General features: G+C 36.3%; 1 protein-coding gene and 1 non-coding gene across 6 annotated transcripts; both read right to left on the bottom strand.

Moving 5' to 3' along the window:
* Positions 1 to 18797: 18797 nt before the first annotated feature.
* On the bottom strand, positions 18798 to 47291 carry ZNF518A (zinc finger protein 518A). 5 transcript variants are annotated; one of them, XM_047073217.1, is made up of 7 exons: positions 44672 to 47049; positions 44031 to 44265; positions 43247 to 43354; positions 28957 to 29107; positions 26182 to 26231; positions 25531 to 25654; positions 18798 to 25381 (listed from the first exon to the last, which is right to left on the bottom strand). In XM_047073217.1, exon 7 carries the CDS (start codon positions 25256 to 25258, stop codon positions 20801 to 20803), a length of 4458 nt encoding a protein of 1485 aa, XP_046929173.1. In that variant the 5' UTR covers positions 25259 to 25381; positions 25531 to 25654; positions 26182 to 26231; positions 28957 to 29107; positions 43247 to 43354; positions 44031 to 44265; positions 44672 to 47049; the 3' UTR covers positions 18798 to 20800. The 5 variants fall into 5 exon arrangements, with proteins under 5 accessions (XP_046929173.1, XP_046929172.1, XP_046929171.1 ...); XM_047073216.1 differs by lacking the exons at positions 43247 to 43354; positions 44031 to 44265 and adding an exon at positions 47241 to 47291 and having other exon boundaries at positions 44672 to 44757; XM_047073215.1 differs by lacking the exons at positions 43247 to 43354; positions 44031 to 44265 and having other exon boundaries at positions 44672 to 44757; positions 46688 to 47049.
* Positions 27084 to 27185, bottom strand: LOC124507329 (U6 spliceosomal RNA). Its single transcript, XR_006960984.1, has one exon. It is a non-coding gene; the product is annotated as a U6 spliceosomal RNA (small nuclear RNA).
* Positions 47292 to 72089: the final 24798 nt, after the last annotated feature.

Here is a 72089-nt window from a genome sequence, read left to right as displayed (position 1 = left end):
GCAGGTATATAATAGTATTTCACTATGGCTTTAATTTGAATTTTCTTGATGACTAGTGATATTGAACATCTTTTCATGTGTATATATTTTCCTTTTTTTAAAGGTCTGTTCAAATCTTTTGCCCATTTGAAAAATTGGGTTGTCAAAAAAATAAACAAAGAAACAAAAGGGGCGCCTGGTGGCTCAGTTAGTTAAGCACCTGACCCTTGATTTTGGCTCAGGTCATGTTCCTAGGATCATGGGATCAAGCCCTGCATCAGGCTCAGCATAGACCCTGCTTAAGATTCTTTCTCCCTCTTTCTCTGCCCTTCCCCTACTCACACACACACACTCTCTGTTAAATAAATAAATAAATAAAGGGTTGTTTGTCTTCTTTTTATTAATTTCTATGAATATATTATATATTCTGGATATAACTCCCTTGACAAATACATGTATTGTGAATATATTATTTTGCTTCCCTGGAGTAAGCAAACTACTTAATCATGATATATTGTCCATTTTATATATTGCTGGATTTGATTTGCTAATACAGTGTTAAGTATTTTTGCATATACATTCATAAAGGACGTTTTCTTATAATGTCTTTGTCAGGTTTTAGTATTAGGGGAATGATCACCTCATAAATGACATAAAAATGTTCTCTTTTCTACTTTCTGAAAGAATTTGTATATTACCGATACTATTGCTTCCTAATATGTTTGATAGAATTCACCAGGAAGGCATCTGGGCTGGTGTTCTCTTTGTGTGAAGGTTTTTAATTATGAAAGCAATTTCTTGAATAGATATAGGCTATTGAGATTTTCTATTTATTCTATGTATTTTGTTAATTCATGTCTTCAAAAGAATTTATCTAATTCAAATAGAATGCCAAATTTACATAAACTTGATACTAATATTCTCATATAATCCTTCTGAGGTCTGTAATAATGTCCCTTCTTTCAGTCCTGATGTTGGTAATATATATCTTCTTATTTTTTTCAGTCCAGCTAAAGGTTTATCATTTTTATATTCTTTCCAAAGAACCAAGTTTTGTTTTCATTAATTTTCTCTATTGTCTGTTTTCTATTCATTGACTTTCACAGATTCCTTTATTATTTCCTTCCTTCTACTTATTTTGGGTTTAATTTGCTCTTCTTTACATGCTTTCTAGGATGGAAGCTTACATAATTCAGTTTAAACCTTTATTATTTTCTAATATAACTGTTTAAAGCTGAAATGTTCCATCCAAGCACAGCTTTAAAACATCCCACAAATTTTAATACAGTTTTCTCAGTTTCATTAACTTCAAAACATTTTCAAATTTCCATTGTGATTTTTTTTTCTTTAAACTATTGGTTGATCAGGAAAGTGCTATTTAATTTCTGAATATCTGGTGACTTTCCAAATCTTTTTCTGAGATTTATTTCCAATTGAATTCTGTTGTAGACAGAAAATACAGTCTGCATGAGTTCAATTCTTTTAAATTTATTGAAAATTGGAATGATCTAGTGGATGTCCCATATATACTTGTAAAGAAGGTACAGGATGGAGTGTTCTATAAATGTCATTTAGCTCAAGTTGTTTGGTATTGTTGCTCAAGTCTTTTATGTCCTTACTAATCTAATTTTTTTTTGCCTAGTTGTTCTATCAACTACTGAGAGAGAGAGTTGAAATATCTAACTATAATTGTGGATTTGTGAATTTCTCTTTCTAATTCTGTCACTTTTGGCCCATATATTTTGAAGCTTTTGTATTATGTGCATAGAATTTTAGAATTGTTGCATCTTCTTAATGAACAGATATTTTTATCCCTAGTTTTATTTTTTTCTCTCAAGTCTACATATTTTTATCCTAACAATTTCTAACTTTTAATGGGAATGTTTATATCATTTATATTTAATGTAATTATTATTATGATTGGGCTTAAATCTACTATCTCTATTTGTTTTCTAAATTATCCTGCATATTTTTCCTCTTCCATTTTCCTTGCCTTCTAGTGGGTTGAACTTCTTTTTAAATCTATTCTAGCTTCACTATTGATTTATTAGCTATATTTCTTTGTTCTTTTTAATCACTGTTCTAGTGTTTACAATATACATCATTTACTTATCACAATCTATCTTCAAGTACAATAGTGTATCTCCACTTCCCTTTCCCTGACTTTGTGCTACTGTTATACATTTTAGTTCTACATACTATAAACACAATGTTATTTTTTGCCTTAAATGTTTAATTCTCCTTAAAAGAACCTAAACAAAGAAGGGAAAGTCTTTTATATTTATTCATATACTCACCATTTCCAGTGCTCTTAATTCCTTTGTGTAGATAAATATCCATCTGGCATCATTTTCTTTTCACCTGAAGAGTTTTTCGTAACATTTAAGATAGTGCAATTTTTCTGGTGATGACTTATTTTAGATTTCTCTCATGTGAAGTCTTTATCTTTTTGAAGAATAATTTTGCTAAAGAATTCAAGGATGACTTCTTTTTCCTTTCAGTACCTTGTATATATCATTCCACTGTCTTCTGGCTTATGTAGCTTCTGATGATAAGTCTGCAGTAATTCTATCTTTGATTCCTAATATGTAAAGTATGTTCTTTCTTCTCAAGCCACTCTTCACATTTTCTTTTTATCACTTGTGATTATGAGGATGTGATTATGATGTGTTTTGGTATGGTTTTTTGTTGTTGTTGTTGTTGTTCTTTTTCTGCTTGAGCTTCATGTTGCTTCTTGGATGTTGGGATTTATAGTTTTCATAAAATTTAGGAAAAAATTCAATCATTACTCCTTCAAATATTTTGCCTGTTCTTCTTCTCCTCCCCTCTGGGACTCCAGAGACATGAATGTCACACTACTTGACATTACCCCAGGGTGGCAGTGTGGAGGTGTACTCCTTGGCTCTCCCATTAAGAAAAAACTTGGCTTTCAGCTGTGAAGAATGCAATTTGCTGACAACCTTCAACTGTTAGTTCCTTTAAAATCTACCTTGGCAAAGCAGTGAATCAGCAATATAGAGGACAAACTTCTGGAGAACAATGAAGCAGAAAATAAGAGGGAGTCTAAGGCAAAAGAGCATGATTTAAGAATTAGAGAAATCAGTGACTCATTAAAAAGGAACAACATCAGAATCATAGGGGTCCCAGAAGATGAAGAGAGAGGAAAAGGGGTAGAAGGGTTATGTGAGCAAATCATAGGGGAAAACTTTCCTAACCTGGGGAAAGACACAGACATCAAAATCCAGGAAGCACAGAGGACTCCCATTAGATTCAACAAAAACCGACCATCAACAAGGCATATCATCGTCAACTTCACAAAATACTCAGGCAAGGAAAGAATCATGAAAGCAGCAAGGGAAAAAAAGTCCTTAACCTACAAGGGAAGACAGATCAGGTTTGCAGCAGACCTATCCACAGAAACTTGGCAGGCCAGAAAGGAGTGACAGGATATATTCAATGTGCTGAATTGGAAAAATATGCAGCCAAGAATTCTTTATCCAGCAAGGCTGTCATTCAAAACAGAAGGAGAGATTAAAAGTTTCCCAAACAGGGGCGCCTGGGTGGCGCAGTCGGTTAAGCGTCCGACTTCAGCCAGGTCACGATCTCGCGGTCCGTGAGTTCGAGCCCCGCATCGGGCTCTGGGCTGATGGCTCAGAGCCTGGAGCCTGCGTCCGATTCTGTGTCTCCCTCTCTCTCTGCCCCTCCCCCGTTCATGCTCTGTCTCTCTCTGTCCCAAAAATAAATAAACGTTGAAAAAAAAAAATTAAAAAAAAAAAGTTTCCCAAACAAAATTAAAGGAGTTCGTGACCACTAAACCAGCCCTGCAAGAAATTTTAAGGGGGAATCTCTGAGGGTAGAAAAGACAAGAAAGAAAGAAAGAAAGAAAGAAAGAAAGAAAGAAAGAAGCAACAAAGACTAGAAAGGACCAGAGAATACCACCAGAAACTTCAAATCTACAAGAAACATAATGGCAATAAATTCACATCTTTCAGTACTCACTCTAAACGTCAATGGACTAAATGCTCCAATCAAAAGACATAGGGTAACAGAATGGATAAGAAAACAAGATCCATCTATATGCTATTTACAAGGGACCCACTTTAGACCTAAAGACACTTCAGATTGAAGTAAGGGGATGGAGAACCATCTATCATGCTAATGGTCAACAAAAGAAAGCCAGAGTAGCCGTACTTATATCAGACAATCTAGACTTTAAAATAAAGACTGTAATAAGAGATGAAGAATGCATTATATCATAATTAAGGTGTCTATCCACCAAGAAGACCTAAAAATTGTAAACATTTATGCTTCAAATGTGGAGGAACCCAAATATATAAATCAATGCATCACAAACATAAAGAAACTCATTGATAATAATACTATAATAGTAGGGGACTTCAACACCCCACTTACAACAATGGACAGATCACCTAAACACAAAATCAACAAAGAAACGATGGCTTTGAATGACACACTGGACCAGATGGACTTAAAAGATCTATTCAGAACATTTCATGCTAAAGCAGCAGAATATACATTCTTCTCCAGTGTACATGGAATGTTCTCCAGAATATATCACATACTGGGATACAAATCAGCCCTCAACAAGTACAAAAAGATTGAGATCATACCATGCATATTGTCAGACCACAACGCTATGAAACTCAAAATCAACCACAAGAAAAAATTTGGAAAGGTAACAAATACTTGGAGACTAAAGAACATCCTGCTAAAGAATGAATGGGTGAACCAAGAAGTTAAAGAGGAAATTTAAAAGTACATGGAAGCCGATGAAAATGATAACACCACAGCCTAAAATCTCTGGGACGTAGCAAAAGCAGTCATAAGAGGGAAGTATATAGCAATTCAGGCCTTCCTAAAGAAGGAAGAAAAATCTCAGATACACAACCTAACCTTACACCTTAAAGAGCTGGAAAAAGAACAGCAAATAAAACCCAAAACCAGCAGAAGACAGGAAATAATAAAGATTAGAGCAAAAATCAATGGCATCAAAACCAAAACCAAAAGACAAAACAAAACAAAACAAAACCAGTAGAACAGATCAATGAAACCAGAAGCTGGTTCTTCGAAAGAATTAACAAGATTGATAAACCACTAGCCAGTCTGGTCAAAAAGAAAAGGAAAGGACCCAAATAAATAAAATCAAGAATGAAAGAGGAGAGATCACAACCAACACAGCAGAAATAAAAACAATAATAAGATAATATTATGAGCAATTATATGCCAATAAAATGTGCAATCTGGAAGAAATGGACAAATTCCTAGAAACATACAAACTACCAAAACTGAAACAGGAAGAAATAGAAAATTTGAACAGACCCATAACCAGTAAAGAAATCAAATTAGTAATCAAAAATCTCCCAAAAAACAAGAGTCCAGGGCCAGATGGCTTTCCAGGAGAATTCTACCAAACATTTAAAGAAGAGTTAACACCTATTCTCTTGAAACTGTACCAAAAAATAGAAATGGAAGAAAAACATCCAAACTCTTTCTATGAAGCCAGCATTACCTTGATACCAAAACCAGACAAAGACCCCACTAAAAAGGAGAACTATAGACCAAATTCCCTGATGAACATGGTTGCAAAAATCCTCAACAAGATATTAGCCAACCGGATCCAATAATACCTTAAAAAATTATTCACAACGACCAAGTGGGATTTATACCTGGGATGCAGGGCTGGTTCAATATCTGCAAAACAATCAATGTGATTCATCACATCAATAAAAGAAAGGACAGAACCACATGATCTTCTCAATAGATGCAGAGAAAGTATTTGACAAAATACAGCATCTTTTCTTGATAAAAACCCTCAAGAAAGTAGGGATAGAAGGATGACACCTCAAGATCATAAAAGGCATATATGAAAGACCCAACCCTAATATCATCCTCAATGGGGAAAAATTGAGAGCTTTTCCTGTAAGGTCAGGAACAAGACAGGGATGTCCACTCTTGCCACTGTTATTCAACAGAGTATTGGAAGTCTTAACCTCTGCAATCAGACAACACAAAGAAATAAAAGGCATCCAAATCAGCCAGGAGGAGGTCAAACTTTCACTCTTCGCAGATGACATGATACTCTATATGGAAAATCCAAAAGATTCCACCAAAAAACTGCTAGAACTGATCCATGAATTCAGCAATGTTGCAGGATATAAAATCACTGCACAGAAATCTGTTGCATTCCTATACACCAACAATGAAGCAACAGAAAGAGAAATCAAGGAATCGATCCCATTTACAACTGCACCAAAACCATAAAATACCTAGGAATAAATCTAACCAAAGAGGTGAAAAATCTATACACCGAAAACTATACAAAGCTTATGAAAGAAATAGAAGAAGACACAAAAAAATGAAAAAAATATTCCATGCTCCTGGATAGGAAGAACAAATATTGTTAAAATGTCAATACTACCGAAAGCAATCTACATCTTCAATGCAATCCCTATCAAAATAACACCAGCATTCTTCACAGAGCTAGAACAAACAATCCTAAAATTTGTATGGAACCAAGAAAAGACCCCGAATAGCCAAAGCAATCTTGAAAAAGAAAACCAAAGCAGGAGGCATCACAATCCTGGACTTCAAGCTGTGTTACAAAGCTGTAGTCATTAAGACAGTATGGTACTGGCACAAAAACAGACACTCAGATCAATGGAACAGAATAGAGAACCCAGAAATGGACCCACAAACATATGGCTAACTAATCTTTGACAAAGCAGGAAAGAAAACCCAATGGAATAAAGACAGTCTCTTCAACAAGTGGTGCTGGAACAACTAACTGGACAGTGACATGGAGAAAAATGAACCTCAACCACTTTCTTACACCATACACAAAAATAAACTCAAAATGGATGAAAGACTTCAATGTAAGACAGGAAGCCATCAAAATCCTCCAGGAGAAAGCAGGCAACAACCTCTTTGATCTTGGCCGCAGCAACTTCTTACTCAACATGTCTCTGGAGGTAAGGGAAACAAAAGCCAAAAATGAACTATTGGGACCTCATCAAAATAAAAAGCCTCTGCACAGCGAAGGAAACAATCAGCAAAACTAAAAGGCAACGACAGAATGGGAGAAGATATTTGCAAACGACATATCAGATAAAGGGTTAGTATCCAAAATCTATACAGAACTTATCAAACTCAACACCCAAAAAACAAATAATCCAGTGAAGAAATAGGCAAAAGACATGAATAGACACTTCTCCAAAGAAGACATCCAGATGGCCAACCGACACATGAAAAAATGCTCAACATCACTCGCTCATCATCAGGGAAATACAAAGCAAAACCACAATGAGATACCACCTCATACCAGTCAGAATGGCTAACATTAACAACTCAGGCAACAACAGATGATGGCGAGCGTACGGAGAAAGAGGATCTCTTTTGCACTGCTGGTGGGAATGAAAACTGGTGCAGCCACTCTGGAAAACAGTATGGAGGTTCCTCAAATAACTAAAAATAGAACTACTCTACGACCCAGCAACTGCACTACTAGGTATTTATCCAAAGGATACAGGTATGCTGTTTCGAAGGGACACATGCACCCCAATGTTTATAGCAGCACTACTGACAATAGCCAACGTATGGAAAGAGCCCAAATGACCACCGATGGATGAATGGATAAAGAAGTGGTATATATATATATACAATGGAGTATTACACTGCAATCAAAAGGAATGAAATCTTGCCATTTGTAAGATGGATGGAACTAGAGGGTATTATGCTAAGCAAAATTAGTCAGAGAAAGACAAATATCATATTACTTCACTCATATGAGGACTTTAAGACACAAAACAGATGAACATAAGGAAAAGGAAGCAAAAATAGTACAAAACCAGGGAGGGAGACAAAACATAACAGACTCTTAAATATGGAGAACAAACAGAGGGTTACTGGAGGGGTTGTGGGAGAGGGAATGGGCTAAATGGTAAGGGGCATTAAGGAACCTACCCATGAAATCATTGTCGCACTATAAGTTAACTAACTTGGACGTAAATTAAATAAATTTAATTTAAAAAAATAAAATAAAATCTGCCTTGGGTTTTGAGTCAAGTTGATGCTCTCCCTAGACAGTCTTCAGTCTTGCCATTTCTGCTCAACATGGTACTCCTCTAATAGAAAGTCTTTGACCTAATACATTCATTGAGTTGGCTGACTTTATCAGCAATGCATGGCAGTCTGAGGCTTTCTATACCCAATTCTACTTCCACTCACAAACTCTTTTCTTTCACCAGTGTCTGTACTATGGTTTCAAGGCTTTTTTTACTCAGTCTTGTTCTCTCCCCTTTAATTTTTCCCAGGCATTACTGCTCAGAAACCTCTTGCACTCCAAACTCAGCATCTTCTCCCTAGAAAACCAAACTGACAGAATTAGTATTAGTAATCCAAGAAAGTAGGCAGTAAGATTACTCACCACTAGATTACTCACCACCCAGCTGGCAGTGAGGACCCCATTTTGGGGGGTATTTGAGGCACGGACTATGCCTGGTACAAAGTAGCAACCCAATTGCTAATCTCCTGCAGTGAGAGAGAACAAAAAGCTGAAGACTAAACTCAGGATTTAATAAAGTTCCTGAGTTGCAAAGATAATTTAATTCTAAACCAAGACAGATCTGTTATGCCAGTTTCAGAGTCCTAGTTCAAAAACCTGGGACTCTGATAGATGGGGTGAGTATATCTGGTGATGAATGGTAGTAAATTCGTTGTTGGTTGTGAATGCCAACAATTATTTGGTTTTCCAGAATCCTCTAAACCTTCAGAGTTTGCAGAGGTACCCCTCTCATTAAGAACTATGACTCCGCCTGTGTAGGAAGGCACTGCAGAGGATTCTTCCCTGTACGACAACAGAAATTTCCTTTAGGATATGCTCCATCTCCTGTCCTGGCTGCTAGACCAATAACTAAAGTCATATTGCAGCCTGAACCAGCTATGGATGTGCTAGGCCTGCTGAGGGAAGAAAAGAAAAAACCCTGAAGGGGATTAAAGAATTAGGCACCACAAACTGGCAAGAGCTGAGGGAGTACCATAGGACTAGATTTTGAGAATTCTTGAGCAAACGAGCCAGAATATAAGACTAGATAAGAAATAATTTATTAACTTAAGGGCACTTCTCAGGATACAGAATTTAACACCCTGGCAAGACCCATAGGAGGTGGTGCAAATTCACTGGGTGGCTCCTGCGAGACTAGAGAAAGTGATTGCCTTTACTGATTGAGGCTAAAATGTCTGAATTGCTATGAAAGATAGTGGAGACGGAAATTAAGACTCAGGGAAGTAAGCATGCCAGAGTAGATGTATGAAGGGCAGAAGACCCACCAGAAAATTATGTTCCAGGAAACAAGTGTGTTCACCAAGGCCATCAGAAATGCACTGGTAAGGGGCGCCTGGGTGGCTCAGTTGATTAAGTGTCTGACTGGCTCAGGTCATGATCCTGTGGTTCATGAATTCGAGCCCCGCGTTGGACTCTGTGCTGACAGCTCAGAGTCTGGAGCCCGTTTTGGATTCTGTGTCTCCCTTGCTCTCTGCCCCTCCTCCACTCACCCTCTGTCTCTCTCTCCTTCAAAAATAAACATAAAAGAAAGAAAAGAAAGAAAAGAAAGAAAGAAAGAAAGAAAGAAAGAAAGAAAGAAAAATGCACTGGTAAGAGGGTAACAAGTATCCCTAAGAAGTTCACTGGTGGTTCCTTCCTAGTTCCATTGTGATTTTTCCCATCAGTGGATTAGGGATGCCCAGTGACAATCACTGTTTAGTGAGTTTCTCAACCACATAGCAGTTCCAGTTCTGGTTTGTGATATCATCCACTGAGTTTTTCTGCTGCCCCACAGGCCAGTTTCTGCTAACTCGCTCTAGCCCACCAGTGCTCACTAGCAAATTTCTCTTAGCCACCTAGTAGGATCCACCTTGACCACACCCTCTAGTGAGTTTCTCTGCCACTCAGTGGGGCAGCTTCCTGTGGACCAGTAAAAGGCTGGCAGCACCTGCCAGTGAGTTTCTATAATGCTCAGCAGATTGTTTACAACAGAGGAGCTCTAGCTGACCAGCACCCTCCAATGAGTTTCACAGCTACTGCCTACAGACCAGCTAAGACCAGCACCATCTTTATTATTGGCCAGCTGAATGTACCTGTGGTAGCTACAACCTCCTCAAAAAGGTCTGAATCTCAGAATAAGGGTTGGGTAGTCCTATTCTAAGTGCTTAGTTTCTTTCTTGTTTATTCTTTCTCACTCTTAAAAATAATAGTAATTTCTACATTTGCCATTTCTATATTCCTTAGCATCCAATTTCCCCTTTCTAATGGTTAACCAACTTTTACTAGTTGATAATTTTAATGGCATTATTGAGATATAATTCACATACTATAAAATTTACCCACTTAAAATTATATGATTCAGTGGGTTTTATACATTCAGACCTGTGCAACCATTACCACAATCTGTTTAGAACACTGTCACATCAAAAAGAAATTCCAGGGGCACCTGGGTGGCACAGTTGGTTTGGCGTCCAACTCTTGATTTCAGCTCAGCTAATGATCACAGGGTCCTGGCATCAAACCCCATGTCAGGCTCTGTGCTGAGGGTAGAGCTTGCTTGGGATTCTCTCTCTCTCTCCCTGCCCCTCTCGCACTTGCTCTAAAAACAAAACAAAACCAAACAGGAAACCAAACCTCTATACCCATAAGCAGACACTCTCCATTCTCCATCAATCCCCATCATAATTCACTTCTAAGCTATTATGTCTCTATAAACTTGCATACTCTTAACATTTCATAGGAATGGAATCATACCATATGCGTGCCCTTTGTGACTGGCTTCTTTCATGTAGCATGTTTTCAAGGTTCATCCATGCTATAGTAGGTACCAGTACTCCATTTCTTTTTATCTCTAAATAATATATAATACAGATATACCATATTTTGTTTTTCGTTCATCAGTTGAGTACATTTGAGCTGTTTTCCACTTTTTGGCTGTTATGGATTATACCACTCTAAACACTTATGTACAAGTTTTTGAGTGAATGTTTTCATTTCTTTTGGGTTTATATCTAGAAATGGAATTGCTATGTCATGTGGTAATGATATTTAACAGTTTCAGGAATGCCCAACTATTTTCCAAAGCACCATTTTAAATTCTGACCAACAATGTATGAGAGTTTCAGTTTTACCACATTCTCACCAGTACTTGTGTCTTTTTGATTATTCCTATTTTAAAGAGTGTGAAGTTCTATCTCACTGTGGTTTTGATTTACATTTCCCTAATGACTAAAAAGGTTAAGCATATATTCATGTGGTTATTAGTTATTTGTGTATCTTCTTTGAAGAAATATCTATTCAAATCCTTTGACCATTTTTAAGTGAGTTGTCTTTTTATTGAATCACAATCATTTTAATATATTTTGGGTACATTTCCCATATTAGATATGTGATTTGAAAATATTTTCTTCCATTCTATGAGTTTTCTTTTCACTTTCTTGAGTTCTTTGAAACCCAATTTTTTCATTTTAATGAATTCCAATTTATCTACTTTGATTGCTGTGTTCTTGGTGTCTTATTTAAGAAACTATAACCTAAGGTCACAGAGATTTACAGCTACGTTTCTAATTATTTTTATAGTTTTATCTCTAACATGTAGTGATCCATTTTGAGTTTATGTATGATACAAGGTAGGTTTACAAATGCATTCTTTTGCACATGGATATCCAGTTGTCCCAGGAACATTTGTTAAAAGACTATTCTTCCCACACTGAAATGCCTTGGCTTTCTTGTCAAAAATCAATTGACCGTAAATATATGGGTTTATTTCTGGACTCTCAATTCTATTTCATTGACCTGTATGGTTATTATGTCAGTACTAAACGGTCTTGATTACAGTAGTTTTGTAGTTTTGAAATGGGAAAATAAGTTTTCCAACTTTATTCTTCTCGTCACAATTGTTTTAGCTATTGGTTATTCTGAATGCCCTGCATTTTCACATGAATTTTAGAATCAGTTTGTCAATTTCTGTAAAGAATGGCAGCTGGAATTCTGACAGGGATTGCATTGAATCTGTGGATCAATTTGGGGAATCTTCCCATCTTAACAATATTAAATCTTCCAATTCATGAACATAGGATGTCTCTACATTTATATAGGTCTTCTTTAATTTCTTTCAACAATGACTTACAGTTTCAGGGTAGAAGTCTTGCAATTCTTTTGCCAAATCTATTTTTATTCCTTTAGATGACACTATAAATGGGATCTTTTTTCCTCAATTTCCCTTAGGATTGTTCATTGCTAACATATGGAAGTAGAATTGATTTTTCTATAGATCTTGTATTCTGCACCCTTGCTTAGCTCATGAATTGATTACAAAAATTTTAGTGGATTCCTTAGGATTTCTCACATACAAGATCATGTCATTTAAAATTACAGATATTTTTAATATCTTCCTCTCCTATCTGGATGTTTTTTCTTTCATTTGCCTAATTGCCCTGACTAGAACAACCAGTATTATGTGTAATAGAAACTGCGAGAGTGCACATCTTTTCTTCTTCCTGATCTTAAGGGGAAAGTTTTCAGTCTTTCACCTTTAAATGTGACGTTAGCAGTGGCCTTGAAGATACAAGTCCCATTCCTGGCAATAGACAGAACAGAACAGATGTCAGTCACAAAGAATTGTAATCATTTGTTTCGGCTAGTCTGGTGGCTTCCTGGAAGACTGGTTCTGTCTGACTTGAAGCTTGCCTGGAGCTAAAGCCGCTACCTAGGGGCAAAGTTGAAACATTAACAGGCCAATGTTTTGGTTACTGCTGCCTGAGGTGATAGATAACATTTGAGGCAATCAACAGACTGATCAAAAAAGCTAGGGAGGACAGCTGGGAAATGAGATGTCCTTAAGGGCTCCGTAAAGTTACCACATATTCCTAGGAATCTAGAAGACAAACATGAATGGTCAGGGCTGTGTGTGTGCTAACCAAAGCCCTGAGAAGCCCCAAAACTGTCATCTCTGACTAACCTGGAGGCTCTATCAAAGTAGTGGAGGCTAAGGCAGAGTTGAAAACTGGCTGGCTGAGTGTTGGGAGATGCACCACAAAAACACAGTCCCTGGCAAACATTCTGGGTGCTTTTCCATTCTGTGTGTTTAAGGAAATCTCTGTCCAATCGTTAGCTGACCATTAAGCTAACATAACAGATACTTCAGTGGCCACACATGACAAAGAATACAGACTTTACAAAATTAGTTCAGAAAAGTTACTAGATAAACAACTACAACAAGCAGCAATAAAAACAAACCCTGGGACGGAGGAGGGGATGGACAATCTGATTTTCAGAGTTGCCACATTATAATATTTTAAGTGTTCTGTTTTCAAAAAAAAGTACAAGGTTATGCAAAGAAAAAAATATGGCCCATACACAGGGGAAAAAGCAGTCAACAGAAATCCTGAGAAAGCCCAGGCATTGGATTTTCTAAGCAAAGACTTTAATGAAACCATGTTTAAAGAACAAAAGGAAAGTAAATATGTTTCAACCAAATAGAGAGTATGAATAGACAGAAGTTGTGAAACGAACTTTTAATTCTAGAACTTTTCCATTGTAGAGTTGAAAAGTATAACTGAAATGAAAATGTCACTTGAGGGGCTCAGCAACAAATTTAGGCAGGCAGAAGACAGAATCTATAAACTTAAAGATAAATCAGTTGACACTGTCCAGTTTGAGGAACAGAAAAAAAAAAAAAAGAAGAAAAATGAAAGCCTAAGAAACGGAGTCAACAAGCATGATGCATATACATAATGTGAGTCTCAGGAGGAGAGAAGAAAAAGAAAGCATCGAAAAGAATATTTGAAGAAAACTCCCCAAATCTGTTGAAAAATATTGATCTACAAATCCATGAAGCTCCAGGGACTCCAAGTTCTCAAAGATATGTATACCCAGACATACTATAATCAAACTACTTTAAAAAAACAAGGGAGAATCTTGAAAGCAGCAAGAGAGAAGTGACTCATCACATATAAGGTCCTCAATAAGATTAACAGCTGACTTCTCTAAAGAAACCATGGAGGCCAGAAGCAGTAAAATGACATACTCAAGGTGCTGAATGGAAAAAGACTGCAAACCAGTTCCATGGTCAGCAAAACTATCCTTCAAAAGGGAAGCAAAAAATTAAGACATTCCCAAATAAACATTGCTAGCAGACGTGTCCTACACAAAAATACCAAAGGGAGTCCTTCAGGCTGAAAGGACACCAGATAGTAATTCAAATCCATACAAAGACATGCAGAACTGATCATGGTAATTATAAAAGACAGCAAATGCATTTTTTAACTTTTTTCCTCTCAATTTAGAAGTAAAATGCATACAGCAATAATTGATGGGCACCGAACTTATAAAGATATAATTTGTGACAATAATAGCATGAGGGGAGGAATGATGTATAACAAAGTTTTTATTACTGAAATTGATACCAGCCAAACTAGATGAAATAGATCAGCTCATAACCTCTTCTAATAAAAATTCTATACATTTTAAAGTTCCTGATTTTTGTTTGTTTAAGAATATTTAAGAAGACTGCCTAAACAAAGTTCACGGTATTTACTTCCATGAGTTTTCTAGTTTTTGCTTTCATTTTGGTTTATGATTTATTTTGAGTTAACTTTTGTGTATGTAGTATGAGGAGGACTGTTTTTCTTCATTCTTTTTTCCATCTGTGCTTCAGATTTCATAATCTCTCCCCATCTATCTTCAGATTTGTGCATTCTTCTGACAGCTCAAATCTGTTGAGCCCCGCTAGGAAAAGTCTCACTTTGGCTATTGAACTTTTCAACTTCAGAATTTTCTTTTTTATTTTCTATCTTTTTATTTCCATTTTCTATTTGATGAGTCACTGTCAGCATTTCTTTTAGTTCTTTAAACTTGGTTTCCTTTAGGTCTTTGAACATATTTATAATTGCTGCTTAACACTTACACTACATCTGGTATCCCTCAAAGGAAGTTTCTATTGACTGCTTTTGCCCATGTCACACTTTCCTGCTTTTTTGAATGTCTCATAATGTTGTGTTGAAAATAGGACATTTTAGGTAACATATTGTAGGTTCTCTGCATAGTAGTTCTCCTCCTCACTCCCGGCTTAGTTTTGTTTAGTGACTTGGCTGGACTAATTCATGAAGTTTATATCCCTTCACAGTGTGCAGCCTCTGATGTTACTGCCCAACTTGTTTCTCTCTCATTTTTATCTTTAAGCCTGACTTCCTACGGGTTGCTTCTGAGTCAGCATCATTTTATAACCAGCCACTAATTAAGGAGGTTATGCTTAAGCCCCCTGAATTAGGGAGATTTACCCCGTCACCACTGGATCCGTGTGGGGCTTGGAGTCTGCTTTGACTGTCTAGGGAGTTGACAAGTTTTGCCCTACATTCTGTCATCTGGACTTGTAGCCCAGATGTTCCCTGTCTGGTCGCTTCTATGTGGTGCAGGCTTGAACATAAACACATTATTTCTGATCACAAGGGATGTCTGTAGTTTTATCCATTCTCTTTGTCTCTCTCCCTGATCTTGTCTTTACGCTTTCTGGCTGGTGTTTATTGGTATTACCAGCAATGGTTAGCCTCCATTTATTGCTAGCTGCTTGTTCTATTGTTTTAAATTTTTTATATGATTTGTTTTACATTAGCAGTTTATACCTGCTCTGCTCCAGTCTGTTCCAGGTAAAGTTAGGCCCCTGGTAATGTCAAGTGTGTTGTCAAGTCTTTGAAGCTCACTCAAACCCTCCCCTGAACAGAACCCCTGTGCCTTTGTGCTATGGAGCATGCTGGGGTGGGGGTGGGGGTGGGGCAGAGTATGGGAAACTGGCTCTTTGTTCAACGTCTCCTAGTTCTTCCCTGCAAAGTAGCTGTGCCAGGAGCTGGAGAAGGACATGGGTGACAATCGTCTATCACCTCTCAGTATGGACCTTCTATAGCCCAGAACCAGGGAGGATGGAATCTGCTAATGTTCATCAGGGGCTGAGTGTGCACAGAATAATAGCTCTTCTGCCCCCCAGAAAGCTAGAAGAGATAGAAGCTGCCGTTTAGATGCCCAGCCCACCAGAGCAGATCTCTTGCAACACAGCTGTGTGCGAAAGGGGGACTTGTACCTAAGAGCGGCTCCTGCCCTGATTCTCCTTACGCTGCAGGATTTGAGGGTGGTACAGTGGGCCCCACCAACTGCCACCTCCCACTTGATATGAGCCTTCTGTGGGACACCTGTGTGGAAAATGGGATCTACCAAACAGCGGTATATTTCATCTTATACCCAGAGACACTGTGTATCTCCCAGTTAGGTTTTGTGGATTTTCCTTAGGCAGCTTCACACAACTTTTAAATTTATTATTTTGTGGCTCTTACTATAAATGGGTCTTCTTTTATTTTTTCACAATTGATTACTATTAAGTGTTCAGAAAAGCTAATTTTCAGTGTACTCCTTTGGATTTTCAAAATATTGAAATGAAGTTATTTGTAAATAGTATTTTGGTCTCCAAGTTTTTCATTTTGCTTTCCTGTCTTTTTACATTAGCAGTAACTTATGAAGTAATTGATGATAACAGGCACCTTAACTGAAAGAAGCAGTTTCAGTCACAAACTGAACATTACCTTCACTTTTGGTTAAAGGACTCTGAAGTATTAAGGAAGAATTCTAAAAAAGCAAAAATGACTTTACTAGGAATGAGCATTTTTATGTTAAGTACATTCTTGGCATTGACTAAAAATCATGATATTTGAAATTGATGTACATATTAACATTCTTCCTACACTATTTACTCAAACGTTTACAATGTCACAATAATGATATGTACTTTTCAAAGAAAGAAGATTGTTACGTTGGGGGCACTTACTAACAGCAGCTCAAAAGACGGAACTAAAAACAAATAATTCAAAGAAGACTTGGTCAAACACCTCTTCCAAGATATTGGCTACTTCTCAACTGTACAATTAAGAACATACTTAAACCAATGAACACTAAAGTCAACCATGCTGATCCTATTTCAACTCTGCATTATAGGGAAATTTTTCTGCTAATTCTTAACTAGCTAATTAGCAGAACTAGCTAATTCTTTCTACATTCTTAACTAACAACAAATAATGCCCTGAAAATTCCCCCAGCAAGTTTCAACCAGATAAGATCCCGAATGGAGTCAAGGCACTTTGCTGAAAATAAGAATGCTAGCAAATTGCTGAAGTAAGGAACAGAGCCAATACCCCAACAGAAATGGTTCATATCCCAAGCTAAAAAAGCAGATGTCAATGGTGGGGGGGGGGGGGGGAAGACAATGGAAAAAAGATCAGTAAATTAGCTATATGGAATTAATATTGTTTTCACCTCACCTCCATTCTCCCCCCACCCAAGAACTCATTACTTTTCTTAACAGCTATTTCAAATCACTTAAAGAACTAGTATTTCTCACCTAACCTGAACATAAATTCTCACAACTGTTTGATCTCATTTTTAAACCCTCCATAAGTTACATGACCCTTTGCACACAGATGGCCCATCCATTTCAACCACTAATCCTTTTCATTATTTACATTCCCTTCACTTTTAAACACATCTATATTGGTAACTTTATATGCATACTTTAGTTTTTATACTTTGTAACTTTTATACAGCTGGTGTACATCACAAAAAAACTGCACCAAATTTGTTACTAACTTTAAAAATCCCACTCTAAGAGCAGACCTTTGAGAGAACTAAAACAAGGGTTAGTGAACGGTTTGGTAGGCCAAATTCAGCTCATGGCTCATTTAGGAAGTTATGACAGAGACTAAATGGCCTACAAAGCCTAAATTATTTACTAGCTTAACTTACCCTTTACTGATAAACTTTGCTGACCCCTTAACAAAACCACAATTTTTCATTAAAAAAAAAATATGTATGTGTGTATATATATATATGTATATATATCACATTTATGTATAGGTATATACATATATATATCATATATATATATATATATATATATATCACATTTCAATACACTGAGTGCTTAGTAAGATGAAAGGTAAACTCTTTGAAAGTTAAACTATTTTTTCAATCGAATGCAAATAGGTCCATTTCCTTGGAGATGGACAACTAGGGAAAAATGAAACAAATTCCTGACCAAGAAGTTGGATTGCAAAAATAAAACCCTTCCAGTGTAGTCACAACCTCAAATTAGTGGCTATTCCTATTTTAGAGAACAATCTTTAGTTCAGTTTCAGCTAGGAGAAAAGAAAGGATGGTGGGTTTTGATTTTGGATTTTCCACTCCACAAGAGAGAGGTTCCAAGGAAGTTTGCCTTCTTCAGAATAACCTAACAAATCAGAAAAGGGGCTAACTAGAGTATCTGGGGCATGAAGCTTTTTAAAATGGCTTTTAAAACTTTAAGGCAAAAAGTATGCATCACAACATTAGATTTTTACCAGCATGGCTATTCTGAAATGTGTTTTTATAATCCTGCAAACATTGGCATGATAGTTGCTGCTCTCTCTTCTCTATTCATGGAAGGCAATGAGTTATAATACATCTACCCAGAACAGCAGAGCATTTCAATTCTATTGCTGTTAGGGTACTAAAGAGCCTAAGCCTCTCTATGATTTTCCTCATCAGCATAACTATAGTAACTTTATGGTGTTAAGTGTTTGTTCTCAAACAAAGTTCCATCTATGATTTTGGGGGGGCAAATCCACACTTTATTTGACACAGTTCCCTAGCATAAAAGGAAACAAACTTTTTTGAAATAGAAGTATTTCCCTTTAGAATAAAATTCCCATTTGACTTCAGTACAGTAAAAAAAATTACTGTGTAAACACAAACTTAAGATAAATTTAATTGAAGAAAATTTTCATTACAGAAATTAACAATGCTTATCATTCTTTAAACACCATATACGTTATTAATATATACTGTATATTTCCAATCAACTCCATTCTTAGGCTCAATTTAAGAAACACAATTATAACAGGTTTTATACAAAAAATACTTCACTAGGAAAGTAGACAAACTGCACAAAAAAAGTACATGTATAATGTGCATAGCAAGATAGCTTGAAGCATCTATGTATGGCTTTCTTTAAAATAAAACTTTTGGGGGAATGGGCCCATTTGGGACCTACTGTTACAGTTGACATATGTAAACTGTTTCACATCTTTTAGGCACTTGCTAACAATAGTGTTCAATCCCTGAAAAATGAATTTACCCAAAAAAAAAAAAATTCTACATCTAAAATAAAAACCAAGAAAAGGACATGGGTAAAGTCTTACATATTCCTTTTAAATTAAACAACCAGTTTTATTAGTGCATGCACAGAACTAAACTGAAGGAAAATAAACTTTTTATGTCAAAAATTTTCTGTGCAAAATTTACATAACAAACTGAAAGGTACAAAAATATGTACAGGTTTAAATTCTTTCTTATATACAGAAAAGAAGCCCTGAAGTTTTCAGTCAATGAAAATGTTGTAACACTTGTAGTAACAATATAACAAAAATTATACAGTAATTTGTAATACAAGGACTCCGTTATCCAATGATCCAACAAAATTTGATCCAAACTTACACGGTGAAGTTTCAGTCAATGATTCTGTCGTTGTCATGAAAATATCCATTTTAAAACCCTACCTGCTAGGTATGTCCCCTAGGAATCTGTCCTGAAATTTTATGCACTGTCACTGAATCCACTATTAATGCTTCTTTATTTCAACTGCCAACAAACAGTAAAGAATCTGCTTTGGGCTGTCAATCATACTGAAAAGGTGCTAACAAAAATGGTTTGTCCCAGAGAGTACATGTTTAGACACCTAACAGTAATTAAACAGCAAAAATCTGATTTGCTTTGCTAATCTTGTTTCAAAATATGGTTTCTGGAGAATAATTTTTTATTTTCAAGAAAAGCCATTCCCTTGGAAGTGCGTCTATGGTCCACTTTTTAAATGCATGGCAACCAAGTAAAAAATGGGCCATTTGGTTTAAGAGGGACAAACAATTTAAATCAAATAAGCATAGTTCTGTGCAAGAGAATCACTGGAGATTATCATCAAATTCAGAAAAATGTTCAAGTTCCTTCACTAGACTTCAAACTAGACCCAGAGAGTTTAATTCTTCTTTTGAGGCTTCTCATCTACTACAGTGCTTGATACAGCCATTTAGAAAAAGAAAATCACCTTGGGAGGGTATTCCAATCCTTGATGTGGGACACAGCGTAAGAGAAAAAAAGATGTACTTGTCAAAAACTCTCTTCAAGCATCAAGAGGTATAACTGTACTTAGTTACTCTAAGGAACCTAATACCCTTCAAAACAGCTCTATCAAGCAGATGTAAAGTTAAATTCTTTACTCAAGCTCTCTTAGTGTATCTTCACAAATGATGAGGAACTCCTTCAGCTCCATGGTGAAAGAGCTCTCTCCATCTTCAGAGGAGCTACACTTACCAGATTCCTAAGGCTGGTGGAAGAAGAGAGGGAATGCAGTTGTCAGCCGTTACCCTCTACTAAGAGTCCCTAAATAACTAAACTGGGAAAACTGTTTTATCAAAATTTTCTTTAGCCCTAACTTCCCAACAACACACTTAAAAAAAACTAAATCAAGGTACATCTGTGCTGTGATTAGTTTCTTTCAAAGCTTATGTGTGCAGTGACAGCATTTGCAACTATCACACATAAAACTTTTCTAGTCTCCCATGGAAATACAGCCTACTTTCCGATGTTCAATTTTAGGTATATACTGAAGTAGACAATTACCTTAAGGTAATTCAACCCACTGTTTTCTTCTAAGACCCTTTTACTTCTCTGTTCCTTGGTAACTACAGTAAATTATTCTAATATATTCCAATCACGAGTAGCTTCCATTAAATGTCTCTGCCCATGACCAGCCCAAGCATCCTGATTGTCAAATACTCTACCACAAAACCAACAGTTAAATTTAGCTTTTGGAACATTTTCAGAGGTAGTTTTCACGATCTGATAATTGTTTTTGCTCATCTTTTTGAGTGTTAATTTTAGCACAAATCTTTCTTTCACAGAACTAACAGGTTTAAATGTTTTATGCCTCTTGGAAAAATCATCATAAATTGTTTGTGAAGCATTACCACAAACCGGTTTCAGTAAAGCATCGATAGTTCTTTTTGACAATGAAACCTTAAGTACACGTCCATTAAATTTAGCAATAGTTTTCATTACACTTACTACTTCTGGGGCATCTGCATCAGGATGATTCAAAACTACAACTGGCTGGTTTCTCCTAGGACATTTCACAAGCTGTGTGGAACTAAATGGGAAAAGCCGCAAAGTTCTGACTGCATCTTTTGAAAGCCTCGGTCTGCTAAATCCAAACGATTCACGGACAGCTTCAGGTTTTGCCTTTTCTTTACACTTTCTATGTAATGTTGCCTTTTTTCTTGGAGGTTCTTGGTAACTCTCCCTACACTTTCGTTTACAGTTCCTGTTTCTAGGTACAAAGGCAGTTTCAGAATCTTTACTTCTTACATGAGTTTTTATTCTTGGAAAATTTTTTTTGCAAGTCTTTTTTCTATCGAAGCTTCTCTCAATTGTACAATTTGTTTTACACCTTAACACCCTGGTATCTGAACGGTCAGTGAAACACACTGGTTCCTCAGAAGATTCTGGGCATGTCGCAGTAGAAGTTATCACAATTTCATTTGCTGGCATCATATCATCTAGTAAGAAGGGTAAGGCATCTCTAGAAGATTCTGGCTCTCTCTGCTCTCCTCCTGTAGTCTGATTAGATGGTACTTTGTCTTTCTGCAATGAGGATGCAGAGTTGTTTACAGACAGATTGTTAGCAGCAGTCACATTTAAAACAGGGTTAAAAATTTTCAGCAATATTTTTTGTGGTGTTCCTTCAGGTTTCTTTGGCTGTATGTTTTGATAATACGTACTATTTTGGACTAATTTAGGCTTAAGCAGCTCAGTCTTATTTGGCATCACACACTTTAAAAAAACAGCTTGTTTGCCATCAGGCAAGAGGGTATAAAGAGGTGGTTTGGGAAAAATCTCATTCTGCTGTTTTACTGATTCCAAAATATTCAACTTGGTGCCCTGGTGCTCAGAAGCTACATTAGGAGTAGGAACAGCTTTCACTGAAGAACTTGCTGACGTTTTAATAATGTACGGGCCTTTTAACGGCAGAGTATTTTCGGAACTACTTTTCATGCTCAAGCAACTGCCAATGCTGGAACATAGTGCAGGTGTCAGACAATTACTGTTTGGTTCCACCTTTAAAAAAGGTGTTCTGCAAGGCTCCTTAGCTGTAGTTCCACAAGCTTGAGCACTCTCAGTTTTGACAGTGGAAACACCTTCAAGTTTCCCATGATTAAATGTTAAAATCATCCCGGGTTTCTTGTTTAAAAGAAGAGAAGCAGGTACACCTTGTGTGTTAACCAATGGAAGTGGTCTTCCTGAAACAACATGTAATCCAGGCTTGTTAGCAATGTGCAGTGGTACAAAAAAGCCTTTTGGAGTCTGAACAAATATAGCTTTTTTTGGTTCTGAATTTAGAAGTGGACTCTGCCTATATAAAGAACCTAAATTTTGTGTAGTGGCTCGCAGTTTATCTTTTACGAGCTGCTGTGTTATTATTGCATCTGACTGAGTCTTAAGTAATGTGCCAATACCTGAAATTCTAGGTGCCTTTTCTGAATCTCTCACATCTTGTGATATTGACAGATTTTGTTTTTCTTTTCCACTACACTTTAAATTCAGATCATTTATAGGCACATTAATCCCTATACCACCAGATGGAATTGGGAAGACACCTTGTACTTTGAAGTCTTTTGAAGATTCAACTATTTTGCTTTCTCCCTCAGGTTTCTGAAAGGACTGGTCACAATGAAGTGGCAGGCCTTTATCTGGAGTCTTACTAGAGTCCTGTTTTACATCAGATTTTGTTTTTAACCCATCCTGAAGTAACTGGTTTACTTCAGGGGGCAAAAATTCTGATGCCTGTTGGCTGTGGAGAGAGAAAACAGATGTGATTCTAGGCATCATAGGTGACTCAACATTAGAAATGTCATCCCACTTAGATTTTTCAGTCACATTCTCTAAATTTTGATTTTCATTAGTGTAGAAGTTCTGTCCGTCAATGTTTTGTCCTTTTTCTAACACACATTGTTCTTCAATTTCAGCTTGCATTTTTAAAGTTCCATCTTTAGTATTTAACAGGCTAAGAGATGCTAACATGCTATCTGGATTTGAGCTCTCCTTTCGCACCAAAGATAAAACCGATTCACTTATTGGTTGTTGAACAACTGTTTTGCTTGATGAGGGTTCTTTTTCAGACACCGCTGTTCCTGAAAACCTACGTTTATTAGAATTATTTACTTTTGAGTAATTATGAAAGGGTAATGATCCGTGGTTGGAAGATTCAACAGGTAACTCAGAGCTGACATAATTAATGCAATAGTTATGCATATCTCCGCTGTTGTATGCATTTTGTTTGGTAGCAGAGTTGACTTTATCTGGACTTCTAATGGCAGCACCTGGTATCTCAGGGTGACTCTGAGGAATGTAACTTCCCCATAAGTCAATATTATCTTTTGTTTCAACTTTTGTGGCCAAATTCACTGATGCTGTAACCAATCCTGATGCTGACAAAGACGACACACTTTTTTCATCATCCACTGTTTGAAGCATATTACCCGTTTGAGATAGCAAAGCCATTTCTTTTTCTGATAGGACTTTCCCTGAAAGTAGAGGAGATGAGCACGAAAATGGAGTAGTTGCTTTCATGTAAACGGTGTCACTTAACTCAGTTGTTACTCCTGCTAAAAATCCAGTAGTGTCCAGTGTCTGGGGCTGCAAATTGCCAGTACCATCCTTTGCAGCACCTGGCTGTGAGCCTGGTGAATATAAATTCTGTTTACTGGTAGGCAACAATTTTATTACAATATGTTGTTTTCCATCCACCATCTTAAAACCCATAAAATCAGCACTGTAGTTAGCAGGAATTGTTATTCTATTATTTTTCACCATCAACACTGTAGGTCCTTGTACAGCAGTCTTCAAGAAACCTAGAGTCGAATGTGATCCCTCTTCAGCTCTATTATATTGCCCAGTGGACAGAAGAGTTGGCTTTTCTGACCCTAACTCAGCAGGTTTATCGTTATTCTCACAGTGTGGTCTTTCGTCCTTTTCTTCATTTAAATGTTCTTGAACAAGATGGCTCTGGTCTTCAGATTTAGCCTGTGTTTTGTTCAGTTTTTTTAGCACTTGAGTGTTTTTTTCTATACTTCGGTCGCTTCCATTGTTGATCTTCTTGCGTTTCCAGAATGTCTTCCTTGATGCATCTATTCTGTATCTTTTCAGTATCAGCTTAAGTCCTGAAGTCTTTGTCATCCTTTTTTCATATTTGTCTTTTTCCAGTTTCTCTTTCGCATATAAGTGTTCTTTGTGCAAAGTTATAACATGTCTTACGAGGTGCTCTCTCTTAGTGGCACCATAGCTACAATATTGACAAGTGAAGGGAAATGTACCAGAATGAATGTGAAGGTGCTTCTGAAGCTCTCCTTTGGTAAAACATATATGATGGCATTTACCACATTTATAATGGATTTCATTATGTCTATGAATGTGCTGAACAAATGTGCCAACATCCTGGGTGGAGAATTTGCACTTTTCACATTGAAAATTACCATTTACACAATGTGTGGATGTAAAATGCTTTGTCAAGTCTAATAAAGTATACACACTCTCATTGTTACAAATGTCACATTTTACTAAAGTGCTTCTGTGTGTCCGTCTGTGTTGTTTAAATATCTGGAAGTCATTTGCTGAAAAACTGCACATTTCACAAGGATATGAAGGTAATTCACCACGGTGCCACATCTGAAAGTGTTTCTGTAAATCATTTGGGCTATATCGAGTGCTATCTCGGCATTTTAAACAGTTGAAATTGAGTATTTTTGCCGACATTTTTAAACCCTCTTCTTCAACTCTCTCAGACTTCTGGAGCAGCATACACTCCTCTACACAGCTTACAGTCTTTATACTGATAGATTTTCTTGCAGTCTGTGGTTGACGCTGAAATAACTTTCTGTATTTGTCAACTTCATGTTTCAAAAAGACTTCATTTGGAATATTTATCTTCGGCAAATCGATTTTCACATTTTTTAGTTCATAATGAAAACGACTTTCTGAAATTTTTGGCCTAAGCACTGATCTAATAGTATCAACTATCTCATTTTTCACATCATAATCTTTTTTTAAAATAGTTTGTTTTTCATCAAAAAATAACTGTTTCTGTTCAGATGGCATGATTTAACAAAAAAACCCAATTTCTTTTTTCTCTAAAAACTGAAGTTACTTGTAACTTAAACAGGAAACAATACTGTTGCAAGACATCTTCAAAATACGAGGATTTTTCCCACATTAACTCACCTGAAATCAAACAAAGAATTGAATTTTCATCACGTAAGCATCAGTAATTTTCATGAATTTTAAAGTTCATTTTGATACAAAATGCCAATGTTGATCAAACACATCAAAAGAGATAGAAAAGACTGTGGAGTACTTCGAGGACAGCTTACCAAGAGGTAAGAGTTGGAAGCAGAGATGGCGCTAATCAGGAAGTCAGCAGCTACAAGCTCTACCTGCAGCCACTCTCTGGGACACCAGGCAGGCTTCGACTTCTCTGCACCTCGGTTCTGTCATCTAAAGAAAACCACAACTGGATAAGCACCCTTAAGCTCTAAGATTGCTATATGAAATTGATATTACAATCTTTAAACAGGATTTGAAAAATCTTAATGAGAGCCATAAAAATTTCAGTTCCAATTACACACATGTACTAGTAACTTTCTCCCTTCCTTAGCTGACCCTATAGCTATTACCCTCTGAGAAATTCAACAGACTTCCCTCCAGATTTTCTACTTCCTTAGTGCCTCAGGGATAACTTATGTTTAAAATAAGTTTCACTTATCTAACAACAACAAAAAGATATTATGTGCTCTTTCAAGTTATCACTACTAAATGGTGTAAAAAAAAAGAGAGAGAGAGAGAAAGAAATGAGAAGGAATAACACATTTTGCTGGGGTACGATTAAGTCCACCTACTACCTTTTTGGTTCCTGACCATCTTGGCTCTTTGTCCCTAGAACCCAGGTACATGGCAGCAAGGAAAGCCCCTGGCATAGGAGAAGGCACCCATTACTACCTGCCTCCATTAATTCCAACACTTACTGGTTTGTGTTACTCTAGACAAGTCTCAATCTCTGTCTTCGTTTCTTCATCTATAAAGTGAAAAAGAAAAATTAGCACTTCCCCTTTCACAGGGTTGTTGTGAAGATTAAATAAGAAAATATATGTAACGGTATCCTGTAAAGTGCTATATAAATTGTAGCTATCACTACTGTGATGACCATGGAATGACACATTATGAGTCAAACTGCAAAGGAATAAAAAATAGTAAAATAGTAAGATGTGATAATACATCGGTGAGATTGAAATCTGAATACTGAAGGTTCAGCAGAATAGCAAAATGTGTACTGGAAAAATTGTCTTCTCTTACTTTTGTGATCTTAAATATATATTGTGAGTAACAGAAAACTAGATAAACTAAAGAAAATAAAGTGTAAATCACATTGAGCTTCACCCATAATGTCTATTCAAAGGTCTCAGCTTTAAATTTCAATTAATCTAGGGGCACCTGGCTGATTTAGTTGGAAGAGCATGCAACTCTAGATCTCGAAGTTGTGAGTTGAAGCCTCACACTGGGCAGAGAGATCAAATAAATAAAAACTTTAAAAATGTTTTCAATTAATCTAAGTAACAAGAAACATTACTATTTCAGAAGTCCTTTATTAAGAAACCATAGATAAAAGTTACATCACATTACATATTAAGAGACTCTTAATATTTCTCACACTTAGTAATTTTGGTTGGGTCTAAAAAACACATTCTTTAGTAGTCTCAAATATATAAATACTAAACTGATAATTCATTAGTAGGGTACCAGTCTACTGAATTTTTTTTTAATAGTGAAAAATCAGAATTTCACTATTCAGTGCTACACACCATCCTCTGACTCATATCATTTCCTCAGAGTTAATCTGCCGTGGGTGGTAGGACACTCGGGAACTGCACAAAATACGGAACGCTTCACGAATCTGCGTGTCATCCTTGCGCAGGGGCCATGCTGATCTTCTCTGTATTGTCCAACTTTAGTATAAGTGCTGCCAAAGCACACACTGGTTTCCTAAATGTTTTTACAGACTGTGTCTAACTCAGTAAATTATTAAAATTTTTACTAAAAATTTACTATATTATTTAAAGCTAAATGTAAAAACTTTTCCTTCGAAAGTAAGAAAAACTAACAAATGGCCAGAAGAAAGTTCACGACACCTGGTGGATACTCCACACCAACTGAGAAGATTCCCTGCAGACTGTCACATTCTCAACAGTGACCAGCATCATAATCACCTATGGAGTTTTCCCCATACCAGAATCTGAGGGTGAGATTCAAACATGTGAAACTTTTAAGAACACCTATAATGGTTCTTCCCCATTTGCCTAAATATCATATTATGGTCACTCTGGACCATCCATACTCAAGCCTTTCTATTATACATGTAATCAAGAGGAGACTATATCGTGGGTTTTATTATAAAAGGCAAATTGTTTCTTGTGGTAACAGTACATGTGTCCAAAAATATATAGGTAATGCTAAAAATAGATTGATAGGATTTCTAAATATCATCAATTCCATTTCAAAATATCTGTACAATTTAAAATTTTTCTTATAACATAACACATACCCCAGAGTCTGGCAACCAGTTTAAAAATAGGATTTTAAACAAGTCAACCAACCAAAACTTACTAATAAATAACAACTGTGATTGTGAGGCATTTTGCTGGGTGCTATGGAAAGAGTCAAAAACATGGTCTCTACCCTACTGCAGCTTACAGTCTAAAGGAAGAGGCAGGACATATACATGAATACATTGCTTGTTCAGAGTTGACATTTCAGCAACCTCACCGTTCCAGGACACAAAGAATAGAAAATAATTAAGTGGGATACATGGCAGCCAAAACAGAGTTCACAAATTCCATCCATTAAAGTGCACGTCCTTTCCTCATAGGCAAAACAATTAATAAAAGGGACCACCTTATTAAGAAATCCACTTAGCTTTTACTTAAGTTTAGTAACTGCTAAGTAATCAATACTGAGTATCAATATTTTTTTATATTTAATGTATGGCATGTACAATACAGCATTGGGGGGGGTTGTGTATTTTAGGTAGTTTGGGGTTTTTCACCCTCAAATTTGAAATGGGGAAAATCTATTTGTCTTCAACTATGTTCAACCTAAGTATGCGGAAGCAATCAAAGACGACACCTGGTAGCAAATTACAATATGGTTACCACCTATGGGCAAAAAAATGTATTGTGTTGTGAACACATCAGAAAACATAAAAAAAAGAATGAGGAATTATAATCTTCCAACCTACTAGCTAATGCTCTTTTCACTACAGTTCAATCTTTACCTTACCAAAAAGATTACTGATTTTAAATCTGCCATTGAAACTACTGTCCTCTCTCTACATATTACTACCTCATAAGACTTAACCAACATCTCATCAGGCCTTGAAATAATACTATTTGCATAAAGTATGCCTGGCCCTTTCAAGTAACCTGGAGAGTTTCCTGCATCAAGGTGGCAACTTAAGCCGTTTGATTTCCTTCTTCCAACTGCCCACTGAAACACAAACCAAAAAATACAATAAAGACCTACAAAATGACAAGAAACTAGAAAAAGATTCCATACTCATACTGCAACGTGTTTGCTAAGATAGAGTCCAGAGAGAGGAGAGTGAATACAAATGCTAATTCACTGTCAAGCACCACTCTCAAGGAAGAATTTCACTAGGGGACATGCATTTAACTAACATATAATAAGCATCTATTATGCCGTAAGAAAGTAAAGGACATAATTCAGCCTACTCCTTCCCTACATACCTTGGGATTCGAGGAAGTGAGGACTTGAGAGGAAGATCATGTGGTACCCTTTGGGGAGACAGAAAGCTCGGGCTGAGGTACGGGAAGGAAGAGAATGAATCCAGAGTTTTGAGCTAGGTCCAGGGGCCGAGCTGGGAGTTGCTAGCACCAGCTGTTGAGAAAGATATAAAGAGAAAATTATTTCTGAACAAAGATAAATCTTCCTCTATCCATGCCTATCTTCCTCTGTTTAACAGTTCTGTCCTTTATCGACATAAGTAAATTATCTCTAAGCTGTCAGGAAAAAATTACATTAGCTTTTCACCTCCTTTTAACTAAAAAACTGAAAAAAAAAATTGGTTCATTCTTAAAGAATTCATCTCCGGACACCTGGGTGCTTAAGTTGGGTGAGCATCCGACTCTTGATTTCGGCTCAGGTCACCATCCTGGAGTTGTGGGATCAAGCCCCATGTCAGCTCTGCACTGAGTGTGGAGCCTGCTTAAGATTCTCTCTCTCTCTCAAAAAAAAAAAAAAAAAGGTGGGGAGGGGAGTAGGCAGAAACATCACTAGCTGAAACAGCTCAACAAAGAGAAAACAACTGAGCACTGAGAAACCCTTCCTCATTCCCCCATTCGGCAATGAAAAATAGTAACTACATGAAAGCCATTACTGCAGGAAAAAGAAGGCTTAGAGGGGAAGAATCAAGTAGTAATTGGCAATTTTAGCAAGACCTGAGATGATATACTAAAAAAAGAAAACTAAGAACATATTGTCATGAAGGAGAGAAAAAAGTAGCAGATAGCAGAGAAATAATGATTTTGAAAACAAGAAAAAAATCTTGAGTTTTGGGTTTTTTTTTTTAAAGACCTGAATTTTCAAAATCAAAAGTTCCTCAAAAGTCAAGCAAGATTAGTGAGAAGAGAATATAAACCTCAATGTTTACAACTTATCCTAGTCAAATTTTTGAGTTTAAAAAGAAAAAATGAAATGCTACAAAAAAAAAAGGTAGAGGGAGAATTATCTAAAAAGGTATCTGATTTTTCATCAACAATGCCAACTTTAAGCAGAAATATTAATCAGACATTTTAGTCACAATTCTAAATGTTAGAATATATAGAGTTCTGAGGAAAACTGATTAACCAAAGAATTAATTCTATACCTAGGAAAATGCATGAGGGAAAAGCACAATTTTAGATGTGCAAAATGATTTAGAGAATACGCTATACATGTACTCTTTCTGGAATAAAGTTTCAAGTAAATACTTCAGCAAAATCAAATTTCAATCAGAAAAACAAGGACTAAAAGAAAGGAATAATGTGTTATAGAAGAAATATCTGTCAAGAACAAAATCTACAAAATAGAAATAAAAGTAAATATTTTGTTAATAGTTAAGAAAAGCAAAAAAAAACTAGAGGAGGGGAACATTCACAACATGACAAATAGGTAAGGAGTCCTTAAAGAAAAATTAATAGGAAACAGGAAACATGACAATAGCAACAACTTCCTAAATGCTGGAAAGCAGAAAAATTAGTAAATGACCCTGCAGACCCAAGAAAACTGAATCCCAGACAGACAGTGGCGAAAGCTAAGAACTAACCTATTTTACACTCTGAATCTTTGAAAGGCTTAGGAACTGGCAGTACAAAGTAACTATGAAATGGGAAGAAGGGAGGAGAAAGCTAAAACAAAGAGAAATTTGGAGAAAGCTGCTTGAGTTCTGGTTTGATGCCAAGGTTCCCTTTCTCACTCCAGGCTAGGTAACTGCTATTTCCCCACCACAGCAGCAGTTTATTCTCTGCAAAAAGTAAACACACTCTCTTAAACAGGGGATACCAGACACAGGTGAGAGAGTGGGTACCATATCAAAAGCAAGAGGATTAAATGACCGTATATGGATGAAATATAAACCTCACCCCAGCCTCTTTTGCCCCCTTCTACGTTGACTCCTAGGCCAAAATAAAATAGTGCTACTAAAAATATGGTCCTGCCGATGGTCCATAAAACATCTGTCACTAGTCCATGACGACGTATGTATGGAAACTGAGAGTAAGCATTTAGAAACTACTGTAGCAAACTGACAGAGTTAAATTCATATCTGTTGAATCGAATAATAAACATTTTGACTTGTATTTTGTATGCCTTCGTTTTTAAAATTTCATTTTCTAGTAACAGAGTCACTATGATATACTAATGATACAATCTTTACAAAGAACAGTTTGCTATGTAATATATTCATTTATATTTATTATAAACAATTCAGTTATGTTACATATAGTTACATACACAATAGTATATATTTTTTAATATACAAGAAAATATAAATCTATACACAACTGGAAAGCAAGTATAGAACTACTGATTCACTTCTAGAAAGGTATCTTAATGGTAATAATCATGCTCATTGCAGCATCGCTTACAAAATCACAAAATCAAAAATAACAAAATGTCCACCAATAAGTAAATTATGGTATTTTCACAGGGAGCCTGGATGGCTCAGTCAGTTAAGTGTCGAATTCTTCATTTCAGCTCAGGTCATGATATCATGGTTTGTGAGATCAAGCCCCACATCGGGCTCTGTGCTGACAGTGGGGAGCCTGCTTAGGATTCTCTCTCCCTCTCTCTCTGCCCCTCCCCTAGTTGTGTGTGTGCGCGCACTCTCTGTCTCAAAATAAATAAGCTTTTTTAAAAAAAAAGATTAAAGAGAATAGTAAAATAAATAAATTATAGTATTTTCATTTAATGGAATATTATTCAGTTTTAAAAACAATACTGCAAACCTACATTTATTGATAGGAAGAGATCCAAGATGCATTCAATGAAAAAAAAAACAAGAAACAAACAGTAGACATATTAGGGTTTAATCTGCTCAAAAATTAATAGGTGTATAGAGAAGAGACATAGACCCATACAGACTCATAGTAAGAAGTCAGGAATACACACATAAAAATGTTTATAGTGATTACTAGTGTATCCTAAGTCACTGTTTCTTAAAATGCTGTCCTTGGATCACTACGGCCTCCACATTGGCATACCTCCTTATCACAGCATAAGCAAACAGCTTACATTTTGATGTGAGGAGAATAACCTCTTTGCGTCTAGACCACAGTTATGAAACTTTATCAAAAAGTGGTACGAAGCCACGAAAATTTTGAAATTCTCAAACAAAGCAAGTGAATTCTGCCATAAACCAACTGAGTTTTTTCTGAACAAACCTGATGCCAGCACAAAATTGTGGGATGTAGACACTAAACGGTGGAAATCAAAACAAAATAGGCATCATTCAACACTACACTCCTCACATCAGTACACAAGTACCCAATCACACCTCTGCAGAAAAGACTGTATAACAGCCATAAAGCTGGAGGCAAACATAATGCTCAAAGAATATAAAATCGTGCTATTAGAGGTCACTCATGGTATATAAATTCATGCTATTGAGAAGCAATTTTTTGCTTATTTAAGAATTTGTGAGCCATGATGTTACCTAAAAAAGTAAAAAAGTTGGCACTACCAGAGTAACAATTATGAATGCAGTTATACATTCATAAGAAGTTTTATGTATTTTACATAGAAAACAAATGGTAATCAACCAATATGCTTCCTGATCTCAATACACTGTTAAAAGAAAGACACTAAAAAAATAATAAAAACTTTTTAAAAAGAAAAAAGATAAAGAAATAGGAAAAACTGTAACGATCTAAATTCAACTATTTCTTTTTATACAGGTATCCCCTGCTTTTTGAAAGTTCACTTTTCAAAAAGTTTGCATTATGCCACTTCACTTACAAGACCTACATTACTATGTTTTTGCTGACCAAAAGACATGGTTTTACAAAAAAAGGTAAAGAGCAGAAACAGCTTTCAGCCTTTGTTCGCAGCGAGCTCTTATAGAGGCAGCGCACACCCCAAGCAGTGAGTGGCACCACCAAGCTCCTTCCCCAGGAACTACAAATCAACATGTCAGCATTCAACATGGCCATAGCTTTGAACTGTGTTTGTGAGCATCTGTGCTTTTATCGCAATTATTTCTGCCTCCACCAACAAGATATGCCTCAAGATATCAGAAAAGCCTAAGACTAAGGTTATTTTTTGGCTCTGAGAACACCCAAAACTTTTCCACCTAAAGGAATGGTAATTGTTTCTTCACTTTATACCATTTTCAGCCTACAAAAGGTTTCATAGGACCACTCTTGTTTCAGATAGTGAAGGAAACCTGTATACTATACAATGAAATGAACAGCAAGTATAATGTTGAACTGTTTTTACATTAGTTAAGCATATTTTTCTTTAATAAAGTGCTGGTTTTGACCTGACAAAATTTTATTCAGAATTTTCTGCTATCTTTAATAGTTTTGATGTTGGCATTATGGAGAATATGTAAAATGAAATCGGAATAACTTCCACAATTTCATCTCCTCTGGAATTAGTTCACTAAACATGAAAATTGCCTACTCCTTAAAATTACACGATTGCACCAAAAATACCACATGGGCCTGGTACCTCTTTAGATTTTAGGCCTTCCAACCTTTGCAAGCTCTTCTACAGTTTCTGGGCTCTTCAGGGTTTCCACTGCTTGAGCCACTTTAGGCAATTTATATTTTCCTTGAAAATGATAAATTTCCTACACATTGTCTAAGTATACTCCCATAAACTGCACTTTTAACAATCCATCTTACATAAATAAAAGTACAACATATGTATCGGTATCACTTAAATGTTCATTTGTAGGAAAATGATTAATTATGCAACATCCATCCACACGAAAATATTATAAACAAAAAGATGTACGTACTGAATTGATTTCATTGTGAATTTTTTTTGTTTGTTTTTAAAAAAGGAAGTTGCAGATGACGGCATATAACACATTTTTAAATTAGGAGGAAAGATCCCCATTTTCATGTCAGGAGAAAAGATAGTATGAGGGTATGTTTGCATAAGCATAGACAAATCTATAGAAAGATACGTCCTAAACTACTGACAACATATTAATTTCTTTTAGGGAATGACAGCATGGCATAACAGAAGACAAACGTACCCAAACAGCAGGGAGAGAATCATCAGCTTTCGTAAGTACTCCAGAGTGAACCAAGAGGGCAATGTTACTACCACCAAGGCTTTACTGCGGCCTGCATCTATTCTTGCCCTTGAATTCTAGGAAATCTGTATCCTTAAGATAAATTCCTCCTTTTCAGATTACCCTAACTTAAACTAGCTTAAGCTAGTTTTATTACTTGTAACTAAAGACTCTTAAGGCATTAAGTTGATAGATCAATGCTGACTGCATTTAATTCACAGAAAGGTAGGTTTTGTGATGATCCTTTAAAGAGGAAAGGACTTAAACTTGCAAGAAAGGAGCAAAGGCTATCCAGACCAGAAAAATGGAGTAACACTGAAGAAAGGCATTTTTCTCTCATGGCACTGCAGGATTGAGATCACAGAGAAAATGTATAATAGGGAGGTTAAGTGAGAACAGACTACAGAGGACAGATTTGAACTTGAAATGAAAGGTAACCAGGAGCCATGGCTAGCCCATGAGCAGAGAGAAGTTATAAAGGCACTATTTTAGAAATATTATTAGAATGCTACTAGAAAGCAAGATATACTGGAGACAGTAAAAATAGAAGTTGGAAAATCAGAGAACTAAGTGACAATCCACATAAAGAGTAAGGAACCACAGAACTGGCAGTGTTCGCATATTAAGAAACACACAGAAAAATTTTAAAAAGATGATTCCCAAAGTAAAACACCAAGGATAAAGAACATTTGAATAGAATAAATCAAAAAGCGTCATTCTTAGAGTTTCGTTTGCTGTCTACAACAGACTAAAAAGCAAAGACATTTTACAGTCTTTAGCTTTATTGAAATGGTATAAAAAGGAAGAATCTATATGCTCTTTATTACATTCCAGTTGCTTAAACAGTAAACAAAGAACTAAAAAATTCTGATTTTAGCTTTGCCCCATTTGTAACTTAGCATGTAGCTCTGTAACCTAACTTGTCACATTACACAGATAGAAAGACTAATATAATTAGTCATTATTTTGTATAACAATTTCATTCCTTGAATCACCAAATTTTTTCTACAGAGATAACTGAATTCAAAACAGTCATATGAATATATAACTAGAGGTAAAACAAAAGCAGCATGCATCAGTAGAGCTTACTGAAAAAATGTAAAGTTCTGTCTAAAAGGGATCTAGAAGAAAACACAAAAAACCCTAAAACATATTTTCAAAGCAGAACCATATAACGCCTTCAAAACAATAATCTTTTCATGACTTGAAACATAGACTCTGGGCTTAGTTTTTTTTTATAGCTGTTTTTTAAGTTTTTAAAAAGTTCACCTACAGGGCTAATAATACCTATCATATTTTATTTATTTTTATTTTTATTTTTTTAACGTTTATTTATTTTTGAGACAGAGAGAGAGCATGAACGGGGGGAGGGTCAGAGAGAGAGGGAGACACAGAATCTGAAACAGGCTCCAGGTTCTGAGTGGTCAGCACAGAGCCTGACGCGGGGTTTTGAACTCACGGACCGCGAGATCATGACCTGAGCCGAAGTTGGACACTTAACCGACTGAGCCACCCAGGCGCCCCTAATACCTATCATATTTTAAACAAGTGAAAGAATAAATTTTGTAGAATATATATATATATATATACACACATATATAATACATATATATGTGTATGTATCTATTTTGTATATATATGTATATATACACATACATATTGTATACATATACACACATAATAAAAGCCAGCTCCCTCCAAATCTTTGTGGCCTAATAAACAACTTAAACAGAAAAGAAAAATAAAGAGTTAAATATGCAGATGTAAGGAAGTACAGATTCAGAAATGTTCAAAATGCGATAATACATGTGAGCCATGTACCACTCAGGTAGGCTAGTGACACTGATACAATTATGAAGGAGTACAAAATGGAAAAATTAAAATACAGAAGCAGTTCAGGTTCATCTTTTTTTTTTTTTAAAGCTTATTTATTTATTTTGAGAGAGAGAGACAGAGAGCTGTCATGCTCTCTGTGCATGAGCAGGGGAGGGGCAGAGCATGAGCAGGGGAGGGGCAGAGAGTGGGGGGAGAAAGAATCCCAAGCAGGCTCTGTACTGTCCGCGCAGAGTCCTACACCGGGCTCGATTCCACAAACCTCGAGTTTATGACCTGAGCGGAAATCAAGAGTGGACACTTAACCGACTGAGCCACCAAACACCCCTTAATCTTATTTCTTATTACTGAGATGATGACTGCTCATTATCCATAAGGTACAGTGCCCAATATCTAAGATGCTATCCACTACCTACACATACACTTTTATTTATCTTTGTTCATCCTGCTTCCTCTCACCAGGCTTGTCATCCCCTTCTATCTTCATTCCATACTAGTCAAACTTCCTGTCTAATTCTACCTCCTATAGGCACACGAAACCTTCTGCAATACACATTAATCTCTCCCTTCTCTGCATATCCATTTAAAGTACAGCCATTGTTCACCACTTCATTACACTGCTTTATAGTTACATCATTTCATTTTTTAAGTTTTACCTCCCTTAAAGAGAAGTTCTATTTTATATTTTTCATTTATGCCTCACGAAAAGTCAAGATGATTGGTACACAGGGTCCTAACACACTCCCGACTCATTCTTTTATTTGCAACCCAAATATCTGACTTCCTGTGATTTCAGATTAAATGACTTTATAGCAAATAGCAAACATTACAGATCACGTAAACTTTTTTTGCTGCAATGGAATTTGATTTAAACACACACACACAAGCTCACGCGCACGTGCACGTTCTCTCTCACATGGTCAGAAATCACATTTTCAATATGTAGGAATTGGGATAAAAATCAAAGTAATCTATCCAAAGTGAAATAAAGACCACCAAATTTAGTATGGGAAGGAGAAAGGTTATTTCATCTCTCGTGCCTTTCTTCTTTGTCATTTTGTTGTGGCAGTAACTCAGAGTAGGCAGAGTTTACTTAAGATTTTGGAACACATGGTGGGGGGGGGGAATCAAGATTTATGGCTATTCGATTGGGAGAACATGTATCAACATGTAATCCATTTCCCCTCTGCTTCTCAAAACAATATAAACTATTTCATTTTTCTCTGGCTCTATAAAGCACCTGCCTCAAGGACAGAAACAAACTCCACTTCCCAGGCTGCCCCACCATAGTAACATGGCACCGCAATCCATCCAGTTACTCATCCCAGAAATGAAGGAATCATTCTGCGCCTTCTTTCTCTTACTCCCACACTAATCCATAAGCAAGTCCTGTCAATTCTATCTCCAAAATACATCTTGAATTCTCTCCACCTCCACCACCATCTTCTCAGTCCACTGCCATCTATAACTTGGATTAAAATAACCTAACTGGCATTCATGCTTCTCTCTTGCCCACCACCTTCCTGTGAATCCATTCTCCACACAGGAGCAAACGTGATCTTAATATAAAATAGATCACAACGCTCCCTGCTTTAAAATCTACAGTGACTTCCCAAAGCACTTAAAACAAAATTTAATCTCTGCCAAGACTTACAAGGAGCAGTGACATCTGGTCCTGGACCTCTCTCCTAAACTTCACCTCATACCAATTTCCTCATCTGTAAATGCACTCCAGCAAGCTACCACAGATAGCCTCTCAGTTCCTCAAATACTCCTTTCCTATCTCAGACCTTTGCACCTGCTGTTCCCTGCTTGAATTGAATTGGTCTTTCTCCTAGTTTTCAAATGCCTAGATCTTTCTCATCTTTTAGGTCTCAGCTCAGATGTCATTACCTCAGAAGGGTCTCCCCAACATATAAAGCGTTGCTTCTCAACCAGAAAAATATTATTCTCTAAGCTCCTTGTATTTTTTTTTATAACACTTTTTTTTCCTCTGGCAATATTTTATATATTTGACAATTTATTTTCTATCTGTCGTTACCACTGAAATAAAAACTGCATAAGTATAAGGAACACATCTGTCATGTTTTTTGCTATACCACCAGCATCTGACATAGTGTTGGGCATGTAGCTAGCACCAAATCTGTGCCAGTCTTTGTTCTAAGTATTGAGAATACAGCAATGAATAAAACAGACAAAAACCCCTCCCCTCATGGACATAACACTCTACTAGCTATTTAGATAATAAACAAGATAAGTAAATTCCTATTACATATGACATGTGTAACATATTCAAAGGTGATAAATACCTATGGTGAAAAATAGGCAGAATCAGAGTTGCAATTTTAAATATGAAGTCAGGTAGCCCTCATTTGAAAAAGTCTTATTTAAGCCAAGATCTTAAAATGTTGAGGCAGAAAGCATTCCAAGAAAAGAAATAATGAGTGCTAACACCCTGAGTATGGAGCGTCCCTAGCATGTTCAGAGAAGAGCAAGGTCGGTAGGCCTAGAACAAGAAAACGGCACAGGGAAGAAAGCAGTAGGAGATGAGGTCAAAGAAGTAATGAGGGAACTGACACAAGGCCTGAGGGATACTACAAGGACTTTGGTTTTACTATAAACAAGATGAGAAGCTACTGGAACATTTGGGGTAAAGAAGTAACATAAGCTGAATTATTTTTTAGAGATCACTTTGGCTACAATGTTAAGAACAAAGTATTTGGGAAGGAAGTAAGAGTAAAAGCAAGAAGACCACTTTGGAGATAATTACACTACAACATCCAGGTCAGAGATGACGGTGGCTTGGTGGAGAGAATGTGATATGGTTAGGCCGTGGATATGCTGTGAAGATAGAGCCAAAGGATATGCTGACAGACTCCGTTTGGTCTGTGAGAAAGAGACATGTCAAGGATAACTCCCAAAGTTCCAACTTCAGCAAATGAAGAAATGAACTGCTATTTATTAATACAGAAAAGACAGAGTGGGAACAATAAGTATAAAATATATATCAAGAGTTCAGTTTTAGTGGAATTTCAGGTATCTAGCTGACAGCCAAGTGGAAATGTGGATGTGTAGCTGAATACAGAATATGGAGGTCTGGATGTAAGATAAAATTTTGGGAATCACTGGTGTGTGTATGTATTCATGTATATAGAATTGAATGAAATCACCAAGGGGTAAGTACACAAAGAGAGAAGTCCAAGGCCTGAGCCTCAAGATGCTACAACATTTAGAGGAAAAAGAGGAGAAAGAACCAGCTGGTAAGGATGAAAGGAATGACCAATGAGGTAAGTAAAGAGAGTGGTGTCCTGAAAGCAGTGAACAATGTGTTTCCAGGATCAGGTATTGATCAACTCTCTCAAGTAAGATGAGGACTGAGAATTGACCACTGGACTTAATGTCAAGACCATTGGTGACACTGATTAGAATGGTTTCAGTGGGGTTATATAGAAGGGATGACTAGCATGGATTTAGGAGAAAATGGGAGGAAAAAAAGGGAGATATAGATGCAGTACAGGTAACTTTTTTTTTTAATGTTTATTTATTTTGACAGAGAGAGAGCGTGCTCAATCAGGGGAGGGGCAGAGAGGGAGGGAGAATCCCCAGCAGGCTCCACATCACCAGCAGAGACATGTTAACAATAATTCATGGGTTTAATCTCACAAACTGTGAAATTATGACTCGAGCTGAAATCAAGTCAGACGCCCAAACAGCTGAGCCCCCCAGGTGCCCCGTTTTAAGGAGTTTTACTATAAAAGGGAGACAACCCTTTTAAGGAGTTTTACTATAAAAGGCCAAAAGACAAAGGAATTGAAATGGAGTTATTTTTTGTTTGTTTTTTTAAACTGGGAGAAATTACAGTATGATTACGTGCTTATGAAAATGATATAACAGAAAGATAAGAAGTGATGATGAAGGAAAAAAAGTGAACAAGTAGGAGAGGTAAACTTAGAAAATAATAAAGATAACTGATCCATAGTTACTAGAGAGGAAGATAGTGGGAAGATGCGATTATGAGAAGCTGTGGCATAAAATGTCTCATTAAATCTATGACAGGTGGTCCACACCAACACCCTGTGCACCAAATGTGGCCTGCTGCTTTTTGTAAATTAAGTTTCATTAGAACATAGCTACACTTGTTCATTTACATATGGTCTATGGCTGCTATCGTGTTCCAACAGCAGCTGATAGGTGTAGAGATCATACTGCCAACGAAGCCTAAAATATATACTACCTGGCCATTTACGGCAAAAGTCTGCCAACCCTGGTATACAGGAATGTTCCAAATGTTAATTCTCTTGAGTTGAATATCAGCTAACTGGTTACTGAAAAAAGGTGAAGTTAACAACAGCATTTAATGAAAGAATGACACATTAACCTATACGTCATTCCTAGTATCTGGAGCTCAAAACAATTGTTATGTGAGCAATCAAACATTAATTTAATTCCTTATCTCTTTCAGAATGCTTTTACATCTATTGCAACGTTAGTTTTGAACTGGCTGTTTCTCTAGAGGAAGGGTATGGTTATGCCACTGTTACTATGGGATCTCTCAAAAAGGGGCAGGTAAGAAAAAAGAAACCAATTTTATATATATGTGTATAATATGTATAAAACAGAACAACACCGCAAATTAATGATTGTTTTTAAAAAATTTCCAAGGCAGGGGTGCCTGCATTGCTCAGTCGGTTAAACTTCCAACTTTGGCTCAGGTCATGATCTCACGGTTTGTGGGTTTGAGCCCCGCATAGGGCTCTGTGCTGACAGCTCAGAGCCTGGAGCCTGCTTCAGATTCTGTCTCTCCCTCTCTCTCTGCCCCTCCCACGCTCACTCTTTCTATCTCAAAAATGAATGTTAAAAAAAATCTTTTTAAATAAAAATAAAAAATTTCCAAGGCAGAAAATATAACAAGTTGTTTTCCACAACAAGTAAATTTACATCACTTGATTACACTTATTTTGCACCTTAGCATCACAAAAATGGCATCAAAGAAATATAAACATTTTATTCAAAGCAATCTCCACCTTAACAGAAAATAAAATTTGTTTGGCTTTCCAAATGCCTCATACGTGGATTTACCTAAAATAGTCAACCTTATTATCACTACCTCTCATTTCCCCAAAATACAAACCGTTACAGTCAAACCAATCTCCTCCCTATCTTGGATCAGTCCTTAGTCATTTTCAACTCCATCCTTTCCTCAATTATTCTGTTCCTATCAAAATGACTCATAAGTTAAAACCTATTTGCGCTCATACCTCCTTGAAGAAACCTTCTAGCCCTCACTAATTTCCTTTTATCAGAACTCAGATTTAATATCCAGACTACATGAGTGTATATGCATTTACCTGTTGTTTGTGTCATTTCATACACATTAATCTGGATTCCTTAACTAAACTGTAAACACTTTGAAGGCAAACAATTCCTTTTATTCTTTCATATTACTAAAATGCTGAGCACAGCACTGATTATTCTCAACACACTCTTGTTGACCTGTGTAACCTAAGTATATAAAAATGTGCTACATTAAAGGAAGCCCATCATCCTCAGCAAGTAGGTACAATCCTTGACTATCCAGGCAGCTGCACATACTTGTACATAGTAGACACTCAACAAATGTTTGTAGGTTGAATGAAGGACTAAATGTATACATGAATGATGAATGAATAATGGGCATTCTTCATAAGGTGGAAGAAAAGGGCAAATTGTAGATGGACGTGGTCAACTTGAAGCTATAGACCTTAAATTCATAAGGGCCAAACATTCATCAGAACATTTTCTGCTGCAATCCAATTCAAACTAATTTATATATAAAATTTTGGCTCATGGGACTGGAAAGGACACCAGGGTAGCTGACAGAATCAAAAGAAAACCATAGATATCTCATACCACAGTCCCTGGAACTGAAATTGGCATGCTACCTCAACCTATCTCCCATTTATTTATGGTTTCACTTTCTCCTACTACAGATAGGGTTCTTATACATGTGGGAAAGAATGCACTAACACCCTACTACTAACACCCAGATTAATAAGAGTTAATCTGAATTAATTAATAAGAATCCTACTGGGGCGCCTGGGTGGCGCAGTCGGTTAAGCGTCCGACTTCAGCCAGGTCACGATCTCGCAGTCCGTGAGTTCGAGCCCCGCGTCGGGCTCTGGGCTGATGGCTCAGAGCCTGGAGCCTGTTTCCGATTCTGTGTCTCCCTCTCTCTCTGCCCCTCCCCCGTTCATGCTCTGTCTCTCTCTGTCCCAAAAATAAATAAATGTTGAAAAAAAAAATATATTAAAAAAAAAAAAAAGAATCCTACTAACACCCAGATTAGTAACTTCAGAAAAAAGGGAGCATCTTTCTCCTAGCATTCATACATCAATGTCACAGGATTCTAATTGGCTCTGCTGGATCAATACGCAATCACTGTTGCAATAGGGATGACTAGGTTTGGGTTATAAGAGTATACGACTGACAGGCAGCCTATCAGCCACACATGATAGGCGAAGAGATGATTCCCCAAATGAAGAGGTACGGAGTTGAGCAAATTAGCATACAGCTGACCCTAGAACAGCACAGCTTTGAACTGCACAGGTCCACTTATGCACAGATTTTTTTCAATACAGTACTACAAATATATATTTCTCTTCCTTATGATTTTCTTAATAACACTCTCTGTTCTCTAGCCTACTTTATCCTCATTTATTTTAAGAACACAGCCTCTAACACATATACAAAGTATGTGTTATTCAACTGTTCATGCTATCAGTAAGGCTTCCAATCAACAGAAGGCTTATAGCAGTTAAATTTTAGGGGAGTCAAAAGAATACACACAGATTTCCAACTGCATGGAATTGGAAATCTACCTACCCCCACATTGTTCAAGGTCAACAAAAACATATATATGTCTAATTTTTTTCTACCAGCTATAACCTCTAACAACCCAATTTTAATTAGGAATTGGTGACGATTTTACCACATTTTGCACTTACTAGACTTTCCACAAAGCCAATATTTGTTTTTGGCTATTACCACTTCTTAAAATAAGACCCATGTGAGACCTACTTAATTATCCTAAGCTTCAAGTCATGCAACTTAATTCTGATACCTATTTCATGCAGTCATACCGATCACGATTTTAAAATTTAGTCAGGGACACATGGATGGCTCAGTCAGTTAAACGCCTGACTCTTGGTTTTGGCTCAGGTCATGATCTCATGGTTCATGGGTTCGAGTCCCATATCAGGCTCCTTGCGAAGGTGCAGAGTCTGCTTGGGATTCTCTCTCTCCCCCTCTCTGTCTGCCCCCTTCCCTGTTTACTCTCTCTCTCTCTCTCACGTGTTCTCTCAAAATAAGTAAGTAAACTTAAAAAAATAAAAAGTAAATTTAAAATTTAGTCAGACTCTGCTCACAATTTTTCAAGATGGAATAATCCAAATCATTTTGGTAAGTCATCATACAGCAGCCTCTTGTTTACTTCATTACATTTGAAGTTCTCACTCTTCATTGTGTAACTTCTTCTGCGAATTTTGGATCAAACACAGTAAAGAAAATTTTTAGCACTCAGCATTTACTTTATTCAGAAAACAACACAGTACCCATGCAAACCTAATTCAGTTAGAGGTCAAACAATTGTTATGTAGGAAGAAATTACACATATAAATGAACATAAATAATAACCTGGTATCTAAGCTTTGTTGCTTTGTACTCACTGTAGTTGTTAGATATTAACTTCTAATAAAATAAAACATTCCTGCCTTTGTGAAAAATGACCCTGAAAAGAAAACCATCTGCTAGTAAAACTCATGGCAAAACATGGTTATGATTAGTAAAGTAATAATTTCAGTTGGTATAGTCCTCTTCCACTTTTTTAGTAGTTATATACATAATCTTATTTTTTTTAATGTTTATTTATTTTCGAGAGAGGGAGAGAGAGAGAGAGACAGAGTGAGCTGGGGAAGGGCAGAGAGAGATCTGAAGCAGGCTCCAGGCTCTGAGCTGTCTGCACAGAGCCTGACATGGGGCTCAAACTCGTGAACCGTGAGATCATGACCTGAGCTGAAGTCGGGCACTCTACCAACTAAACCACCCGGGTGTCCCGTACATAATCTTATTTCTAATTTAGAGTTGTATTTCTGGGTATACTTATTGCATTTGGTGAGGGGAATTATAATACTGTGGTATCTCAGTACCTACCCAAAACAAACAGCAAGAAAAACTGTGCTTCCACGGTAGATAAACTGTATTTCTGTACAAGGGTACAATATTTTCCACTGAGTTTGCAAAGCTTTCCTTACAATACCATGGATTCGATGGCAGATTTTCCCCCTTCTTTTTGTTCACACCAGGATGTTCAGATGATTGCCTTCAGGAAACAAGTCATAACTCCACAGTGATTCCCAAATATCTTTCCTGATTCATAATGTAGATGCTGTTAATCATGATATAAATATCGGGGGTTTTTTTTAGGAGCATTACTTTACACTTACCAGAGCAAAACACAAACACTCTTCTGGTCATTTATACAACTTCGAAACATCTTCCTACCATATATGTCTCCATCGTTCATTACCCAGGAGCCCTTAATGTTGTCTTTATGTTTAGAAAAATACAGCTTAAATTATCTTTAGATTTCTAATGAAATGTTAAATAACAAACCAGGAAACCAAAACTACCTTTTCTGCCAACATTAAAAGGAAATCTGTATTTTTTATTTAAGCCAAACATAAAACTATAACTTATGAAAACTCGTAACTCTTATTTTTTTGTCCCATATCAAAACATATTAACTTACTGCTTAATAGACTACTACTATAATACTTCAATCTTTACCATACCTCCTTCTTCAAGGAACAAAAGGCACGCAATTTAATGCTTGGACAAAGCCACAATCAGGAACAGTGGTCAAAAGAAGAGACGATATCTGGAAATGAAGACCAAGAGTTTAAAACTGACTGCATAAACTGTTAGTAAAATGTTTTTTATACTCGTGATTCAATTATGCTTCATATTCAACTTATGTGTTTAAATTTGAAAGGAACAAAAAAACCTCTCTGCCCTTAGGCAAATAACCCATCATTGCTACTCCATGATAACATCATAAATTTATAAAAATCAGAAAACTCAAAGCTTAGAAGGGAGCTCAGACTCCATCCAATTCATTTATTACAAGATCAGGAAAATGAATCTTGCCCAATATCACAATCTTAGAACAATCTAGATCTGATTCCACCCCAGATATCCTACTACCAAAATACTACCTCTTAATACTCATTGTGCTAGTATCCCATGTATATTGCTGACCATGTAAAGTCAATACCCCATGTAGAACTGAAACATTCATAGCCTCTACACACCTGGGATCAGATAATTAATAAAAACTTCAACTTTATTACAATTCTTTTCTTCTGCTTATACAGTGCTTTATCACAAAACTTTTAGTAGAGTACCCAAAGGAACTGAGCAAAAAAACCCTCAAGTCTTTTATCATCAAAAAAAAAGTTGTATTAAGTGATCTAAAGCAAACATTGCTTCAGTAAGAACAATTCCAAACAGAAAAGTAAAGAATAAAAGTACATTAAATGACATGTTTAAAGTATGTTTTAAAGTCAAATTGTGTATTTATGCTAAATATATATCCTCTGGAATGCTTCAAGATATAAAAACTTGGGACCGCAACATACTATTACCAGAGAATAGGATAGGATTTTAAGAGTGATGAGAAAAAAATCTCAACCATTTAAAAGCTCATACATTATCAATGCACATAGTAGGTATTCACCATGGTTGTTGATCCTTTTACCCTTCCAAAAACCATATCTAAAACGTTTTGAATTGGTATTTATACTTACTTTCACTGCAAAAAATAAAGAAAAATTTGGATGTGCAATATAGGTTAGATACTTATATTTTATCCCTCCCTTCCCTTTTGTTAACAATTTTCTAAACCTGGGGATCATCTTATTTATGAGGATTTTAACAAAAATAACGGGGTCTACTATGCTTACCATACTCATGAAATGCTAACGCCTGAAAAACGTTAATACAATGCAATGCCTTTCTTCATGAATATCAGAAACATAGTTTTGCTGAAAGATAATCCATTTCTACGGATTTGCAGTTAAAAGAGGTCAGGGTATTCCACTGCATCGATTTAAGTGGTTTCTATCTGTTCAACCTGAGGATACTAATTTTAGAGTACACTCAAATCCGATCCCTTGCTGCATAAAAAAGAAAAAAGAAAAAAAAAACAAACAGTAAACTAGGCCTAACACACAGACGCTCTAGTTAATGAAATTCCTACCCTGATGTACAGTTTGGCGTCTTGTTTCACCATTGCTACAGCCACACAAAGTTCAAGCATTCTTACGAATTCCTTAAATACTGACTTATTTTATTTTTCTGGTGTTTTTTTAGACTTTTGATATCCAAACATACTAAACTAATGTTTTCACTAAAATAGATCACAAACACTAAACGCCCCAAATTTAAACCTAAAAAGAAAACTGAGCCTAAACTTTTGTATTCTGAACCTTAAAGCTACCACATCTGTTTTGTTGCTCTTCCTAAGTTACAACATTTTACCTCATATACATTCACCCTACATATATTCCATTACCATATCCATCTAGGAAGAGACTGTCTACTTGACAATGAGGACACCATGTTAAGAATAGACTCAAAATGGACCCTACAAGTGAGAAAGCCAGTTACAAAGAAATCCATCTGCCACTGGGTGTGGTTGGGGTCTGCAAGGAAGGGCGCCTGTGGCCAACTCTGGAGGAGAGAGCGCGCGCCAGAGAGCTGTGCGTATCTGCAAGAAAAGACCTCCAATGACCACAAACTGGACCCACAATGGGGACGCCGTCGAGTCGGGCTGCCGTGGGCCTGCGAATCTACAGCTCGAGGGGTGCGGCCGCAGGACTGCCCATGCTGTCTCCACCAGCCCCGGAACGCGCCGAGTGGGTGCTTCGAGCGCCGCGCGCCCCGCTCCGTCCCAAACACCGCGCCCGATCCGCCCCTTCCTCCGGGGTTCGGCTCCCCTCGGGCGCGCGGAGGCACACTGTCGCCGCGCTCCCGCTCCAGCTCCTAAGCTGTGGGAGAGTGTGGAGTTCAAAGAGCCCGAACGTAGTGCAAACCCAGCTAAGAAACAGAAGGCTAGCTCTAGCAGCCTGCAGGAGCGCCGGGTAAAAGAGCCCACTTCTCTAGGAAAACTTTGCGGCAAGTTAGGCGGAAGCGCTGAATAGCCGGGACTATTTAGCAGGCGCTTCCTATCACGAGAGGCGGATCCCTGAGCCGGTTCAGGGGACCCTGACACCCCCACAAACTCGTACTTTGCCCTCTGGCTGGCCATCTAGAAGTCCCGGCATCCTAACAAGTCTGAGCGGCCCCGTTCATAGGGAATACCTGTCGTGGTCCCCATTGCCTGCGAGTCCCCGATGGCGGCCATTACGCTTCCATCCGGGTATTGCCGAAAAGCCGATCGCGGCGCTACCGGTAGCGCACGCTGCGGCGGAGGGATCCGCCGGGCAGTACCTGAAGCGAGCGGAAGAGGACGGAGGCCGGCAGGGTTCGCGCCTTAGCCTGGCGAGACTAGGCCATTGAGCTGGACTTGCCGCTGACCTCTCAAATTAGCGCGCTTCCCCGATGCCTGCCACGCCAGTGACTCACCCTCCCCCTGTGTTCTCCAGCAGCTGCAGAGATCCTACTGCCCATGTTGGGGTAGACAAACCTCTACTCTATGCTCTTCAGAGTAGACACCAGAAGCAGGAACTGTGGTCTTGGCAAGCCCTTACTAACTGGGAATGGTCTCAACCCTGAGATTTTAATCATTTCCGGCTTTGCAAATGGCGTCTCCTCCTCGTTGCTTTTGACTCCCAGGTTTTAGCAGCCATTGCAGCCCACGTCAATGAAGGAAGCTGCCCAAGACCCTCAGGAAGACATACTGAACTCCAAACGTGCACATATATAATAATTGATCTGAAAACTGTCGTTACAACAAGGGAGATTTCATTCCCATCAAAGGAATCCTTCCACAACATCACACAACTGAGCTGGACAAAGAGGCCAATTAATATTATGATTGGGTTTTTCCCAAAGGCCGGAATGGCTCCCCTTGTCTCTTGTAGAGCATTTCTGAAAGCCGACCTATTAATTTCACTTTTTACATATTATAAACTTACATATATATACCTTCATATATATATATACATATATATATATAATGTATACATATATATATATAAATATATATAGCAAACACTAAAAAAAATCTGATTGGGGCAGAGGTGTACATCAACATATTAATATTAAAAGTGAAACTGCAATCGAGTTGTCTTCGTTGAAAAAAAAATTTAATGTTTATCATAAACATTTTTTATTGTCTTAGAGTATGCTTTGAAAATGTCAACCTGTAGCCAGACACAAGATTTTCTGCATCCTTTAATAAAAAGCACACTGAGGAATCCTCCTTGTCCTTAAGGAAATTTCTTATCACTGGGTCTATTGGTCTGCACGATGCCTCCTGGAAAACGCAAATGAGCAGTAATCCACCTTAGATGTACTTATATATCTTGTACTCATATGCCTGTATAAAATACACAAGGAGAAATCTTCTGTAAATACCAAAAGGGAGGCCCTTATCAGATAGAGAACATGTTTACAAAATGGATTTTATTTTGCATTAAACATCATCCCCCTCTCTCTGGTCTTCATTTGCATGCAAGTCACACACGCATACGTATCACAGAGTAAAGAAAGGATCAGGAGTTTTTATTTTTAATAGCAAAAAAGATGATAGCTGGGAAGATGATAGAGTTGTTTGTTTTGTGTTTTGATGTAATTGCTGTTTTTTTTGTTTTTCAAATTAAGAAATTGCACCCCTCTCCTCCACAGTATTTGCATTATTAACTTCATTTTTGCTTATACATATATGTTCATCTGAAAACATTGCACACCTGTATATATGATATGGAAGAACTGGAATATGTGTGAGTTTTTTGTTTTTTTTTTTAAAGTAAATAAGGTATCATTCAACCACAAACTTCTCTCTTCCCTTTTTCGTCATCCATATCATACAACCTCCACCCACTTTCTTGCCCACTTTTTGGATTTTGAACATTGGGTTAGCACAGAAAAAAAGAGTAAAACAGAAAGGAAGGAAAGAAGATGTTAAAAGAGAAAGAAAGAATACAAAGCAGAGAAAATGGAATCATAGTTTAAGAAAATATTTTGTAGTTGAGAAGGATAGTTATTGGGGATAGAGTTAATTTAATGCTGTAAATTGTTGATTCCTCTGAACACCTAAATCTGCTATTTACTAGCTGAGGGCACTTAATCTCTGAGTTGCACAGAATTATGCAATACATAACAGTTGGTAGATTGAAGACAGAAATCAACTCCATGGCGCCCACAGTACCCATGGTAGAAGTGATGATGGAGGTGATAGTCACAGTTTCCATCTTGATTACAAACCTCTTTCTCCTTTTAAATATATAAATAATGGTGATTGTGTCAGGAAGCAGATCACTTCAAGACAGTGAAATTTTCTCCTAAAAAATAGTATACAAGTGGGAATTACATTTCACTTTAGGGATTCACACCTCTGAATCATAGGTAATGCCATATTGTAACAAAATTACAATAAGCCTATACATACATATATTTACATAAATATATACAGTATATTTACAAAAACAGCATGCTTTTAGTTGTAGATAGCTTGGTATGTCATAAGTATTGTATAATATTATATAAAGGATAGCTGTTACAATTGTAACTAAAGAATTAAATAATATTTAAAGAGTAAGAGTCTCTGAAAAAGGCTCTCTCCTTTTTGCTGATCTCTCAAGTCCAGACTCCCTACTTCCAATAATATAATCAAGTACAACCAAAATTGAAAAAATAAAAATGCCAAGAACCTGGTAATCTAGCTTAAAATGGTCCCATTCTCTGGTCAAGAATACCATAGGTTGATTACTATCTTCAAGCCATCAAACAAGTGTTAGTTGAGTTGAGCCAAAGTCCTCTGCATGGTTGTTCTTTAATATTCATTCAGCAGATATGTTCTTGAACCCCTTACCATGCGCTAGAAACTGTGCTTCTAATAAATAAGATGTGATCTCTCAAGGAGTAACTCGTTCAGTAGCAGATTCTTAATATCTAAAAGATTTAATGATTCAACAGAGCAATTCCAAAACTGGGATTTCAAATATAACAGGTGATGATCTTTTTAGGATAGGTATCCCTGCCAGTTTCCTCTCAACTCATACTTCCTAGATGATTAAGACTTTAGATATGCTGCTATTTTTATTAAATTGTTACTAAAGATATAGTCACTCTTTCTTAGTTCTTTCAGTGGATACTATCTTCATCAATGAAGAACATTAAACTATATAAACTATACCGAAATATTTTAGGGTATTTCTCCTTATCCCCAATCACATCAAATTCTTTCTAAGAATCCCTGTATCCTGCGGGCAAGAGAGCAGGTGGCACAGATAATTCAAGTCTTTAGAGGAATAAAAAGAGGAAATGTAATGCTTGTTAATTATATTTCTTTTAAGAAAACAAATCTGGTACACATATATGTTATATATGCTATTTTGTATATACTTTCATTAAGTATAGTACATTTCATTATTTGATGTTTTAAAAGAATAAAGAAGTATAAGGCTTTTTTTGGAGTGTGTGTGTGTGCATGCTGTTGGTAGAGATTAAATACTATGTAAGTTGATTTGATTGCTTTGGAAAGTTTTTTTAAGGGTAACTCTAATTTCTGTGAGACCTGTGACACCGGACCATGTTAACATCAATAAATTACACTTAAGAACTTGTAAGAGTAAATCATCTGACTCATTACTCTAAAATTTCCAAGTTGCATCCACCTGCAAATTTTTCTAACTTCTCCCTTCAAACAAAAACAAAACCCCAGATTTTCTTGTTTTAAATAAACATATTCCTTAATACTACTATATATAGTGCCTCAGTGGTCCTGAAGTTGTATTAACGTTGATGTTTATGTTTTGTTAATATTGTTTGTTGGGGGAGTGGAAGTTAAGGGGATATGTAAATCTTTGCAGTATATCCTAGAATGCCTGATGAAGTAAATGAGAAACAACTATAAGATGGAAAAAAAAGGGGCGCCTGGGTGGCTCAGTCAGCTGGGCGTCCGACTTCAGTTCAGGTCATGATCTCATGGTCTGTGGGTTCGAGCCCCACGTTGGGCTCTGTGCTGACAGCTCAGAGCCTGGAGCCTGCTTCAGATTCTGTGTCTCCCTCTCTCTCTGCCCCTCCCCTGCTCATGCTCTGTCTCTCTCTGTCTCAAAAATAAATAAAAACATTTAAAAAAAATTTTTTTTAAAGATGGAAAAAAAAAACAGTAACTCATTTAAATTAGCTTTACGTGCCTTGTTTCTATTGATATCAGGACTCTCCAAGGCAGTGAGGTAATCCTGGAGAGCCAGGATAGAGTAGGAGTAAAGAGTATAATGCAGCAATAGGAAAAGCATAACTTGTTTAAGAGGAAAGTATTAAATGCAAGGAAGAAGGAAAAGCTCTATTTGAAAACGTTATAGATATATATGGAAAGGTATCAATTGGAAGCTGAAAACACAGAAGACAGCATGGAGATGAATATACAAAACCAGAGCCAGGATTGATATAAGAATAGATTCAGAATGCCTCAGACAGATGGAGGAGATAGATGACACTATCACAATATAAATTACAAAAGTGGCCCAGAGTTCAATTAATATTTCAGAACGTCTTCCTAGTGCCAGAGGATACAAATACCTGCCTCTGTCCTCAGGCATAAGGTTGAATAGAGGGATCATATAACTCAGTTTTCCCCCCAAAAAGCCCTCATTTATACCTGTTTTCTCTAGCTCTTACATTTTCAGTCAAAAATATCTCAATTTAGTGATAACTGAATCATCACTGTAGCGATAAAGGAAAACGGATAGAAATCTTATCTGTTAAGAGCAAATCATCTCAGAAATGTTTGACTTGCCTTGCTGTTGTTCAGAGAAACTAAATAATTCTTTAATAGTAGGAAAGAAAGGCAATAACAAGAATTATTGTGGTGAACTGAAGGCTAATCAACAAAAAGGAAAAAGTTGCTCATGATGTAATGGGCTGAGTGGGTGGGCAACAGTTTTCAGCAGTGGTTTTGGGCATGTGGTCTCTCAGCTCTGGGGTTCTTTCTTTCCTCTCATATTAATTCACACACCAAGGGACACACACTAATGGGCACACGTTAACTAGGGTTCAGTTTTTTCATCCGACCCAAACACACATCACCTGAAAGAGGAACTCAAGCTCCCAAGACTCATAAGAAAAATTAACCAAAAGAAAGGTATCAAACCAAATAACATATACCATCTGAAAAGAATTAAAACAGATTAGACTTTAAAATAAACATGCTATAAGAGACTCTTAAAAACTGAGAACAAACTGAAGGTCGATGGGGGGTGGGAGGGAGGGGAGGGTGGGTGATGGGTATTGAGGAGGGCACCTTTTGGGATGAGCACTGGGTATTGTATGGAAACCAATTTGACAATAAATGTCATATATTGAAAAAAAGAAAAGAAAAGAAAACTAAGGAAGAAGCCTACCATAAAAAAATAAATAAAATAAAATAAAATAAAATAAAATAAAATAAAATAAAATAAAATAAAATAAACATGCTAACTATATTTAAAGATACTGGGGAAGATAGTATACAAAGCAAGAACAAGAAATCATTGAAAAATGTAGAAATATTAAAAGACAGAAGCAAAAAAGTTCTGTCTTCTCTTATCAGGGAGAAAAATCTCTTCCAAAAACCTTCTTATGTTTCCCTGGCCAGACTGAGTCCTATATTCCCCTTTAGAACAAAGGGAATGGCAAAGCAAAACAGGGTTGTTGTGACTGATTTAAACCAATCATGATTTATACTCTGGGATTAAGTGAATTGCCACCTGAGAAATAACAGCAGAATTCTATTTATATACTTATAATTGCTTACAGCATTATAGTTCTACACTTTCCAGAGTATTTTTAAAGTTGGCATAAAGTGAAGAGAGAAGCTGAAGGAGACCCCATAACAAGCTATTTTTTATTTCATAGATTTCCTAACAGGTGAGGAAACCTGGACCACAACAGAAAAGGAAGACATTATCCTGACAGTTTGGCATTTACCAAGTAAGTCAACTGAAAGTAAGAAATGTGTCCATGGAGAATAGGTCTTCACTTCAACTAATCCTATCACCAAGATGGACAATGTTTCTCAAACTCAAGAAACGAGGAATATGTAAATTGGCTCTCAGAACAAAGGCAAAGATCCAAAAGATTTAAATGAAAAAGAGGCCAATCTGAAATTATACCACTGCCTTTTTCCCCTCTGGTGAAATGATAGAATTCAAGAAAAACACTCATAGAGATGAACATTTAGGGTTTTGCCAATAAAACTCTAAGACTCCAAAATAAAGTCCAATGGTTAATAACCAATCCAGTAAATGTTTAATTAATCACCTCACTTTTACTTATTTTTTAAGTAGGTTCCACACCTGGTGTGGAGCCCTACACAGGGCTTGAACTCAAGACCCTGAGATCAAGAGCTGAGCTGAGATTAAGAGTCAAATGCTTAGCTGACTGAGCCACCCAGGTGTCCCTAATTGCCTCACTTTTAAGAATAAACTTTAAGGAGCCAAGGATAAGCAGAAATTCAAGAAAAGGTTCTAAAAATATATAGATTGTTTTTCGTAAAAAAAACAAAAACAGGAAAGTAACTCTGAAGAAAGAGCATTGATGCAGCAAGGAGAAGAAAGCAAAATAAAACAAAAGCAACTATAATATCCTCAGATAAATAAGAAAAGCTATTGCATCTATGAAAGAATAGAAATACTGTGAAAAGGGGATATCCTGAGGCTAAGAAAGAGCTCTTGAAAATTTAAAGTATGCTGTAAAATAGTATAGTTTTGAAAATAAAATTGTAAAAAGTCTCTCCAAAATAGAAAAAAAAGTCAGAATTAAAAAATAGAAAACATAAAAAAATAAAATTCAACATTCAATTAATAGCAGCTCTAGAAAATGAAAAAAAGAGAAACAAGAAAGAATTATTAAATAAATAATACAAGAAACTTGTCCCAGAACTGAAGGACATAAACTTACATCCTGAATTTACTCACTGAATGCCCACCACAATGACCACACCAAGATATATCATTGTAAAATTCAGGATATAAAAAACCTAAAATCTTTCAGAAAGGAAAAGCGAATCACATGCAAAAGATTGTGAATAAAAATAGAGTCAGATTTCTCAACGAGAACACAAATAGCTAGACCACAATGGAGTAACACCTCCAAAGTCTAAATACTTAAAAAATGATTTTCCAACACAGGGTTCTATAATCAGTCAAACTATCAATTAAACACGAGAGTGGATTCAAAACATTTTCAGAAAGGGAAATTCTCCCAAATGTACCTCTCTTGTACTCTTTACCAAAAAAGTAATGCTTCTCTAAAATATTGCTTCCTCACAAGAAAGAGGAAGATACAGAAAGTAGGAAATAGGAAATGTAAGTCAGGAGAAAGAACAAGAAAAGCCCAGGAAGACCCAGGAACAAAACAAAATTCTCCATTGGCTCTATAGGGAATTGTGACAGCCCCAATCGTATAGAAGACCTACAATCTGTAATATAAAATCTTGTTCACCATGGGCTGGATAGGCTGAGAAAAACAGCTTCGAAATAACCAGACAGGGAAGAGAGACAGGAGAGGTGAGGGGAATAACAAACAAAAGATAAACTTCCCACTGAATTAAATTAAATTCCAAATTGCATAAAGTAATCTAATGCTATGACAGTAATCTATGAAATCAAACTTCAGAATGCAAATTCACTCTGGGGGGAAATAAACTGCCTCAAAAAGGTAAACGAAGGAATAATGTTATTAAAAAGAAAAGGCAAGGGTCACCTGGGTGGCTCAGTCAGTTAAGTGACCAACTTTGGCTCAGGTCACGATCTCGTGGTTTGTGAGTTCTAGCCCCGCATCAGGCTGTCTGTTGTCAGCACAGAGCCTGTCTTGGGTCCTCTGTCTCTCTCTCTCTGCCCCGGGCCCCCACTTGCTCTCTCTCTCCCTCAAAAATAAATAAAAACATTAAAAAAAAAGAATAAGCAAAGAATTATGAAGCAGGAAGAAATGAAATTCAAATAGATTGAGTTCTTTAAAAAGAATGAATTAGGGATGGCTGGGTGGCTCAGTCGGTTAAGCGTCTGACTTTGGCTCAGGTCATGATCTTGCAGTCTGTGAGTTCGAGCCCTGAGTCAGGCTCTGTACTGACAGCTCAGAGCCTGGACCCTGCTCTTTCTCAATCTCTCTCTCAATCTCTCTCTCTCTCAAAATAATAAATGAGCATTAAAAAATTAAAAATGAATAAATAAATAAATAAAAAGCATCAATTAAAAATACAATTAAACTATCCTGGAATAGCCATTGAAATAATATGTGACAGCCTGGGGAAAGTCTATAGTGGCTATGATAGAAAAGAGAATAAATGTGAAGATAGCACTGAGCAATTTTCCCAAAATGCAGCAAGGGGGGTTAAATACATTAAAATATATGAAAGAGCAGTTAATATACACAGAAATAGATTATCTCCAACACATATCTATTAGAAAAGTACCAGAAGTATGCAAGTATGTTAACGGTAGAAAAGCCGCGTTTGAACTGACAAAAGCTGCCCATTTTTTTGAATTGAAGAAATGTAAGAGTTCTTCATTTTACAATGTACTACAAGCACTCAGTAGGATAAATAAAAAAAAAATACCTGGGCACACCATAGTGAAATTTAAGAATGTCAAAAGTACAGAGAAAATTGTTTAAAATTTTCAACTACAAAAGACAGATTAAATATGAATGACAGACTAATGACAAATTTTTCAATACTATAGTAGATGCTGTAAGACAATAGCTTAACCTTTTGAAGTATTAAGAGACATTGACTATTGGGGTACCTGGGTGGCTCAGTCAGTTGAGCGTCTGTCTGACTTTGGCTCAGGTCATGATCTCACAGTTCGTAAGTTCGAGCCCCGCGTCGGGCTCTGTGTTGGCAGCTCAGAGCCTGGAACCTGCTTCGGATTCTGTGTCTCCCTCTCTCTGCCCCTTCCCGCTCATGCTCTGTCTCTCTCTGTCTCTCAAAAATGAATAAACATTTTAAAAAATTATAAAAAAAAAAGAGAGACATTGACTATCAACTTAGACTTCATAACCAGGTAAACTGTTATAATGAGGGCAAAATAAAGATACTTGCCATCATATGAAGATTGAGTTAATTTACTCCCCATATATCCTCCACAAAAGTACTATTAAAAGAATGAACTTCAACCAGAAGATAAATAAACCTGGGGGAAGGTATGAGATTTAACGAAAACAGTGAGTTCTGAAACTTACAAAATATGTCTGTAAATTAATGAACTCTTTAAAAAAACATTTTCTTATCTTTGAAAAAAGTTGAGGCTGGAAATTTATACAATTACAGGATTTGGAGTTAGGCTTGGTATTCAATGAATAAAGTCATATTATATTCAGAAAATAGAAATACTGAGTAATTACAGATATTATCAGAAAATTTTATACATATACATGTACTTTAAAAATGAAGGACTACTATTAAAAGAATAGACATATATTCTATATTTTCCAAACCAAGAGAGGAATCAAAAGGCAGTAAAGGTGTTCAATTCAACATTTTAAAAAAAGATATAATGGTAAAGGTTGATAAATAGAAAATGCAAGTACTATGGTAAACAAAAATTAATCTAAGTATATCAATAATCATTTCAATGATCAAGCTTAGATATCGGAAGGTAGATTTTCTGAATACATCACAAAAATAAATACCATCTATATGGTGTTTACAAGAGAAAACTTAAAGCCATACAGAAAGTTTGAAAGTAAAGGATAGAAAGATACACTAAGAAAATACTAAAGGAAGATAGGTTTAAAATATTAATGAGTCTGAAATAGAATTTAAAGATAGAAGCTATATAGAAATGTAAAAGTAGGGGCGCCTGGGTGGCTCAGTCAGTTAAGCCTCTGACTTCAGCTCAGGTCTTGATCTTGCACTCTTGTGAGTTCAAGCCCCACGTTGGGCTCTGTGCTGACAGCTCAGAGCCCGGAGCCTGCTTTGGATTCTGTGTCTCCTTCTCTCTCTGCCCCTCTGCCCCTCATTCTCTCTCTCTCTCTCTCTCTCTCTCTCTCTCTCTCTCTCTCAAAAATAAATAAACATTAAAAAATTAAAAAAAAAAAGAAATGTAAAAGTATCACTACATATTAATAGTAAAAGGAACAATCCACCAAGAAGGTAACACAATCCTAAACTTATACATAACAAAAGAGGATTGGAATTTATAAATCAAAAACTAACAATTAAAAGAAAAACATTGAGGAATCCACAATCATAGAGGAAGATTTTGATATATCTCTATTAGAAACTGATGGGTCAAGCAGAAGAAAAAATTAGTAAGGATACAGATTTGAATAGTGAAATCAGCAAGCTTGGTCTAATTTTACATTCCAGCATTTAAAAGCTAAGAAGAGACAAATGGGGTGTTTACAAAATTTGAACACAATTTAAGACATGAAGAACATCTTAACACATATCCTAGAATCAATACCATACAACCTAATGATTCCAAAATGAGGACAAAATGACACTATAAACAGTATTGCATTTCACTACACATAACACTGAAATATGGATAGTAGGATGAATATTTTCTTTACAACTTTCAAAATCAATGAAATTTTGAAAACAGGAAAACTAAATATTAAACATACTTCATCTGTTATAAAACAGCATGCAAAACACAATTTTAAAAATTTATTAACATTAAACCTGCCTATCATCTGAATATACATTTTTGAGCAATAACTAATAATAAGCTATTGAAAAATACCTAAACACTACTCCAAAAGGGATAAAAATTTGATTTAAAATGAAAAACAGAAAATGAAGTAACATTTAGCGATTTTTGGAAAGTGAAATCCTAAAAACCATGTGTCATTGGTGACATCATTAGGTTGTAGGTATATTTTGTGTACATTTTTCCAGCTGTTTAAATATCTCTGATTGTATATGAGGATGGGGAAATAGTGAGAAGGTAGTTACAATTCATGTCAAATCTTTTCTTCTATCCTCCTACATGGCCAAATAATTCCATCTCTATTTGATGACTCTGAAACTATATTTTTCATTAGTAGTACTGTTACCATTTTGTTTCCAAGAAAACACTTCCAGTAAGTTTTAATATTCTTTAATTTATCTCAAGTAAATAAGAGTCCACAGAAAATTATCTATATTGATTTTAATGCTGCCCTGTTCATATTCCAGTCATTAAGAAAATTCTTTGACCTGGAGTAATAATCTTAAAATAAAAACTACAGTGATTGTCTTTTCCTTTCTCCTCTGGAGGAATATGGAGATTACACAAACATTTGTTTAATTCAATATCTTAATGTAGCACCTATGTCTGGAAAGAGAGGATTTTTGCAGAGCTAGTGTTTTCACCATAAGCTCCATAGTCACATTTGTAGTAATAGTTGTATTTTGATAGAATCATATTTCAATGGCCAGCTTTTCTAGAAGAAGTACCAACGTTTTCATAAAGTCATATTGAATCTGCCTTCAGAGAAAATAGATTTCGGAATTCAAATGATTTAACATCTTCTGGAACAATGTTTTCGTAAATTATATGTGTAGAGAAGCATCTCCCTGTCCAGTCCTGAAAAATGCTACCTCAATTTCAAAACCATTTTAAAAATATTGCTGATCTGGTGGAAAAGTAAGAAACTCAACTGGAGACCAGGGAAAACATGATTCCCCAGGGATAAGCAAGTAGCAGAGCCAGCAATTGCTGTCAGGGCACGTGCCATAACATGGCTGCCAAGAACTGGTGTCTTTCTGTAGTCGTTGTCTTAGGAAGAGTGAGTTCATTCAAAATGCTTTCTCTAATACGAAGAAGTAGAAAAATCACAGACGTATAGTGCAATGAATTTTCTCAAAGCAAAAACACCTATATAATCACCACAGATGTAAAAAAAAAAAGTCAGTACCCCAGAAACCCCCTCAGAGCCTCTCCCAGTCTCTACACACTCTCCCCTACCAAGAACTAATCACTTTCCTGACTTATATTCACCGTAAATTAGCCACCTCATTTTTGAACCTCATATAAATGATATCACACAGTATGATGTGTACTTGTATGAATTTATTCATTCAACATGTCATCCATTTTCTTGCATAGCAAACATATAGTAATTTTTAAATAACTGTGAACTATTACAGTGTCTGAATATATCAAGATATATTTATCCTTCTTGCTGATGGACAGTTAGCTTCCAGTGTGGGATAATCACAAATAATGTTGCTGTAAACATTCTTATACATGCCTTTTGCCGCACATATGCACACATTTATGTTAGATATATATGTAGGAGCGGACCTGCTACATCATATGATTGTGTATATATATTTTTTTAAGAGAGGGAGCACAAGCTGAGGAAGGCCAAGGGGAGAGGGAGAGAGAGAATCTCAAGCAGGCTCCACACTAAGCACAGAGTCCGACTGGGGGTTGATCTCACAACCATGAGATCATGACCTGAGCTGAAGTCAAGATTCCAACACTTAACCAACTGAGCTACCCAGGTGCCCCATATATATTTATTTTTAGCACATTTTGCCATATCATCACCAAAGTGATTATACTAATTTGTATTCTGACCAGGAATGTATGAGAGTACTAGTGGTTTCATAGGTACACTAATACTCGTCATTGTGGTTGGATTTGTATTCTACCTTTCATAATGAGTTGAGCACCTTTATATATATATTTATTGGCTAACTTGATTCTCTTTTGTGAGGTGTCTAAGTCTTTGGCCATTTTTTCCTGTTTAGTTGTATGTCTTATTGATTTAAAGGAGTTCTTTAGACACAGTATTTTGCATATGAGTTCTCTGTAGATGGAATGTGTCATGAGTATAGTCTCATCCTTCATGGATTGTTTTCAGTCTCCCTTTTCCCACAGCTTTATTGAAGTATAACTGGGATACAAAACTCTACACTCAATTAATGTATATAATTTGGTGAGTTTGGACATATGTATACACTCATGTTACTATCTCCACAATCAAAGTAATAAACATATCCATAACCTTAAAAGGTCTCTCTGTGTTTCTTTTGTGGTTTGTTTTGTTTTGTTGTAAGAACACTTCATATGAAATCCACTCCCAACAAATTTTTAATACCATCCTGTTAACTATAGGCACTATGTTGTACAGCAGATCTCTGGAATTTACACATCTTGAATAATTGTAACTTTATACTCCTTGAATAATTCCCCTCAACCCATGGTAACCACCATTCTACTCTCTGCTTCTATATGTTTGACTGTTCTAGATGTCTCACATAAGAGGAACCATGCAGTATTTATCCTTCTTTGACTGATTTATTTTACTTAGCATAATGTCTTTCAGGTTCATTCATGTTGTTACAAATGGTAGGATTTCCTTTAGTGGTATCTTTTGATGAACAGAACTTTTAAATTTTAATGTAGTCCAGTTTTAGAGTTAGGGTCTTTTTATGTTGCTTAAGAATTACGTGAGGATATGGAGAAAGGGGAGCATTTATGCACTTTTTTTGGGAATATAGTTGGTGTAGACACTATAGAAAGCAGTATGGAGGTTCTCCCCAAAATGAAATAGAGAACTACCATATGATCCAGCAATTCCTCTTATGAGAATTTATCTGAAGGAAATGAAAACATTAACTCAAAAAGATATCTTCGCCCTCATGTTCATTGCAGCATTATTTACAACAACCAAGACATGGAAACAACCTCAGTGTTTATTAATGGATGAATGGATAAAGAAAATGTGGTATACATATACAATGCAATATTATTCAGCCATTAAAAAGAAGGAAATCTTGTCATTTGTGACAACGTGAACGGACTTTGAGTGCATTATGCTAAGTGAAGTAAGTCAGACAGAGAAAGACGAATACTGCATGATCTTAGTTATATGTGGGACTAAAAAAAAAAAAAGAATCCACCAAACTCACAGATACAACGTATTGTGGTTGTCAGACATGGGGGTCGGGGACTGGGCGAAGTAGATGAAAGCAGTCAAAGGTTACAACTTCCAGTTAAAATATAAATAAGTCCTGGGGATGTAATATACAGCATGGCAACTGTAGTTAATAATATTGTATTGAATATTTGAAAGTTTCTAAGAGAGTAGATCTTAACAGTTTTCATCAAAAGAAAAAAATGTGTAATTATGTGTGGTAATAAATGTTAGACTTTTTGTGGCAATTGTTTCGCAATATATACACATATCAAATTATTATGGTGTACACCTGAAACTAACATAATGTTATATATCAATCATATCTCAATTTAAAAAAATTGTGTTCCCACCCCCAAAAAAGAAGAGTTTTTCATATATTACTTTCTAGAAGTGTTATTGCTTAATTTGTACTTTTAGAAGTAGTTGCTTCATTTGTTTGCCATCGAGGCCCATGATTCTTTTTTTTTTTTTTTTTTTTTTTTTTAAGTAGGCTCCACATCCCAAATGCAGGGCCCGAACTCACAACCTTGAGATCAAGAGTTGCATGTTCTACCCACTGAGCCAGCCAGGCACCCCGTGTTTCCCATCAAGATATCTAACATTATTTATTGAAAAAACAGACCTTTCACTACTGTTCTACAGAACTTTTTTTTTTCCTTTATCAAGTATCCACATGAATGTGTTCTATTTACGGGCTGTCTTCTGGCCAATTGTTCTATTTTTCTATACTTATATCAAAAGAACACTCTCTTAATACTGTATATATGTCTTGGTATATGATGAGAAATTCTTTCTACTTTCCCTTATTATTCTTTCAAATTCTTGTGTATTCTCATGGTCCTTTGTGAATTTAAATTTACTGTGTGTTTGTTTTTTATGTGTCCTACCTTTTCTGTGTTCTCTTTTCTCCTTTTGAATTGATTGTTTTATTATTATTTTCTGTCTTTTAACAGATTGGTATTAATTTATTCTTTATTCTTTAAGTGCTTTATCTATAGCTTATTTTATTCACTCTTGACTTATTAGTGTCTACTGTATATTAGTACTTTATTCTTACTCTGGACAATGAATAGAGAACATTTTATCTCAATTCAATCCCATCTCTCCTGACTTATGTGCTATTTTTGTTCATGTATTTTAATTCTCCTTATATTTTAAACCCCCAAGTACATTGTCATTACTGTTTTATAACTGATTCAAATTTCTTGCTTTCTAATGTCCTGCAACTCCAAGCTTCCAGCTGGGATCTTTTTCCTTCTGCCTACAAGAAATACCCTTTATTATGTCTTTTAAGTGGATTTGCTGGTGATTAATTTTTTTCAGGTTTTTTTCTGAAGATATATTTATTTCACCTTATTTTTGTTTGGTATGGAATTTTAGGTTGGTCATTGCTTTCTTGCACTATGTCAAAATTATCTTTTTAAAAATGTTTTAATGTTTATTTTTATTTTTGAGAGACAGAGCAGGAGAAGGGAGGGGCAGAGAGGAGACACAGAATCTGATGTAGGCTCCATGCTCTGAGCTGTCAGCACAGAGCCTGATGTGGGGCTTGAACCACGAACTGTGAGATCATGACCTGAGCTGAAGTCAGATGCTTAACCAACTGAGCCACCCAGGCACCCCCGAAATTATCTTTGTTGTCTCTGGCTGCCATTGTTCCTATTGCAAAGTCACAGCTATCTATCCAATATTTGTTTCATTGAAGTTAATGTGTCTTAAAATCTTTGTAAGGAGATAATTTTCCTTTGTCTCAGACTTCAGCAGTCAGTTCTTATGTGTTTAGTATGATTTTCTTTCTTATATTTATCCTGCTCATTTTTTTAAATACAAAAACCCTCAGTTTTAGAAATGTTTCATGTATGAGCTATTTATAAATGCAAGAAATTACCCGAAGCTTAGCAGACAAAACCAAAATACATTTATTATCTCATATAGGTTGTGTAGGTGAGGTATCCAGGAGAAGTTTGGCTAGATGTTTCTAGCTGGATGTTTCATGAGATAGCAGTCAGGAGACTTACCAGTACTGCAGTCATTTGAAGGCTTGACTTGGGTTAAGGATCTATTCCCAGGGTGTCTAACTCAAATGCTTAGTAAGCAAAAAATGCTGGTCATTAGCAGATAATCTCAATGTAATATCACGTGGGCCTCTCCATAGGGCTAGCTAAGTGCCCTTACTGGCATGGCAGCTGGCTTCCACTAAAGCAAGTGATCCAAGAGACCACAAGATGGAAGGCACAGTGTGTTTCATGACATAGTCTCAGAAGTCATACTCCCTCATTTCTATAACACCCTATTGGTTATATATTCAACTACATTCAGTGTTGGAGGGGACTACATGAGTGTGTTAATAGTGAGAGACAAGAATCACTGGAGGCCATCTTGGTGGCAGGCTACCACATTCCGCCCTCTTTTGCTCTCAGATGCAAAACATACTCATTCTCAAAAGATTCATCTCATTACACCATGAGTTCAAAGTCCAAAATTCTATATCTAGATCAGGTCCAGGTGTGCATGAGTCATGAGTGTAGGTTCTTAATACAATCCCCTTGAGTACTGCTCCTTTTCATTTGAAGTCATGTGAACTACAGAGGCAAGTTATCTGCCCCTTCCATGCCAAACATAGAATGGTTGGTATAGCAGAGGATAACTGCTATGCAAGCTCTTGTTCAGAAAGGAGAAAATGAGCACAACACATGGTCCACAGCAATTCTGAAATCTCACTGGGCAAAGTTTAGAAGATCTCTGATTAGAACTCATTTCCACTCTTGCACAGACATGATTCACATTGTTTCATGGCTCCTCCATTTGGGCTCTTGGCTCTTAAATTTGAGTTATCTTTCTTTTTTATGAAACATACCACTATTTTTGGTCACACGATTTCCTCAGTTTGCTTCCTGCTTATAAAAGTTTCAGAATCCAAAGGCTCTTTTCCTTGTTACTGTCTCTGATTCTTTAAGTCCAAGTTAATGGTGTTTCTGCCAATACAAATATCTTTATAACTTTGTGGCTATGCTGTGGATGCTATTGGAATTTACTCCATTAGACAGAAGACACACCACAAATCTCTCTGAGGTAAGCCCTTCTTTACCTTTTGCTTCTGCTGATACTGTTGAGGGGAAACACACTTAAGTTTCATATAACCCCTATCTTCTGACTGAATGTCACTAAGACATCATCTGAGACCTTCAAAAGGTTTTTAGAGTAATACTTTTAAGTCCATTGTTAGGTCATGTTTTTTTAAAGTGCCTTGAATTTGAACCTTGCTAGGAAGCTATTTCTTAATTTTAGCATTTTGTGTCATTTGGAGAGGCTGGGAGTTTTTAATTCAATGATTTCTGACTCTTCTCCCCCAGATTTTAAAAATATTTTACCTTTGGCTTATGTCTCCCCTCTTATATTTTACTATAAGAAAAAAGATACAGAAGTGCTGTTCATAGGGGCACATGTACCCCAATGTTTATAGCAGCACTATCAACAACAGCCAAATTATGGAAAGAGCCCAAGTGTCCATCAACTGATGAATGGATAAAGAAGATGTGGTATATACACACAATGTAATACTACTCAGCAATGAAAAAGAATGAAATGTTGCCATTTGAAACAACCTGGATGGAACTAGAGGGTATTATGCTAAGTGAAATAACTCAGTCAGGGAAAGATGGATATCTTATGTTCTCACTCATATGTGGAATTTGAGAAACTTAACAGAAGAAGATGGGGAAAGGGAAGGAAAAAAAAGTTACAAACAGAGAGGTAGCCAAACCATAAGAGACTCTTAAATACAGAGAACAAACTGAGGGTTGATGGGGAGGGCAGCGGGAGAGGAAAATGGGTGATGACCATTGAGGAGGGCAGTTATTGGGATGAGCATTGGGTGTTGTATGTAAGTGATGAATCATGGGAATCTACTCCCGAAGCAAAGAGCACACTATATACTCTGTATGTTAGCTAACTTGAAAATAAATTATAAATAAATAAATAAATATTTTTTTTAAGAAGAAAGAAGGCACTCTCAATAGTTTGCCTGAAAATTCTCCTTAGCTGGATCACATAGCTCTTCTGGTATATTTTCTAACTTCCATGTTACTATAGGCAACTGTTTGCTAAACTTTGTTTTCATACAACTAGAATCCACTTTTTTCAACATTCAGGAGACTTTTTTCTCACTTTCATTTAAGTCCTCACCTGCTGTCTCCTTGAAGGCCATCAGGCGTCTATAACAAACACATAAAGGGTCTTCATGCTTTCCCTAACCCAGGTACCACTGACTGCCTAGTTCCAAAGTTACTCCATATTTTATGTTTTTGTTATAGCAAGACTCCACTTCCAGGCTCAGCTATTTGTATTTGTTGTTTGTTTGTGCATAGCAAATCACTCCAAACTTAGTGGCATAATTCAATCAACATTTATTATTTCATATAGCTCATGTAGGTGAGAAATTTCAAAGTGGCTTACCTTGCTGGGTTTGACTTGGAAGTCTTTCCTGAGGTTATATATAAGATGTCAGCCCGGAATGTTGTTATCTGAAAGTTTAATGAGGCTTAAAAGACCTGCTTCCAAGGTAGCTTACTCGTGCCTGCCAAGTGCATACACTGGTTGCTGGCTGTGGACCTCAGTTCCTTGCCACATGGGTCTCTCCATAGGGCTGCTTGAGTGTCTTCAAGACATGGTAGTTTCCCTGAGAAAACGATCTGAGGGAGCAAGAGAGAAAGCTCATGTCTTTTCTGGCCTTGCCTTGGAAGTCACACTCCCTCATTTCCAGCGTCTTATTGTTATACAACTAAGCCCTCTACATTGTGGGAGGAAGCTACACATAGGAGGAGAATACCAGAAGGTGGACATCAGCGGAGATTGCTCTGAGGCTGGGGAGCACTTTTCACCTTGGGAAAATCTCAGCTGTGATTTCTCCAAGCACTGTTTCTATCCCATTCTCTCTTGCCTCTCTTTCTGGAATTACAACCATAATTATGCATATATTAGACAATATGTAATACCTTTTCACTTTATTTACTATGCCTCCTATATTCTTCTATACATTTGCACCCTTTTGCCTCTCTGTACCTTATTCTTTTTTAAAAATATTTTATATTTAAGTAATCTCTACACCCAATGTGGGGCTCGAACTTAACGATCCTAAGATCAAGTGTCACACGCTGTACCAACTGAGCCAGTCAGGCGTCCCTCTGTACCTCATTCCTGATGCTTTCCTCTGACTTATCTCACAGTTTACTAATGCATTTACTAATTCTTTTCTTCTTTTAAATGACTCAACTATTTTATTCTTTATTTTTTCTTATTGCTTTCCTGATTATGCAGCTTTTGCTCATTGAGTGTTTACCACAGAGATTACATTATCCACTCTAGACTGATTAGAGTCTCTCTGCAATTAGTAATTTTAACTCATCACAAACAATGAAAGAACTTTACACATTTTAAATCATTTTGTTGTCATAGTTTTCATTCTCTATATATTTTAAGCCCGAAGAATTATTATTATCATTTTGTAAAGGCAACATTCATTTTTATATAGCCACATATTTATCCTTCTCAGTACTATTATTCCTTTCTGCATTTCTGTTCTTCCATCTGGGCCATTTTTCTCTTCTCTGAACAACCACCTTAGGTATTTCTTTAAGTGAAAGTCTGCCCGCAATACATTCTCTCAGCTTTTTTGCTGAGGGAGGGGAGCTGCTGAAAATGTCCTTATTTTGGTAACTTTGTTACTTTGCTTTACTTTTGAAGGATATTTATGCTGGTTATAGAATTTTAGCATAATTTTTTTTAATGTTTATTTATTTTGAGAGAGACAGAGAGTGAGTGGGGAAGAGGCAGAGAGAGAGGGAGACAGAAAATCCCAAGCAAGCTCTGCACTTACAGCGTGGAGCCTGATTCTGGGCTCAAACTCATGAACCCATGAGATCATGACCTGAGCCAAAATCAAGAGTTAGTCACCAAACCGACTGAACCACCCAGGTGCTCCTAGAATTCTAGCATAATTTATAGATAGTTTCAACAGCTTAAAGGTATCAATCTATTGCCTGCTGACTTCCACTGATTCCATTGAAAAGTCAGTTGCTGCTCCTTTGAAAATAACATCTTATTTTTCTCAGTTTGCTTTTATGATTCTTTTGAGGGGGGGAGCTGCGGGAGAGTCTTTGACTATGATGATCCCAAGCATTACATTCTTTGTGATTATTCTACCTAGGATCCTTGCACCTTCTTATATGTAATTTTATACCTTATATCAGTTTTGGAAAAATCTCAGCCAATATTTTCTGAAATATTGCTACTATTCTATTCTCTCCTTCCCTTCTGGGATTTACACACAGTTAGAACATTTCACCATGTTCTATATATTCTTATTCTTGTTCTGTATTCTTCATTCTTTTCTCTTTGTACTTTAATCTTGATACTTTCTACTTATATGACTTCTAGTTAAACTGTTTTGATGTGCCTAATCTCTTATTAAAGTCATGCATTTGTTTCTTGATTTTAGTTATAATTTGTTTCAGTTCCAAATAACCAATTGATCCTTTCAATAGGCTTTAAGTACCAGTTGAAATTCTCCATATTTTTCACCATTTTCTTAACTATATTAATTATTGTTATTTTAAGTTCTCTGTCTGATAACTCCAGTATATGAATCATCTGTGGGGATATTTCTACCATCTGCTTTTAATATGGTTTTTTGGTTATGTGGACCTTTTTATAGCATTCCTAATAATTTTTACTGGATGCCAGACATTGTGCATTAAAAATGTAAAGGTTTGGAATAACACTATCTCTTTCTTGAGCCAGTTAAGTTGTCTTCTGGCACATAGATATAGTGCAAGTAGATCATCTTAACCCTGTCTAGGCTTGCTTTTAGGCTTTATTAAAGATGATTTACTTTTTTGCCATTACTTCTTAGATATTTTAGGCTTTAAGCTAAAGCTTAGATACTTAGGCTTTTCTGTGGTTTCCTCTAAAGGTCTGTTGCTTTTAGACATTTTCTCCACCTTTACCAATCTCTAACTCCATCCTGCCTCCCTAGCACCCTGCAGCTACTGAATCTCTGTTCAGTTCTTTAGCCTCAAAGATGCTTACAACTTTCACAACTACAACTCAACATGGATAATAGACCTAAATATAAATTGCAAAAGTATAAAAACTCTAGATGATGACACAGGAGAAAATCTAGTTGACACTGGGTTTGGCAATGACTTTTTAGCTACAACACCAAAAGCATGATCCATAAAAGAAAAAATTGATTAAGTTGGACTTCATTAAAATTTAAAACTTCTACTCTGCAAAATATCCTGTTAAAACAACGCAAAAACAATCTACAGTCTGGGAGAAAATATTTGCAAAATATTTGCCAAAAAATTTTTATAGAAGTTGTATAAAAGACGTTTATTCAAATATACATAGAAGTCTTAAAACTCAACAATAAGAAAACAAACAAGTAAAAAATGAGCTAAACTATGAACAAATGCCTCACCTGAGCAGATATACCAATGACAAATAAGCACATGAAAAGATTTTCAACATCATATATCATTAGGGAAATGCAAATTAAAACAAAATAGGATACCACCACACACCTATCAGAATGCCTCAAATCCAAAAACTGACAACACCAAATACTGGGGAAGATGTGGAGGAGAGTTATTTATTGCTGATGGGAATACAAATAGCACAGCACTGTCCAAGACCATTTGGCGGTTATTTACAAAGCTAAACATGGTCTTACAACACAATCTGGGAATTGTCCTCCTAAGGTATTTACCCAAATGAATTGAAAGAATTATGGTTCACACAAAGTCTACACATGAATGTCTATATAGAAGACTTATTTATAATTGCCCAAAACTGGAAACAACCAAGATGTCTTTCGAAAGGTGAATAAGCTGATGAACACACTGTAGCACATTCACGCAGTAGAATTGTATTTAGCAATAAAAAGAAATGAGCTATCAGGCCAGAAAGACCTGGAAGAATCTTAAATGCATGTAAAGGCAATCTGAAGAGGGCTAAGGTCTCCAGTAGAATCTTGAGTAGTAGTGGTAAAAAAAAAAAAAAAAATCATACATCTATACTGTGTCTTAACTTTGATGAAAATACTTCTATATGTAATGATTAATATGTTTTGGGGAGGGGTTGCATTGACATCAGTTACAACATTAGGGAGCTACCTTTTTGTTGTTGTTGTTGTTGTTTTAATTTAAGAGAGAGAGTGAGCAGGGAAGAGGAGCAGAGGGAGAGAGAAAGAGAATCTTAAGCAGGCTCCACATTCAGTGTGGAGCCTGACACAGAGTTCATTCCTCCAACGCTGGGATCATGACCTGAGCCAAAATCAGGATCAACCAACTGAGTCACCCAGGCGCCCCAAGGAGTTACCTCTTTATCCTAGTTTGCTAAAGAGTTTTTTTTTTTTTTTAAGATCATGAATAGATTTTGAATATCATCAACAATTTCCCCTATTTATTGACTGGTCATATTTCCAATTTGATATGTTAGTATGGTGAGTTACAATGATAGAATTTTTAGTTGTTGAACCACTGTTGAATTTCTGATGTGAACTTGGTCTGGATGTATTTTTTAGTATGTAGTTTGATTCAATTTGTTGGTACAGTGTGTTTACATCCATGCTCAAAAGTGAAATTTGCCTATAATTTTTTTCATTGATTTTATATGGCCTCATGAGTATTGAGTAGTTTCTTCTTTTTTTTTAAGTTATGTTTTCAACAGATTGTATAAGACAGTGATTAGTTGTTCTTTGAAAGTTTGTCAGAACTACTTATAAACCTATGTAGAGATGACATCTTTATTGTAGAGAGTAGAAAATTTAATACTGATTATGATTTTTGAATGATTATTTGACCAGGTTTTTAAAAGATTTTTTGACTTACATTTTCTTAGAAACTAATGTATTTTGGGTAAGTTTCATAAATTTATTGAATATAGCCATTCAAATTACTCTCCTAGGAGCTAAATCCTTCTCTTTCTTTCTCTACCTTTTTATACTGATCTATTTACTTTTAAAAAGAAAAAACCTTTTGGTGATATTATTTGTTTCTCTTATTGTTTTATTAAATAATTAAATTACACTTTTATATTATTGTTTTCTTCTATATTCTCTGGGCTAACTCTAAATTATTTTTAGCTTTGCGAGTTAAGTGCTCACTTTATTTTTCATATTTCTTGTGTTCTCATATGTAAAAAGTATAAATTTCCCTCTAAGCTCCACTTTAGCTAGCTTCATGTCACTACTCATTTATAAGTAGTGACTTCACTGGCTTTCATTTCTAAAGATTTCATAATTTCCATTTTGATTTCTTATTTGGACCTTAAGATGTTTAGAAGTGAGGATTTTGTTTCCCAAATTAATTTTTTAAGTTTATTTATTTATTTTGAGAGAGAGAGAGAGAGAGAGAGAGAGAGAGAATCTCAAGCAGGCTCCACATTGTCAGTGCAGAGCACGACATGGGGCTTGATCTCACAAACAGTGAGATCACAACCTGAGCTGAGACCAAGAGTTGGAGGCTTATCTGACTGTGCCACCCAGGAGCCCCTCCAAATTAATTTTTAAACTATCTTTTTTGCATTGATTTTTATTTTTATTTCATGTGGGTCAGAGAACACTGTCTCTGTATTATCAGTTTTTAAAGTGTTTGTTGAAGATTCTGTTGTGTCTCAATATATAATTTTTGTAAATACTTTGTGCATGCTTGAAAAGAATACATTTTCTATGTTGGATGCAAAGTTTTACATATATTTATTTAAATTTATATATAAATTTAGATAAGCATTTTTATAAACCTTTTTTCTGGTTGAGCAACCAGTTTCTGAAACAGTGTGTTAGATCTTTATCGGTGGTTTGAAATTGCTTATTCTTCCTCTTAATTATATTGTTTTTTCTACATTCATGTTGAATTATAAAGTTGGACAAAGCAAAGGTCATGATTTTGATGATGGATTACTTTTATCATTAAGAAATTGTCTCTTTTGTTGTTAATAATTTCACATTAAACTCTACTATGATATTATCTTTGCTAGATTAGGTCTCCTCGTATATTTATTCCTATTTCTTCACTTTTAGCCTTTCATTATGACATTTTTCCAGATATCTCTTATAAACAGAATAAAACTTATTTAAAAAATTAAATCTGGGGGTGCCTGGATGGCTCAGTCATTTAAGTGCCGGACTCTTGATTTCAGCTCAGGTCATGATCTCACAGTTCATGAGATCGAGCCCCGCATCGATCAGCACGGAGTGTTTGGGATTCTCTCTCTCTCTCTCTCTGCCCCTTTCCCCCCCCCCTCTCTCTCTCTTCCCCCTCTGTCTCAAAATAAATAAATAAGCCTTAAAAAATTAAATCTGCATCTTTCATTTAATAACTATCCTTAATTATTAGACACTTCATTAAATTTATTCTTTCTTCTATCAAGTGTAGAGTTCACGAAATATTTGATGAAAATGACAAAATGCTTTTACTTCCCTTGTATCTTTTCCTATATATACTATCTACAATACTGACATGTTTCAGTTGCTATGACTGTGAAAAATTACCCCAGAATGTAATGTTAAAAAAAACACCAACTTCCAAACATATGGATTTTGTTGTTCACAAATTCAGACAGGGCACAGAGGAGATGGCTTGTCTCTACTCTAGAATGTCTGGTGTCTCAGTTGGAAGACTCAAAGACTGGGCACTAGACTCATGTGATAATTAATTTACTCAGAAGTCTGGTGGTGGATGCTGGCTGGGAGGTGCATTCCCTTTCCATAGAGGCCTCTCTATACAACCTCTTTTTGTGAACTAGTTTGGACTTCTGTGCTGCATGGTGGCTGGTTTTGCCAAAGTCAACTTCCCATAAGAGAGAGCTAGGATGAAGCTCTATCCTTATGACCTACCCTCAGAAGTCATAAGTGACTGCTTATGTGTAACTGCATAAGTGTTACTTCTGTGCACTCTACTGGTCAGAACAATCACAAACCTGACCACCTTCAAAGGGAGGAGAAATAAATCATGATGAAGAATGACAAGTTTCTGAAAAGCATGTGGAACTGAAAGCATTACTTTCCTACGTAATGCTTTCCTATGTCCACTTTTGGAAAACTCAATCTTGATAACAGTATTATTTAGAGCATATACATCAGACTAA

Source organism: Lynx rufus, unplaced genomic scaffold, assembly GCF_022079265.1.
Source record: "Lynx rufus isolate CCGP_SWC_20201006 ecotype Redwood Valley unplaced genomic scaffold, mLynRuf1.p SCAF_11, whole genome shotgun sequence".
Taxonomy (NCBI): domain Eukaryota; kingdom Metazoa; phylum Chordata; class Mammalia; order Carnivora; family Felidae; genus Lynx; species Lynx rufus.
This window is presented reverse-complemented; position numbering and strand designations above follow the sequence as displayed.

Coding starts and splice junctions, on each gene's coding strand:
- ZNF518A (XM_047073216.1), bottom strand. CDS start 25,258: ATGCCATCTGAACAGAAACAGTTATTTTTTGATGAAAAACAAACTATT.